This window comes from Nyctereutes procyonoides, unplaced genomic scaffold (assembly GCF_905146905.1).
Source record: "Nyctereutes procyonoides isolate TBG_1078 unplaced genomic scaffold, NYPRO_anot_genome, whole genome shotgun sequence".
Lineage (NCBI taxonomy): Eukaryota > Metazoa > Chordata > Mammalia > Carnivora > Canidae > Nyctereutes > Nyctereutes procyonoides.
Genome location: NW_026575037.1, coordinates 22,846,408 through 22,918,496, shown reverse-complemented (window position 1 = coordinate 22,918,496; position 72,089 = coordinate 22,846,408). Strand labels below are relative to the sequence as shown.

Sequence of the window (72,089 nt, the reverse complement as noted above, 5' to 3'; positions counted from 1 at the left end):
TGACCAAAAATCACCCACACAAGCCTTCTCCACAGTACACTTTTCTACACGGATGTCAGTGACTCTCCTCACTTCCTGTTTGTGTGAAGTAGTCGGGTATCCCTAAAAAATAGCATCAGCATTGTTAGACAAAACAGCCAGTTATACTGTATTTTGCATCTGACCATGTTGGCATGTTATAGACATAGCCAGAAATTCTTGATAAAATCTAGGGTTCCTAGCTATCACAGGGGTTGGTGGTGTAGACTATGAAATTCTGGATTCAATCACAAATGGGCCATTAAAAGCTAACTTTCTATAAATAAATAAATAAATAAATAAATAAATAAATAAATAAATCTACCAATCTGTTGGTTGAGTTTTGCCAGTGCCTCTAGAACGGAACCTCACCAGTCCACTCTACTCAGGACTGTAAACTGCCTGTTATTAAATTGTTTTTCCTGTGCTAAGCACACAAAGATACATTGAAGGCAGGCAGGTAACAGCATTAGCTCCCGATTCATTCTCCAGACTTTATGGAGCCAAATTTCGTGTTGCCAATCAATACGGAGCCACACGGTTGTTTTTAAATGTCTTGCCACAAGAATTGGCTTGGAGCCATGGTAGCAGGGTGGTGTAAAGGAAACTGAGATTATGGAGGAAGGGAGCGAATGCTTTTTGCCTCCCTGGAGTCTGTTTATTTGTATATTTTGCTAGACAATCAGTATTTTAAAAGAGAGCTATAAATTTAGATCCCTCAAGTCAGAACTCTCAAAATATGGTTTTAATCTAGACAGGATAATTCTGATATGCAACCCTTGCTTGAAATCTTGAATCTCCCCATATGTCCATCCTAAGCCTAAAGGGTCAGAGACCCAAGTAGCAATTTATTACATTTTAAATATTTGGTTTACTAGTTTTAATTTTTACTGTATTCTATAATTTGGGGATTCTGTATGCCCTTGCACCTTTGCAGTGTTCAATGTCTCTAGCAGAGAGGGATCCAGTTTTTAGATATCCAGAGGAACAAAAGATAATTCAAAGTAAGATAAATAGCCAAAGGAATTTAAATACGTAGTTTCTGAGTCTGCCTTTACAGCTCACTGTCTTGCCACATATATGCCTTTTATGTCCTCACCAGAATATAATATTCCTGCTGTTTTACAGTGATTCTTTGGCAAATAAGTCAAAGATTATTTAAATTTGTTTAGTGATAGAAGAACTTATTTATCAAAAAGGTCATTATGAGTAGTGATAGGAAGTGGAGCATTTATGTATAATTATTGCACTTGGAGATAAGTTTCTAAAGCAGAAAGCCAGATTTTTGAGAATTATTTCCTCCATAAATAATCTACCATAAATAATAGAAGATTTCCTGTTTTTATTTCTGCTATGTAAAATGGAATTCCCTTGGTAATTCAATCAAAATATACATTGATATTTCTCATATTGCATTTTTTTATCCTTTTATTATGACTCAGGCCTCTGAAAGGTTGAGCAGGTGTATCTCGGAGTCAAGTAACATGGAACCTTGTCTTCTCTAGTTACTTTTTCTCATTCTAGACATACAAGCACTTATTATTTTTTTCTCTCTAGGGAACATTATATCCTCCAAATATGTGCAATAAATGTCATAGCTACCCACAGGAGGTCCATTAGTTGTTCAGAGGAAGGGAGTGTGGAGTATGATTACGTATCTGGGAGGATCAGGAATAGTTTTTTCAGTGTAAGTTGTAAAATGTCTTAAAAGCATGTTCAGATGTTAGAGATCTCTGATTACCCCTGGAGCTAGGATATTGCTCAGCAAATTTACATTTAGAATGTATGTTGCTTAACTGAGTTGTTTCTCATCTCATTTACCAATAGACAAATAGCAACACTATCAGGTTCTGCTTCAGCTGACAATTGGGACAGGCTGTGTGGTACAACATTTTATTTTTCCATTTGGGTTTATACATACCTTTGCAGACACTGAGGGGATGCAAGAAGGTCTGGGAAATCACAGGATGAATATGGGCACTTACTGTAGTGGCAATTTTCCTTGAGAGAGGAAGAGAGAAAGAGTCAAATAATGTAAAGTAAATTGATAAGTTGTTTAAAAAATAATAACGAAGCAAACATGTAATAGACTACTACACTAAATTTGCACAAATTTTTTAAGATAAGCAATTTTGGATACTTAACAAAAATGTAGTGTTTCAACAAGACATGTTCAGCTGCAGCATCCCACATCCTCCAGGGTTGATTTCTTTTAGAACTTCTCTGCATTCTGCTTTAGGATCACTTTGGTAAAGAAGCATGAGAAGTATGGTAAAATGAGAGTAACACTGAGTATCTGGTTTTCCCCCTGCTGGTAATATGAACCTGGTCAAGTCCTGCTCAAAATATATATAAAATGACCAAAATACTATTACCAAACCAATATTACAAAGATTGGATTAAAATAATTCAATATGGTGGTGGGGGCGGTGCCTGGATGGCTCAGTCAGTAGAGGGTATGACTCTTAATCTCAAGATTATAAATTTGAGCCCCATGTTTGGTGTAGAGATTATTTAAAAATAAAATCTCCTAAAAGATCAAAAATGATAATGTAGTTAATGCTCTTTATGAATTAGAAAAGAAGAAAAATGTACTTTTTTCATTTTTTTATTCTTTTTCATTTAGCAAATATTTATTGAAGATTTCCCATGTGATAAAACTCCTCTAGGTATTGTTCTCTTCAAGGAGCCTACAGGCTAAGAGAAAAGAGACAACTCAATCACTTCACGGCAAGGCATGGAGGCCAACAATAGCTGTTTTCTCTGAGTTTAGTGACATGTGAGGGAAAACCTCCGTCAATGGTAAAGGAGTAAATCACAGAAGATAGCTAAGGAAATGGATTTCTGGGCAGAGAAGACGCTCAAAGATCCAGGATTAGAAGCACATTTCATCTGTTAGGACACCATGTTTCTGGAATAGCATTTTGAGGAATCAACTCAAACGTATGTTTCTCTCCAGCAGTGTTTCACGTAGAATTGAAAAGTAGGTTCAATTTTTTGAGATTTGGGGCTCAACCAGGTGATTACAAAGAAAGGAATTTGAATGTAAAAGCAAGGAAGTGATTTTACATAGGGATCAGGAAATCCAAAGGAGACATGGTAGGAATTCCTGAGATGAAAAACGTGGTATGCATAGGTGGGTCTGCAGGAGGATGGAGAATTGTCCCAGTGATAACCTAAAGCAAACTGAAAAAAGGATACGTCACATAAAAACACATAAAAGTCAGGGGGAAAAGCAGGTGACAAAGCAGCATGTAGACCATCATCCCAGTTTTATAAAACTAAATACTTGGAACAATACAAAACAAAATGTTAGTAGTGGTTATTGCGGGATGAGAGAATTATGAGCCAGTTTTGTTTTATTTTCTTTGTCTTCTATATTTCTCAAGTTTTCTTCATTGAATATATATTGCTTTTGCCATTGAGAGAAAATTCGAAACAGATGTGGTAGCCCCGAACCAAGGAAAGAAAACCACACGGGTAATTAAGGACAATCACTCCCAGGCCTGAAGAAATGGAGAGTGACATTGGGCACCATGGAAGCAAGCGGATTCTGAGATGGACAGGCGTGCTGCTTTTACTGGGCTTCCTTCCCATCTCTGCGCTGCACCCATCCTCCCTTTCCTCACCCAGAGACACACAGAGAAACACACATACACGGTGAGAAACTCTCACACTAACGCGCACACACACGTACTTCTGCACTTCCTCCTTCTCAAAGACGACAGGAAGCCCTAAGTGCCACTTACACAGGCACCACACCCAGGGCATCTCTGAACATTTCAGCACCGCTGAATGGGTAGTTTTGACTGTTTCCTTGGGCATCACACAGTAGGCTTTGGCACCAGGAAGACTAATTTAAGTCAAGAAAATTCCCTGTTGAATTATTTCATTTCCTCCTTCTGCCTCCATCTGTCTACTTTCCTTTTCACTTACAATAAAAAGCAAAACCAGAGATGAATGTATTCCAAGTCCAGTCCTGAGGCTGCAGGGTGCCACACGGACAACAGATGACCCTCAATCAAATTATAGCGATGTTTCCTTGAGTAACTTATCAATACCACTCTCCAGGCAACTGGAGACGTCTCTCCAAAAGATCATCCTCCTGAAATCCAGAGAATTTTTCCCCTTACATTCCTCTAGCCATCTCTGTTAACTATGATTCCAGTCCCGCTGCAATACAGCGCATGAGACTAGCTACTTAAAATTATTGAATTTAAATTTATTTAAAAGAACTATGAATAGGTACAAACTAGTATATATGACTCAATCTTTTTTATGAAACTATTTTTTTCATTATCCTTTCCCTCCCTTAATCCTAGCTCTTGGATTTCCACTGCTTTTTGGCTAGTATATTCCACTCATCCAAGGGCTAAGTCTTTTTCTTTAATCCCATGTTGGTCCTTGAAAAGGCAAAATTGCTTTCTTTAAGCAAGAAGTCTCAACTTCTGTTTCAGTTTGTGCAGGGTATATCTTATACTTAACTGGAAGTGATCTCCTAGATTTGCTACACCAAGTATTTTCTAGTGCAACTTTAGATTTGCTCTTCAGTTTCAATTCTGTGGTGACTAGCATTAATTATTCCGAAAAATGCAATCTATATGAGTTTAAAAAGTACTTGAGACCTTAAGGGAGACGAAGATAGTGTGCACAGGGAGTCTTATTGGCTAAGGAGGCATCAGTATAAACAGGAATGATCCCGACCCTGACTCAGACACACCTGTGTTTAAATTCCTCTGGTTTCATTTTTTTTTTTTTTTGCTAAATGTCCTTTAACAAATTACTTAATTTATTTGAAGACTATTTTCCTTAACCAAAAAGGGGGTTATAATCACCTAGGGCAGTCATTTTGAAGTTTTGGACCTAATGTGCACATAGTTTCCAGTATAGTGACTGGCAGTAACAAGTAGTAGTTGACTTCTCTCTTTCTGTGCCTTGCATTTGGGAGTATCTTCATCTGTCAGATGTCAGCTATAATATTAGCCTATCTTTAACCTAAGGTTAGCCCCCAAAACAAAAACTTTTTTTTAAGACCGAAAACTTTTGAGAAAGAAATATCATCCCACCTAAGAATTCAGATGAGAATTGTCAAAGAATAGTCCAATTACACCAAAATTTCTTGGGAATAATCTAAGGCCAACTTGAGAGAAGATTTACTTCAAACACCCAATTGGTCCTAAAATTAACCTGATTTTCTTTGGATATGAAAGAACCTTCTAAGGTCATTTGCAAACCCAGCCTAGCAGAGACTTCTAAGATCACACTCTCCTGGAGCTGAGTCTGAATCTGAATCTGAGTTTGAAGAAGAAGAGGGAGGAGGAGGGGGAAGAGGAAGGAGAAAGAAAGAAGAAAGAAAGAAAGAAAGAAAGAAAGAAAGAAAGAAAGAAAGAAAGAAAGAAAGAAAGAGAAAAAAGAAAAGAGTAGTTGAATTCTTGGAGGAAAGACAAAAAAAAATCTGTTAATGTTCACCTTCTGGCACCCTGTAATTCTGTATTACACATCCAAGGAAACTATTAAAGTGTAGAGACATACAGCTTTCTAACAAAAGTAATCTATTTAATTTAGACTTCAATAGTCTTCCAAAGTTATCAAACAAAATTTTCTAATTGAGCTAAAGAATTAGAATCTGTTTTGAACATATTTTTTTAGTGTAACCTCTCTCCCTGTTCTCCATGACCATTTTTTCCTCCAGCTTTTCTTTTTCCTAAATTAAGAAAGTAAAACCTCTGCCAGAGAAAATACTCTCAGAAATAGCCCACCAGAAAGATTCATGAATAAGAAATCAAGAGGGATATAAAAAGAAATAATGTGATGATCTTGCCTTTGGATATGCTACTATTTCTGACTTGCCAGTTGAGAGGACTCCTCAGTTTATTTCAGGACTTAGTTTTTGTATTTGAGCATCTTGAATCTCCCAGATTAAGTGATGAGGAGTATCGTGTGCTTATCCTTTGTTTCTTTGCTCCTACTGAGATCACAGTAAAGAGAAGAGAAACACAAAGAAGGTAAAAAGAAACTAAGGTCCATTCTGGCAACACCCAGAAGTTGCAAAGGACCTAGGTGTGAAAGCAAAACCATCGATGCAGAAAACACAATCACAAAATCTAGTCTCTTCCAAGTAAATATTTAGCTTTCCTTATTAAATCTGAGTTCCAAAAAAGCAACAGCAGGTTGCAGAAAGGGCTAAGGAACAGTTTTCTGAGTGTTTCCTGCAAAATATAATACTAGTGATTTTAGGCAGAATAGTCTAGAAGCTCTTTGGAATCAGCTGGGCTTTTGAACACTAGAAACTCAGGGCCAACAGGGAGAATTCTAAAGCATAGACTCAAATCCCTAAATCAGTCTGGAGACTACACTGTCCTCATGAATCCTTCAGATTGCAGATTGGTGAACAGGGTCACCTAACGTTCCCCAAATCCTACAGTAGATGAGTATTCACTGGTCTACAGCGGCAGCCCTGGGAATTGGCCTCCTGAAAATGGGAGACAGAGCATCATTGATAGTCTAGTAATTTTACTTAAATTTTACTTAAAGTCTTTATATCTTAAAATATTGATAATGATCCTGTTCATTGTTATATTTTAACTCCTAGAATAGTGCCTATCCTGTAGGCACCAGAGAGCTGGTGAATGAATGGATGGATGGATGGATGGATGGATGGATGGATGTAGTGCTTGCCTTGTGATAGACTCTTAGGTTAACTACTTTTTTTGTACATCACTGCATCTAATTTATAAGTTTACAATCATTCCACAGGGCATTAGGTATCCCTGTCCCTATTTTACAAATAAGATGATCTTCAGAAAGGCTAAGCAACTTACCCAAGCTAGAAAGAGCTGTCGGATTATAAAACTCCAATAGCAATGCACCACCATCCCATCTCATCTTCAGTCTTAAAATCAAGAATGATTGATGAACCACTTGATACGGGCCCTAATGGCAACAAAAGAATTACCTTAAATTATTCTAAAACTTCCTTTGAAGAAAGTCAAATTTTCCTTTTTTTTTTTTTTGAGAAAAAATGAGAGCAAATGTGTGGTGGGGAAAGGGCAGAGGGAGAGCCTACTGTTCTTTTTATATATCCATCACATTCATTTTAAATTATGGAGCCAAAAATTAAAATCATTCCCTTAAAAAGCACTGGAACAATGATGCATAGCACATAAAAGAGGAACTCTCCTATTATTCTACTCCTGTGTATATATCCCAGGGTTACGTGGATAGATTTCTATTTGTGCAAGCAATTCTTAAATAACATATCATATTCTTGATAGCCTATCGAGTCCTTTAAACTACACCAAATGCAATTTTTCTATTTCCTCTTTTTCTTTTTAATCACACTCCTCCAATTCCACCACAGCTTTTGGGCTTTCCCTGTCTTTAGAAGTGTCCACATGTTACGGGTTTTAGGTTCGCTTCTGAGCAAATTAGAAGTAGTTTAAGAGAAGAAACAAGCCAAAGCAAACACACATAAATATGTAGATTCTAAATAAACGAGTCACTAATTCCAGTGTCATTTCTTCTTATTTACAGTAAACAACAAAAAACATTTGTCTGTTTATACTAAAATATCCGCCCTACCTTCTGGACCCTGCATTGTGTGTTTCCTGTCATAGTAGCCACAAAACAAAGATGCTTCATGGGAGCCCACATTTTGAAAAGATTATGAAACTATTTTGAAAAAGAATTAAATTATCATTACAACTATGAGCAAAACACTTGAGATGCTTTTCATAGCTATAACAGTGAGCTGGAAACACAGAAACACATCCCCATTCAATCTTTTCCTTAAGTGAGATCCATCTTTGATTTGTAATTGCAATTCACTGAAACTCTAACAACAACAACAACAACAAAAAAGATGAAGAAAATTAAAGAAGAAAAAAAGAAGAAAGAAAAGAAGAAAGGAAAAGAGAAGAAAGGGAGGTAAGGAGGGACAGAAATAAAACTATGATATCAGCTAAATTTTCTATATCCCAGGTATTCCTCCAAATACTTTGCATATATCAAATGATTTCATCTTCATAACTCAATTACTTTACAGTTGAGGATGCACAGCAAATAAATGGCAGACCCGGGCTCAAGAGCAGCACTGTCTACTACAAATATATTATGAGCAACATACATAAATTTAAATTCTCTAGCAGTCACATTCAAAGAAGTCAAGAATTGGATTAAATTAATTCTTAAGCATTTTATTTCACACAGTACATTCAAAATATTATTTCGTCACCCAATTCATTTTAAAAATGCTTTACATTTTACATTCTTTGATGCATACCAAATTTTCAAAATCCGGTATGTAATTGCTTTTGTTGCACTCTGGAGTCGAGAGTCACCCTTGAAGATCTTAATGGGCAAGTGTGGCCAGTAGTCACCATTTTGCACAGGCTGCTCTAGGGTCTGGGCATTTTTAGTGTAGGATATTGGTCAATCTCAGTCTTTAAAATGATGAACCTTTCATACCGGGTAAGTATATTCAACTTACATAAAGATTTATCAATTCTACATAGTAATGCAAGTATTTTATTTCTATTTTGACTTGGGAGGAACATGATAGACAGAAACAGAATTAAATGTTGGCTATTTTTGAAGAGAATGGGAATTTATTTCCTGCAGATGAGCTCAGTCACTCACATTTCGTCACATGCCTCAGTTCCACTCTGCAACGTCAGGCCTCCTTCTTTCTCCTTTTCCTACCATAACCCATTTCCTTCTGCTTGAGCCTACAGCTCCTCCTGCTGCAGACTGTTCTTTCAACCAACCCCTCCTTCTCTGGGTTTCTAACCCAGATCTTTTAGAGCTTCAGTTGGTTCTTGGGGACTCCCTAATAGCTCTGAAGGCTCTCCTGTACTAATGGCCTGTGACACCCACTGCAGTCAGGTGTTTCTTTGGCCAAGGGGAGATAACATTTTTGGAACCTGAGTCTCAGAGCTGAGAGTGTCCCAGAACACAGAAAGAGTGCATGGGGACAGGACCTGTCCCGGGGGAAAAACACACCAGACAACCTTTCCTTTAGCTCTGGTTCTTGGCACTTTCTCTTTGATACCGAGATCCTTTTGTTGAGAAGGTTGACCATGGTCCAGGGCCACTGGTGAGTAGCTCAACGGGTGTTTCTTCTTTCCCTCTCCCATACACCTGTAAAGGGGGAAGGAGGTTAAAGGAGCATGTGGAGCAGTCCTCGAAGATTCAAGTACAAGGTCATAAAAGTGTAGCCTTGGGGGAGGTGAAAGGAAAGAGGAACACTGCCCCCTCCACGGCTCTCAGACAAGTTTCTAGTGAGGGAGGTTATGGGCAGATGGCGTGCAAATCAGTCTCAGTTCTCTATACGACGAGCTGGGAAACACCCTCCTTTCTCCAATCTTATGATGTCCTGAGTCTCCTGGGAGCAATTTTTACCCCAGCTGAGAACATGATGTTGCCAAGAGCAGCCTCATCCATACCTTAGCGATGGTTCAGCACAGGGTGTCCCAACCCCTTTTTACTGCAAAGCACTGCCTTGGAGGCTATGCATTTTCAGACACCATCTCAGGCTTTTACCTTGCTTTTTTTTTTGATAAGGGTGACAAGAGGTCAGGAAAAGACAGCTATAGTGGCCCCTGATGGCGGCTGCCTACAAGACGTTTGGCTACACTGCCCTCCTGCAATCCCCTCCTGCCACGTGTATAAGCAATCCAACCGATCAGCAGAATACTTGGTCTTTTCCATGCAGATCCATGATTTTTTTTTTATTCCTAAATCTCTTAAGAGGAAGACAGAATGATAAGTAGAAAGAAGAGATGCATTTAATCTGACTCTTAGAGTCAGAATAAATGTCAAACCCTGGTCCCAACTTGACCTTTTAAGAGCCAAATGAGTTGGGCAAATTACCTAAGTTCTCCGCATCTGTATCTTCATATATAAAATTGGCAAAATTATGCTGGTTGAGCCTGCCCCGTGGTTTTATTGTGAGATTTAAATGAGGTTATACATATGAAAGTGCTTAGCAAAGTGTCAAGTGCTGGAAGCACTGTGAAATTTGTGGAGTTCAAGTCAATTAATTTGCATCACAAGAAGTACTGTGCAGTATACATTGATTTTCCATAACCTATAACTTCTAGGCTGATCTAAAACATCCCAAATTTTTAAAATGCTTTTTTATACCATTTCTTTCCCTTTGATGTAGAGCTACATCTGAGAGACCAAGTGTGAAGGCTCTATAGAAGTTTACTACACTGACAAAAAAAAAAAAAATCAAACTCTGAATGATTTGCTTTCCATTATCTTGTTTAATCTTCATAAAACTAAGCAAATCTAATGGCAGACTTTGTGGTTACAGACCAATAGTAAAACAAAGTAAAGCAAATGTTCAAGACCATAGGAACTCTTCCCAATTGTCCAAGCTCCCATCTCCGTTAAGCATTTGAGAGTTGCCTGAAAGCCAAAAAACTGGAATACTCAGATGTTTTTTCCTTTTGTTCTTTTTTTCCATCTATGTCAGTGGTATTCAAACTTTAGGATACATGGGATTACTATACATAGGTTTTTGTTTTTGTTTTTATAAGCAAATCCAAGTGAACCAAATTTTACAGAGCTTCCTAGGGGTTTCATTCATATCCTGACATAGGCAAGCCATGGACTTTATCAGACACAAGTCAACTCCAGGGGTAAGACTCCTTACTGCGGGCATGGTCCTTCACATGGTGATGCCAACAAGTGGCACTAGTAACAACCACTTATAGGGATCCTTCTATATGCTGGTGATTGCAATAGGCATCTTTTATTTATTACCTCTGGTGTTTACAATGACAGAAAAAGGTGGATGCAATTACAATCATTTGCAGCAAAAAACAGACTCTCAGTCAAGGTAAGGGACACTTTGAAGCTTACATGACTTGAAAACGATAGAGTCAAAACCTAAGCCCAATATGGATCCAAAGTGTATGGCTCTTCCTACCATGAGATACCACAATAATGATTATCTGAGTAAAATCTTCAAGAAAAACATCTCTCCTGGACTAAGCAGCTCCAGATGGGTCAAATGGCCTATGTGGTGTTTCTGTTTGCTTGTCTGCCTGGTGAAAGAGGTTTCTGGACCTGTGCTTACAATTATGCTAACACTGATTAAGGAAGGGGTTAAGGCTTTTGGTGGTGCTCCTCACAAGCTGCTAACAAGAACTGAGTAGCCAGTCACATGGTCAGTATGAATAAATGGAGTGTGTACTAGGAGCAGTCTTCACTGGCTCAGTGAGATTTTTCTTCTGCTTTGCAGAACATAATGCCAGGCAAGCAATTTTAGACTATCTGCCATTGACCCAGAAGAAAGAAGACTACACACTTCAGAAGGGTACTAGACAAAGTTACCGTGATACCTGAGGCCATGTGAAAGGCAAGAAGGTTAAGTACTACTTTCTGGTGTGATCTCTGTTTTACCCAATGGCTAACGATAATAGCCAACATCTTTTGAGCAATTAATATATAACAGGTACTTTTCAAATTTGATTCAATTTAATCTTTATGAGTTCTATGACATAGGTACTGTTTCATCTACAGCATTTTATAGATGAGGCTAAATAATTTGCCCAACTTATGAGTGATGGGACTTTGATCCCCATTTCTTGGTCTTTTGGGCCCCAGTACTGAGCCACTCTATACATCTATGAAACATTTCTAAAGATGCTTTTTTCTCTGGTAGCAGAAACCAACTAGTCTTTTAAAAAATAATTACTCTTTCTCTCTCCTCTTTTCTTCAATTCCTTCTTTCCTTCCCTCCTTTCTGCCTTGTTAAGTTTCAGGTATATATTTGATTAAAATGTACAGGAAGAGAAGAAAAGAGGTAACATGGTGGTGAATGTACTATAAGAAACAAATCTCCACAGACCTCTTACACCCAAACATTCCCATTTATTACCAGACAGATTAGTTGCAGTGATCATACCCCCCCCCCCGGTAGCTTCATATTTATTTGCTCATGCAGTAGTATTTGAACCCCTACCATTTAGCAGGGACCGTTACAGATGCTGAACATAGGGAATGAATTAAGCAGGTAAAATCTATGCCTTTATGGAATATAGTATTCTAGTGGAAAGAGGTAGATAATAAACAAAAATATAGTAAAATAAATGTAAGATGGTGCTAATGACTGGAGTAAAATAAACAGAGAAGCAAGGTAGTATCTGAGTAGGAGAAGGAGGAAGGGTCTGGCAAATTTAGATCAGACGGTCGAGGAAGTCTTCTCTGAAACAGAACATGAGGGTGGAGAGGAAGCAAGCCATGCAGCTATCCAGGGAGGAGCACTGCAGACAGAGAGAAGAACAAGTATATGGGTTGAGGCAGCAGCATGCAGGAGCAGGGAGGTCAGAGGGACTGGAGTGGAATGAATGGTGGAAGCCTTTAGATCCTTGGTAAGGATCTGATCTTTACCCAACTGGGCTAAGCAATCATTATAAGAACTTGAGAAATGAGATTGTTCTCATTGATTTAATAGGATTATTCCCACTGCTATATTGAAAACAGATTCAGGCAGGGCAAGAATAGAAATAGAAGAGCAGTTCATAGACTATGAGACATCATCTTTCAAGAGATGATGTGGCTTTGACCCAAGTATTAACGGGGAGATGAAAAGAAGTCAGATTCTGAATTTATTTTGAAGGGAGAGTCAACAGATTTGTCGAAGGATTGGATATGAGGAATGAGTGAAAAGAAGACTTGCTTTGAGCCAATGTGTGAATGAAAGTTTTCTTTCTTTCTTTCTTTCTTCTTTCTTTCTTTCTTTCTTTCTTTCTTTCTTTCTTTCTTTCTTTCTTTCTTTCTTTCTTTTCTTTCTTTCTTTCTTTCTTTCTTTCTTTCTTTCTTTCTTTCTTTCTTTCTTCATTTATTTATTTATTTATAAGTAGGCTCCATGCCTAGCATGGAGCCCAGCTGAGGGCTTAAACTCACAAGCCTGAGATCAAAATCTGAGCTGAGATCGAGAGTCAGACACTTAACTGACTGAGCCACCTAGATGCCCCTGAATCTACCTTTTTTTTTTTCTAATGAGGGAAAAATCTAGGAGGAAGAGCAGACCTGTTGAGGTTCAGAACTCTATTAGGCCATGTTAAGTCCGAGATACCTTTTAAACACCCAAGTGAATATGGGCCTGGCATTCAGAGGGGGAGGTGCAAAGTAGGGATTTAATTTGTAAGTCATCAGCATAAAGATGACATTTAAACTCATGAACCAGATGAGATCACCCAGGAAGTGAATATAGATAAAAGAGAGAAGTGGTCCAAAATTGAATCCTGGGTAATTCCAACATTTGCAAAGAAAGAAAGAAGAAAGGAAGAAAGAAAAGAAGGAAGGATGAAAGGAAGGCAAAGGCAAAGGCAAAGAAAAGTAAGGAAAGAAAAAGAAAATGGGAAGAAACCAAATAAAGAAAAAGAGACTGAAAAGGACCTATGGGAAAGAACCATTTCAAGAGATCCAACCAGGAGTAGTGGAATGGAGTAAAAGAAACTGCAGAGATGCCTTTGCTCACCTTGCAGCACAACGTGGGTGCTTAGGGTGGTATCTTTCATCTGTTTGAATAAACACCCAGATACTGTAGTGAAATTTATTGTAGCAAGACACAGTAGAATACGGAGTTGGAGGGGAGGCCCGACGATTGATTACACAACAATCTCAGAGCAACTTCCTCAGACTCAGATTTCCCACAGAATCCACCTCAAGAAGCAACATGAGCTTCACTAGAAATGGGGAAGCCATGTAACACTGCAAAAGAAACACAAAACGAAGACCTAAAGGGACAGCAGTTGTTCACTGTTATAGAAATAATGGGGAAATACTGTCAGTTAAAATGGCCTCTGTCTACCACTAAGACAGTCCAATATTTCTTCTAAACTTGAAACTATTCTCATCATACTGATAGTCAACCTTCCTTTACGGTTATTTCTATTAGACTTCCAGCGGAAGGCAAGAAGGGAAGTCTGACAGGTAATTTAGCACAGCACAGGTATTTAAAACTTTTTGTTGAGTGCATAAGTGAAGGTCAGGCAACAAAACAAACTTTTGTTGAGTGCATAAGTGAAGGTCAGGCATTGAGCAGGCATTGAGCAAAAAATAGACAGAAGGAAGATGCAATGTACTCTTCGAGAAAGCCCAAAAGGAAGTTGAAAGGTCTGAATAACCCAATCTTGAGAGCACGAAATGATAGAATCTATCTAGGAATCAATTTGCATAATCTCACCATAACTAGGAATATTTTATTTCAGCTCTAAGCAACTACTATATCTAATTAAAATGTTTTCACCTTTATTACTTTTTTGCTACAATAAATGTTATCAGCTTGTTCCTTTGATATATGAAGGGCCCCACTTTGCAAAATGTTTGAAACATGGCAGGATCCCTGCTAAAATTTCTCGCAGTAAATAGAGTTCATTGTTGTACTTCATCTGAAAGTGTTAATTAACACAATATCTTAAAAAATGTTTGGTGTCCACTATGTGCAAATCGTTGCTCCTGAAACAATCACAAGTAAAATGCCAGCTTGATTCCCTAAAAGCTTATATAGTCTGTAAGTGAAAAAAAAAAAAAAAAGAGCAAATGAAGCTTGAAGCTTTGGGAATGTCCTCTGACAGTAAGACCTAAAGCCCTGTAAAGTTCCAGATGAAGAAGGGATCAGTTAGATCTGAGAGGATCAAGGAAATTTCATCCTTTAAAGTAGACATTAAAAATAAGTTTTGAATGATTTTTATTCTAGGGAAATATGAGAAAGCTATTCCAGGAAGAAGAAAGAGTCTGAATGAAAGAGTAGAGAGATGTTTCTGGTGTTGACAACAGGTAGCACGGTGAGCAAGCTGGAGGGAGAGATGGGAGCAGAGCTAGAGGATGAGAGACCGGGAAAGGAGGGTCATTTCCCTACCTAGTGGTAGAGATAAGAAAACAGAAGATGGTCAATAATTCACTTGCATTTGTTGATATATTACTGCTCAGCTCCAATGAATAAATGCAGTAGCAATACTGTGCTCTGTAGAAGCACCCAGACCAAGTCTGAGAGTTTTGCTTAATGATTGAAGTTGATAGCTTTGAAATATCTAGAAGCTCCAGGCCTTCAGGAAACCAGGGATTAATCTACTTTTCACTGTTGATCAGATTCAGGGGCTAAGCCAAACATGTGCAAAAGAAGGAAGGATCATATGATTAGTTGAAATATGCAGAGATGATGATGGAATGGATAACAAGAGGAAGTCTGAGTAGAAATGAAACTTCAAATAAAAGAAACCAAATATATATATATATATATATGGATATATATATGTATATATACTGAACACTTGCTAAATTTATAATTACAGCTATTCAAAATATTCGATGTTAAACTTTTTTCAAGTTAACTGCAAATGAAAATAAGAAGTGTTTCATTGTAATCCTTAACATTCAACAATTAAATTTTTCCAAAGGAAAGAGATTTTTAAGACTTTTCCATTTTTAACCACTTTTTTGCATTTTTCACAAATAAAAAAATATGAAAAAATAATCAAAGAGCAGAGATCTAAGTATACTCTATACTAATTTTTACACTTCCTTTTTACAAAGTTGCTGTGAGTGATATATCCATTTCTCTACTTCTTCTGAAAAGCCAAATCCTATCTATTCCTTGGGATTTTTATAAAGATCTATAGCTAAGTAGCCAATTTATCACTGAAAATAATAGTCAGTAATAACAAAATAACACTGTATAATGTAATAAATAAGATAAATAATAAGTAATAGTATCAGTAAATTTTGTGTCTTACGTGGTTATACATAGAAATCATCAATGTTAATATTCCATTAACATAGAAACCAAAAATGATTTAAACCATTCAAATTAAATTATATTATTTAGTTTAATTTATAAATTAAAAAGAAAAAATAGAATATAATAAACCAGATGACCAGGGCAAGTGGTCTCAAATAAACAGAACAGAAAGAACTCTAGTTGCTTAACATGAGCATTCCTGGGGCGCCTGGGTGACTCAGCGGTTGAGCATCCGCCTTCAGCTCAGGGCGTGATCCTGGGGTCCTGGGACACAGGGAGCCTGCTTCACCTTCTGCCTGTGTCTCTGCCTCTCTCTGTGTCTCTCACGAATAAATAAATAAAACCTTTAAAACAAAACAAACAAACAAAAATGAGCATTCCGGGGGGAGAATCTTCAATAATCAAGATCTCAGTTAAGCCAAATCTCATTGTTTTGATATTTTTATTATCAATCGTTTGAGCATCCAGCCTTTTAATTGACCCACATTTTCATAGTTTTTTATACAGAGGGAAAGGTCAATAGATATTCCTTGCTTTCCATTTATCTTTTTCATCAAGAAAAAAAAAATATATGGAAGGACCTTGTTCCTGGGAATAGAACGCATTGTGCAACAGGAAGATGATTGATCTTCAGTCCTTCCATGTGACCTTGGGTCTCTCGCTCATATTTTCTGAGCCACAGTTTCTTGACCACTAGTCTTGCTTATTTGACAGAAACCCTGTCTCTTTACTGATAAAGTCAATGTGATATGTGATAACCATACCTATGTGCAGTGCTACCATGAGAATCGAATGAGTTAACGTATTGAAATATGAAGTATAAATTGTTTACAATCAGACCCAGTTTTGAAACATAGTTGGCATTTTACTAGTGAATAGAAAAATAATTGCTTGTCCATTAACACTTTAATACTAGAAAAAATTAAAAGCACAACTCAAAATCTAGGTTATCAGCAGATAAAGTTCTTCAAAATATGATTATCCTTAAAGTGTAAATTTTATAAATAAATAGTCACATCAGGCATTAGCCTGATAAAAGGAATAACTCAGTAATAGTAAGTTAAGATATAGGAATAATATACTAATAATATAATAAATAAATATGATAAAAATAATCCATTGCTTGTGTGATCAAGTCCAAATTCCACTGCCAGGCATCTGGCTCTATCTACCACCATATGGCCCACTTCTCCTTGACTTTCCCTTCTCGTTTGTTTTGCAATTTAGATCATAAGCTTCTGTTCAGCATAGTTTTATCTCTATGGAAGACCCTGTTAATATAATTTCAAACCAACACAAGTATATACTTATTTTCACTTTTTTTTTTTTCACCCATAGCCCCGACTAAGAAGAATACCTTCTTTGCTGTTTTTCTCTTCGGGGTGATTTTTCCATCCCTTCTTTTCACTGGGAGGGTAATCCTTTGTGGGTCAGGAGAAAACAGAATCCATTTCCCAATCAGTGATTTGAGAAAACTCAATTTATTAAGTTATGCCCAAGGTCTTTATCTCCTAAGTAGAGACTTCTTCCAATTTACATCTTTTTGTCAAGAAAAATTATGCAATGTCCTGTCTATATTTTTGTGCCAAGAGATCTTTCCATTAAATAAAAGAAAAAAAAAGGCTTCTGCCATAAAATTAAAAATTACATGTTGTGATCTTAAAGAAAATATTAGTAAGATTTTCTACCATTGATGTGTTCCCTGAATGTTACAGATATTTAGAAAGGGTCTAGCAACACATGAAAAAATGCTCCACATCACTCGGCATCAGGGAAAACAAATCAAAAGCACAATGAGACACCACCTCACACCAGTTAGAATGGCTAAAATAAACAAGTCATGAAATGACAGATATTGGCGAGGATGTAGAGAAAGGGGAACCCTCTCACACTGGTGGTGGGAATGCAGGCTGGTGCAGCCACTCTAGAAAATATGGAGGTTCCTCAAAAAGTTAAAAATAGAGCTACCTTATGATCCAGCAATTGCACTACTAGGGATTTACCCAAAGGATACAAACATAGTGATCTGAAGGGGCACCTGCACCCCAATGTTTATAGCAGCAATGACCACAATAGCAAAACTACGGAAAGAGCCCGGATGTTCCTTGACACATGAATGGATAAAGATGTGGAATAGTACTCAGCCATCAAAATAAATGAAATCTTATCATTTGAAACCACATGGATGGAACTAGAGGGTATTATACTAAACGAATAAGTCAATCAGAGTAAGACAATTATCATACCATCTCACTCATATATGGAATTTAAGAAACAAAACAGAAGATCATAGGGGAAGGGAGGGAAAATAAAATAAGATGAAATCAGAGAGGGAGACAAACCATAAGAGACTCTTAATTAGAGGAAACAAACTGAGGGTTGCTGGAGGGGTGGGGGGTTAGGGGGTGGGGTAATTGGGTGAGGGACATTAAGGAAGGAATTTGATGTAATGAGCACAGGGTTTTATATGTAACTGATGAGTCACTGAACTCTACCTCTGAAACTAGTAATATACTATATGTTAATTAATTGAACTTAAATACAACTAAATAAATAAAGGGTCTAACAATATGATTGTATCAGCAGCAACTAACAATGGGTAATTCGTTAGTTTCATTGAACATCTAGGTTATTGAGAAGCTGTCATGACTACTACCCAACGTTACGTAAAGAATTCTGATAGGAGTAGGAGAACATTGTCAGACTAAACTTTAACCAAGGCATTGCTGAGTTCCAAGTGTTTGAATTTGCTAACAGTACAGTTGGCCCCAGTGTGAATCATCAATATACATTACCCGGTGGTAGTGGCAGGAAGTGATGTCAAGCATTTTACGCATTTCACATAATATATATTTTCTGTTCTAAACAGACGTCTGAAAGTATTACGTCCTCTAAAATGACTTGAGTTACATGCAGATTCATGTTATACTATTTCTGTAAACCGGTTTTAATGAAAAAAAATAATAAAGCATACAGGAGAGGATGAGAATTAGGCCACAAAGGTGTTCCTTGTGGACTAGAGCAGCCTTTGCTGGTAAGTGATTAAGTACCTTGTTCAAATTATGACAAAATCATATCTGTCTCTTCAAGCTTTTAGGAGACATTGAATTTTCCTATTATCAGTGTGAAGGATTATCTTTCTCACAAAGTCCTTCCTATTTAAGTCCACTCCAGCAATCTCATTCTACCTGAATTATCCTTTCTTGATAATTCAAGATTGGCCCTCATTCAGGGAAATGCATGCAGGAGATAGTCGATAAATACTGTTGGTACAAAATTAAAGCAAGTTTCTTCTCATAATCGTTAACTTAACCATTCAGAGAAATCATTGATGGTCTCCATCCCTCTGTGACTATAAAAATACTAACTGATGCCTAAAACAAGCTCATCCTGATGCTAATGAACTAATCTCCAGTTTGCCTTCACTTCTCTTCCTATGGGTTGAAATATCTGTTTACCAGAGCCATATCTGTTCACATATCTGTTTATTCCAACTACACTAATTATTGTAATTATGCAATAAAAATTCAATTTTATAAACTGATTAAATATGAATGCAAAAAGAAAGAAAGGTATTCCTGTGAAAAAGAGCTGTTCCTTTGAAAAATATTTACTAAAGACAATGTACACATAATGCTGTGCCACAGGCATGGGTGATGGGATAACTCTAAACTATTAGGGGAAAGTTATTAAAATCTTAAAGAGGAGCACCCGGGTGCCTCGGTCAATTAAGCATCTGACTTCAGCTCAGGTCATGATGCCAATGTCCTGGGATGGAGCCCAACTTCGGGTTCCTCTCTCAGCAGAGTCTTCTTCTCCCTCTGCACCGCCCCCCACCCTCCCCTTGTGCTCCTCCTCTCATTCGGCATGCTCTCCCTCTCTCTCTCAAATAAATAAATAGAATCTTTAAAAAAAAAAAAAGCTTTAAAAGATTTAGCTCTCAGATTATTTTATTATTTTAATAAAAATAATTATTTTAATTATTTTTATTATCTTGAAATCCAGACACCTATAGAAATTCAACCCGGTGTTTATAGCTAAGGCAATTAAAGTGTAGTGAATGGAAGCAATAATGCGGTCCTAAATCCCAATTTGCAGACCATTTTAGGAAAAAAAAAAAAACCAAACATCGATGATAAGTCAAAAGATTAACCTTTCATTGCACATAACAATTTTAGGTACATATAAATGATATTTTACGATTCTCGACTGTGATCAACATTCTCCTTTGTCCCAATCACTATTGGATTGAATCCAATCAAGTGAGATGGACTTCACTGTACTATCTTAGGACAACACCCAGTATAAGCAGTGAGTAATATAAAATGCATGCTTAGATTATTTTAATTTAACCTCAAAACCTACAGTTATAATTTCCCTTCATGTTGATTTTGTCACTGTACTAAGATCTCCCCGGAACTCCAGCATCCAGTGTTACTAAAAAAGCAAAACAATGCCCTGAAGAAATCTTTTCATTCCTATCACCTGAGGCCTACAGAAAGAAAAAAATAGATTCCTAGCCTACCTTCTGTGTACAAAGCCAGAAAATCTCCTTCCTAGCAAAAGGTTAATAAAATTTGCCCTCAGCAGATAAATGAATCTCTAGAAACAAATAAAGAAAAAACACTAAAATCGGAACTGCACGGACAAGGAACAGAGAAATGTCTTGCAACTTGAAAGAAAAATTTGGTAAACAGGTCAATATTTGCTGGAAGAAGAAGGAACCTAATTTTCCAGAAGGTATCTTACTCATTTTTTATTTATCTCTCTTATTTCATAGCAAAGACTGAAATTGGCTGAAAGGACAAGTTTGTAGCTTCCTCATTTTGACTTAACTTGTTTTTCTGGATTCCGCCCTTGGGCTCTCCTTGGGGCCCAGCTCTCCGGCCCAGTCAGGCCATTTTGAAACAAACACCCATGTTTAGAACTCACCGTTGACACAACAACTGGAGTTATGTGGTGATTTCTAAAAGGATAAATAGTTCCACCACTTTCCAGATTTCACAGAAGCCACCTAACTCGAAGCAAGCTGCCATGACCAGCCAGTCCCAGGGGATCCACCAGCTTCTTCAGGCAGAAAAAAGGGCCAAGGACAAGCTAGAGGAAGCCAAGAAGAGTAAGTCTCCATGCTGTCTGACCCATGAGGGATTTGTCACAAAAGGGATCAGGTGGGTGCTGTGAAATGAGCATGGACCTTCGAGGCAGGCCGACTCTGGTTCAAACCCTGGCATTTCCACACTCCCTCAGAAACTTTGGCAATTCATTGAAACTATGCAGTTGGGACTCCTGGCGGGGCTCGGTGGTTGAGCCTCTGCCTTCGGCTCAGGTCATGATCTCAGGGTCCTGGGATCGAGTCCCACATTGGGCTCCCCATGGGCAGCCTGCTTCTCCCTCTGCCTGTGTCTCTGACACTCTCTGTGTCTCTCATGAGTAAATAAATAAAATCTTTAAAAAAGAAAGAAAGAAAGAAGCTATGCAGTCATATGTCCCTACGGCCAGAGTAGGCACAAAATTCTCTAACTCGGAGCATTTGGCGAGGTCATGAGCTAAATGAAATCATAATGGAGATTGAAGTTATAGGGAGATATGACCTTAAGCCTTGTCTCTGCAACTTCCTTAATGTTGCCACGCCTCAGTTTCTCAATATTGTGAAATGGTTAAGAGATAGACATCTTTCAGACTGACTCTACTTACTAGTGAGAGAACTTGAGTGTTTCTTACCCTCTGTAAACTTCAGTTTCTGTTTCTGTAAAATTGTGATAATTAACAGTTATCAGGCTCATTCCCATCCCTCTCTTCATGGCTTTTAATATCCAATATTTTAATAATGTTTCCACGTTATTCTCATTTTCTAACTTTCTTTGTATTTATTCATGTATCTATATATTAGTACAGAATGTTCTCAATAAATGTCAACCCCTTTCCTACTCCCTTTGATATTCACCACAACCATATGAATGAGATGTTACTATTATTTCCATTTTATGTATGCAGAAACTGAAGTTCATTATTTGTCAAAGGTCATATTTAAAAATAGAAAACACCATGCAGGCACCACATTTAATGCTTATCTTATTTATTCCTCATACCAATTCTTTCCGCAGAGATGAAAAGTGTTGCTTAGATAAATTATGCAATTTGCCCAAGGTCACCCAGAGAGTAAGTGGTATAGACAAGATTTGGACAGAGTCTGACCCTCAAGCAGAGATCTTAACTGTACTGTACAAAATTTACATAATTTTTATTATGAATAAACTAACATGTTGTAGATCAAATGACTCAAATTCAAGTTCCCTGGGACAAGACCTATGTTTTTTACACTCTCTCATATCACATCATAACTTAATCTATAATAACTTGTGCCATTTATCTTCCTCCTAATTGTATGTCTTGCATCTGCAATTTATTTATTTTTATTTTTTTAATAATAAGTTTATTTTTTATTGGTGTTCAATTTGCCAACATACAGAATAACACCCAGTGCTCATCCCGTCAAGTGCCCCCCTCAGTGCCCGCCACCCAGTCACCCCCACCCCCCACCCTCCTCCCCTTCCACCACCCCTAGTTCGTTTCCCAGAGTTAGGAGTCTTCCATGTTCTGTCTCCCTTTATGATATTTCCTACCCATTTCTTCTCCCTTCACCTCTATTCCCTTTCACTATTATTTATATTCCCCAAATGAATGAGAACATATCTGCAATTTAATTCAAAGTTCAGCAAGATAGCGGCCATGTCTTAAAAACATCGTTTATGTGACTCTTTGGGTGCATATAGTGACAGGAATAGAGTAGGTGGGGACAAAAGCTTGTTCAAATGGATCGGATGAGGTGTGGGAACAGTACATCAGAATGCACCAGAAGAAGCCAGGAGTGAGGCAGTGCTCAGTCCATGGGGGTTTTTTGACCAGGAGTAAAATCATTTTTCTTTCTTAAGTTGATTTCCCAAGTGGTCAGCAATGTAGGCACCAACAGCAAAAGCAAAAGACAGCAAAAGACTCCATGTAGAAGGTGCTAGAAGAGAAAAAGGAAGGAGAAAAAAGTTAAGCCAAACTTTACCTACTTCTCCATTTCTTTTTCTATAACAAACCATGCAAATGACTGAAACGGTATGAATGCAGAGTAATTTTATAGAAAAGAAAGCAGTCCGGGACCTGCTGGTTGAAGTAGTGTAGAAAACTTCCTTATCTTTTATTCAAATTTCTTTAACCACATTTAAACCTTCCAGAACAGAAGAGCAACTTATTTGAAGGTGCTTTAATCATATTACCTCCGCTTCCTTGTTATGGAAGAAACACAATGACAATATCGGGCACATTGATCAATACTGTCCTATGATCCATGTAATGTTGACCAACTGTGGGTCTTTTCTCAAAGCCACTGGAGAAGAGAGGCTCTGTGGATCATGCAAGTTGTTTGGAGGAGAAGACCACTCAAAACCATCTAGACACAGATTTCACAGTAAAGAGAAAAGCCAAACTTGTTTTCCTTCTCACAAGCGAATACACCATCCTTGGACAACCTCTCCTCAGAAGTCAGTATTGGAAAATTTGTATTGTCTTATTTTTATACAAAGTGTTCATATTATTGGCCAATGACTTAAAGTCATTGTGGACTTTTCCCCTGGTCTTCAGTCATAAATAATCAAGCAAACATTCAATCTGCAAGCGTAAATACTTAGGCCTTAAAAACATTCCAGAAAATATTTTTCCAAACGTTATTCCCACAACCAACCTCTACTCTCAGTGTTACAGAGCACGTCAGTCTACCTTCTTGGCCTCCCGCAGCACGGGCTTTGAGGACAGGTTTCACCAGATAGAAGCTGTTTTCTTACATAACTATCAGCAGGTAGCAGTTTGGGGTTACAACTTCAACTATTGCACCAATCATACTTACTTCTTAAGCATTCTATAGCGAAACAAAATGCTACCTTTGTGCCTGGTATTTTGTGACTTCTTTCATTTCGCTAGTTTTGTCCTTTATTAATTTATTTAATTTAGTAAGTATTTATTGAGTGCCTGCTTTTTCCAAGCCACCTCGGTATAGACACCAAAGAGTAGACCTAGACTCTTCCTTAAACAATCTCAGTGCGAGAAATACATAAAGGAGCAGAAAGGGGAGAACGGAATCATGATGTGAGAGGTACATATAGCCATCATTTTTATAGACCCATATATTTCACCTTTTTTTTTTCACTAGGTGATTCATTTGAAACTCTGACATACGAAGGCAGAATAATTTCAGATGAGAGCCAATAAATCACAGTACTGAACACCATCGTGGGAAGTCTGTGTTCACTTTCTCTTTCTTAGATCCATTTACTTGAAAGCACATCAGAAATCTGCACATAAGGGTCCCTGCTAGAGAGGTCTCCTGAATATATATCTAAAAGAAAGGAAGAAAGAGGGAGACGGAGAGAAGGAATGACACGGGGTGGGGTGGAGGACAGCAATTCACATGGTAATCATTTTAGAAAAATGCAAAATTCATAAGGTGGCATATTTATATATTATGCTGCAAAAATATTAATATATTCCATTAAAGAAGACGGCCTCAGATCTCAGCCAGGTTGTTACATAATACAATATAGGGTATAAATGCTTTGCCTTAAGGGATACAGATAAGGGTTTATAGACCCGACGTATCAGGAATTCTCCTGAAGGCTGCTACGTCTGCAGAAAAGAATCATACAAGTCCCTACCCTCACGACACTCAGTCACTCACCTGCTACGAGGGAACATTGTGGCCGGGGTGGGGCGTGGGGAGGTTGTGAACAGACTCAAAAAGTTGGGATGTGAGGCAACAGATTGGCAGAGCATTGGCTTTTTCTTCTGTTTCTGTGTGTAAGTCATTTAGCTTCTCTGAGTTTCATACTCTCTTTTTTAAATAAAAATGTAAGATATATATGATATACATAAATATCAGATATATATATGACCATGATGTTTTAAAGATCAAAAAACTATACCTAAGATAGAATGCAATCAAAATAATAATAAATATTATTATTTAAAAATTGTATTTATACATGAGAGACACAGAGAGAGAGAGACAGAGACAGAGAGAGACAGAGACACAGGCAGAGGGAGAAGCAGGCTCCTTGCAGGGAGCCCAATGTGGGACTCGATCCCAGGACTTCAGGATCAGGCCCTGGGCTGAAGGCGACGCTAAACCACTGAGCCACCTGGGCTGCCCTATTTTTATTTTAAAGATTATTTATTTGTTTATTCATGATAGACACAGAGAGAGAGGCAGAGACACAGGCAGAGGGAGAAGCAGGCTCCCTGCAGAGAGCCGGATGCGGGACTCGATCCCAGGACCTGGGATCACGCCTTGAGCTAAAGGCAGATGCTCAACCACTGAGCCACCCAGGCATCCCAAAATAATTATTTTTATTTTTAACTCCTTAATATGTATACTTCTATATTACTATAAGCAATACAAATAAAGGAATGGAATAAAAGAACAAGACAAACAAGTTTCATTTCTTTTTAAAACAGACTCAAGTTCTGGGTCAGCTTTTCCTGCAAGGAGGAAGACGTGGGCTTCTTCTAGTAGACACCTAGAAAAGCTGGGGTGTCTGCCTCTGTTCACAGATTACAGATTAAATTATGTTTATTAATTAAGGCAAAAATATTTTATGGGCAAAATAGCCTTACTCTCTGGTTAGATTTAGGTGGAATCACAGCAGCTTGACCCTATTTTAAATTATTTTAGTTGAAGTTAACACTTTTTGCCTTAAAAATTGTTCATTATTCAAAACATAAAAGTGAGTGTGTTGGTCCAAGACAAGTCACATTTTTACCGCAAATCATCAGAGCTGCCCTGGAGCTCCAGGTGTGGGGAACTAAACAACTCCCGTCCGAATTAGAATAGAAATTCAAGATACCATCCTCAAGAGGAGGAACGGAGACTTGTGTTTCTCTCAAATATATGGTATTTTTACTTGTAGTCATGACCTTTTACGAGATCAGTATTTATTCCACTTGACCCATTGCAAACTTGGAACACTCAACAGTTCTTTCGAATCAGGGCTCAAATGCGCCTGACTCCACAACACATGAAGAACCCATTTCTCCAGCTATTTGCAAAGGTGAACCTTAGCCTTTCCCATAAACAGACGCTCCATCCGTCTCCTTTGGCAGCTGCCGAAAATAGTGTTTGTGTTTAACTCAAAATTACAACTTGCATTACAGGATATAGATCAAATGATGGAGTAAACAGTGTAAACGTTCAAATCCGAAAATGAGAAAAACTGAACAAGCTGGGATATTTAAATTTTTCTAAAAACAACAATCTTCATAAAAGTGAAGAACACACCCAGAATTTCCTGCTGAGCTAGAAAATGGTCAGTGCTATCTTCCTGGAGCTGCTACGCGCGGTCGCGAATCCAGCTTTTGCCTCCTACGTGGTGGGTGAATTGGCCAGATTACCTTCCAACCTCACTGTGACTCAGTTTCCTCAGCCTCAAAATGGAGATAATAGTATCTGCCCGAAGGAGTTGTCATGATTCCTTGAGTTAAGACCTCTAAAGGACTTAAAACGCCACTTGGCACATAGCAGGTGCTCGATACATGTGAGCTATGAATACTCTTCCATTACTTACTAAAAAGAATTCTGTTGAAAAGTACAGCAAAATAAGAGTCCCACTGATCTCTTAAGCACAGCCTTCTAGGACCTCATTGAATTATACACAAATGCAAAATAAATGCTTAAGACGCTATTTCGACCACTTCGATAGTAGGTCAGCTAATACAGTGGGGCAGATTCGTTTGTGTGGGTCTATAAGATGCCAGCCACCAATATTTTTTAAATCAGCGAGTTGCCTATTTGTTTCCAAATATGCAGATATTCCAAATTGCTTAAACAAGCACCTTGATTTGATTTAATAAATTCTTCTCTATGCAAGGGAATGCTTTGGTTCATGAAGACATGACTTTTAATAAACTAATAAAATAAAAGTTGCCGTATTAGAATTTCATGGCCCTGTCTTATGTGTTTTGTAGGCTTGTAAATTTTTTCTCTTTCTTTGCAGTCCGCAGACTAATGGGGTATTTGTAAGTATACTGGACTTTCAATTCTTCAAGTGGGTCGTATTAAAATAATAGCCACAGAACATTTTCATCTCATAATAGCATTTGATTATATCCAATCCAGGACCTACACAAAACCACCTATGATTTTTTTTTTGAAAAGGAAAATACAAATACAAAGAATAGCACAGGAAACACCTAGAGAGCAAAGATAGGAAACGAGAGATTAGGGTCAGCAGAGAAGCTCTGTAACAATCACCAAAAGAGAGGTCGCCTTTCTGGTGACATTACTTTTTCCAAGGTTTGTAGTGGAACAAATCAATCATTGAACCACATTGGTTTTATCATAATATTAACAGTTCCCCAAAGCCAAGAAATCTATTGTTACTCTTCTGCGTGGTATAACAGAACAAAAATGAGGGTTAGTCCCAAATAGAAATCTCCAGACACTCCCACAAACTCTTTTTTTTTTCCCCCCACAAAGTCTTTTCTTTGTTTTCAAAACCAAGTCAAGGTCTCTTCTGTCCTGGTTATGCCTATTTTTGTCAGGTGGCTCCTTCACTTGGGTCCCCACTCTGCCTCGCACCCTCGGGTATCTGGCTTTGCTTCCAGTGCTCAGGTGACACTGTTGTCGGCCTCACTCAGCCTCCGTATTAGGTTCAGAGGGCTTCTGTGACAATTATCACAGACAAGATGGCTTAAAACAATGGAAGGGTATTATCTCACAGTTGTGGAGGCCCGAAGTCCCAGCCAAGGGGCCTACAGGATTGGTCCCTGGCTGGAGGCACTCAGGGGGAACCCGTCTCATGCCCCTCTCCTGGCTTCCCATGATGGCCAGCAAGCCTTGGCATTCCTTGGTTTGCAGCTGCATCATTGGGATCTTTGTCTCTGTCACTACAGACCTTCTTCCTTACGTGTCTTCTCTATGCCTCTATGTCTCTATGTCCAAATCTCCCTCTCGATAAGGACACGAGGCAGCAGATGTAGGCCCCACCTTAATTCAGGGTGACCTCCTCTTAACTGGATTACTCCTCCAAACACCTGGTTTCCAAGTAAGGCCACATTCACAGGGACCAGGGGTCAGGACTTAAACAGATCCTTTTGAAGGACGCAGTTCGACTCACAACATTTTCTAATCGTCAGATCCACGTCACAGTCTCGAAGCTTTACCTTCTCTGTCCCCCTGTGTAAGTGAAAACTTCTCACCGAAGTTGCCTGTACTCCCTGTGTTTATGTTTTTTTTATTCCATTTTTCATTGAATTTCTTTTATTTGAGTGTCATTACCACCCAATGTTACATTAGTTTCAGGTGAGAATATAGTGATTCAACTTCTCTATACGTTATGCTGTGCTCACACGTAGAGTTACCGTCTGTCCCCGCACAGTGCTATCACAGTATTATTGACTAGATTCTTTACACTGTGCCTTTATTCTCGGGACATATTCAGTCTGTAACTGGGACCCTGTATGTCTCCTTCCCCTTCACCCATTTTGTCCATCCACCTACCCCCCCACCCCTCTGGCCACCACCATTTTGTTCCTTGTAGGTCTAATTCTGCTTTTTGTTTATCTATTCATTTATGTGTTTTTTTTTAGATTCCATATCTGAGTGAAATCATATGGTTTTTGTCTTTCTCTGTTCGACTGATTTCACTTAGCGTAATACCCTCTTTAATCAGACTTTTGCCCCTATGACTCCACCGAAGCTGCCTTTGCCGAGACCACAAACATTGCTAGTGTTTTTATTGATTGAATATCTCAGTCACAACCGGACTCCTCTTTTATCTTTGAAACTCTTCCTTCATTTGACTTTGGGACACCACTTTCATGGTCGGCTTCCTGTCATCTTTCCAATCTCTACAGTTGAGATCCCAACTCGGACCTGTTTTCTTCTATATCTGGAGATATCTGTGATCACATCTCATCCCACGGCTCAAAACACCAGCTGCATGAATGATGATTCCTAAACGTGCTATTTCCAGCCCTCATTGCTTCCTTAATCTCCAGATTCGTGTAAACCTCAGCCCCCTCACCGTTGCCACAAGAAGTTCAATAGGCATCTCAGTTAAACTGCATTCTTGACTCTACTCCCCAAAATAAAATGTTGGAGTCACCATTATCTCTGCCTCTCATGTTTATCCATTGATTCTGCCTTCGAAATATATATAAGTTCTCACAAATTCCTCCGCTATTTACTATTTCCAGCAATCATTAACATTTATCTGAACTATTGCAATGGATTTCTAACTGGTGTTCCCTCTCTTTCTCCTTTGCCCTTAACAATCTACTCTCACCATGCCGGTCAAAGAATTCCTTTTCAATCACATAAAGTATCATGCCACAGCTTTGCTAAGACCCTTTCATGAATTTAGCATTTCAAGCAACAAAAGCTTTATCGTGCCCCCGTGAGCTCTGTTGACCTTGTCCCACTGCTACCCCTCTGATATCATCTCCTAACATTCAATCATCTTGTTCGCTTTGTTCCAGCCACTATAGAGTGTTTCCTGTTTCTTGAGCGTGTCAAAGGTTTTTGCATCTGCTGTTGGCCCTGCTTGGAATGTTCTTCCCCTTTAGATACTCACATGGTTAATTGTCTTATTCCTTCAGGTCTCTGCTCCTATATCATTTCATCCAAAAGACATGACTTACCTAGATTAGCACCCACGGTCTATCTCTCATACTCCTTCTTTCTTCTTAGTACTTGTTATCTATATCATATCATCTACTGCTTGTTTCTTATCTCCCTTTAATATGTTCAGAATACAAGCTCCATGAGAAAAGAAAGTTTGCCTGTTTATGGTTTTCACTGATGTATTTATAGATCTAGAAACAGTGTGTGGCACATAGAGGATATTCATAATATTGGTTGTTTAAATGTCTCTTTTTTCCATTCTCTGTAGCATTTGACACTGTTGGCCACATCCTTCTTGAATGTTCTTTTGGTTTCCCCTACTTCTCTGACCACTAACTCTCAGGCTCTTCCTGAGGGTCCTCCTCCTTTTTTTCATCTCTCAAATGTTGGCATCTCCCCAGATTGAGACCCTAGCTCTTTTTTCCTCTTCCTTCGGTACACTCTCTTTTGGTTTCAGGTCAAATCCCACTGATATGACGAGCACATTCACAAACCCAGAGGACTGACATGCAGATCTTTGTCTTGATTTCAGAACTTGCTTCTGGACCCAAACTTGTCTGTCCAGATGCTCTCAATACCTCTATTTAGACACCCTCAGGGAAGCCTAAAGAGGCTTTTCTAGTGACAGTCTGAGTTCCGTTCCTCCAACTCACGGTGTATTCATTGTCTTTGTCCCTAACAAAGGTCCCTGGAAACTGGGCTTATTTTCCTAATAATGATTAAAAATAATCAAATAGATGTTCCTTGTCAAGCGTTTTATTTACATTTTTTTCCTAATATGTGTAATGATTCATTGCAACAGATTATTAAATCTGTTTTATAAACGAGAAAACTCAGGCTCAGAGTTATAAGGCTTCTAATGTCTCACTGCAGTTGTGCCTCGTGTATAATTTTGATTCTCTTTTAAAATGAGAGATGAGGGATCCCTGGGTGGCGCAGCGGTTTGGCGCCTGCCTTTGGCCCAGGGCGCGATCCTGGAGACCCGGGATTGAATCCCACATCAGGCTCCCGGTGCATGGAGCCTGCTTCTCCCTCTGCCTGTGTCTCTGCCTCTCTCTCTCTCTCTCTCTCTCTATCATAAATAAATTAAAAAAAATTAAAAAAATAAATAAAATGAGAGATGAAACTCATCTTTCTCGTCACAAAAAGATTCCAGAACCAACTGAATAATCCAGTCAACAGAAAAGGGTTCTCTGTGTCTCCAGGGCTCTTTTGCATCTGGGACATTCAATTCACTTGGCCTCTCCTAACCAAAAAGCCAAGAAGAGTCCATACTTGAGCATCAACACCTTCTTCCTATTTTCACAGAAAGTTTGGTTTTAACCCAAAATTTTTTCATTTTTTCCCACAAATCACCTGGAAATCAAACAACTTTCCTTCTCTTTCCTTCCCACAAAGTTTCCTGTAAAATATCTCAATAAGGGCATGTTGAGCATAAGACATACTTGTATGACAAGACACATGTGTAAAAATGAATGGTGTTATTAAGGTGCAGGTGTTTGCAAAGAGTGTCCAAAATTGTCTTAGAAAGGGTCTCCCTTCCTTGCTTTAATCTCCAAAGTGGACTATTTGTCCTCATTGCTGTCCTGCCTATAAAGTCCATTCATCTCTATCCTTCCTTCCTTCTTGAGAAGTCTTCCCTGACCTCCCTTGACAGCCTCTTCTAACCCTCACTCTACATATCTGGTTCCAGTTTATATTTTTGATTTACCATAAAAACATAAGCCATAACATGACTATTGAGATGAACGGCAAGCACAGGTTGTCTAGAATTTAGGTAATGCAAATTTCCATAAATTTGTGATTTTTAACTGCCATGGAAAAAGTAGAACCAAAATATGTGTTCCATTGTTTTCATACTTGATTAAATCTATTCTTCACAATTTTATGTATTTTATATTTTCCTTTTGGAAAGCCAGAGTATCTTGTACACATTTCCAAGTTACACTGTATTTATGCCAACTGGAGGAAAGGACCATATCATATGCATTTCTCTATCCTCTGTTGGTAACCCCATGCTGAATACAGTAGATGTTCAATAAACATTGAATGAATGATGGATGGACAAATCAAAACCGTCCTTTCCTGCACTGCTCTGGAGCACCTGCTTTAGTAGTATTTAAAATCACTATGCATAAGATAACCGCATTTTCTAAACCAAGCATTAGAACATTTGGTCTGGGGATCCCTGGGTGGCGCAGCGATTTGGTGCCTGCCTTTGGCCCAGGGCGCGATCCTGGGGACCCGGGATCGAATCCCATGTCGGGCTCCCAGTGCATGGAGCCTGCTTCTCCCTCTGCCTATGTCTCTGCCTCTCTCTCTCACTGTGTGCCTATCAAAAATAAAAAAAATTAAAATTAGAAAAAAAAGAACATTTGGTCTGGTGAGCATCTAGGACCTTGTAGGAACTTTGGGACCAAATATTTGATTGTCATATTTAATATCTGGACTGTTCCATATGGTCCCCCCATGTTTGATACAGAAAGCATTGAGAAATAAGAATATAAGCCTAAATGCTTTTTGGGTCACAGCAGCCATATTTTTAATGCTTAAGAGGAAAGAGGTATAATATTAAAATTTAGAAATCTTCATACAGAGACAGCGAAGCAAGCTAGAGGTTAATATGAGCTGATTTGATGCATGCATTTTGCTTCACCTCCAGTGAAACAGCAGGCTTTAGGCTCCAGTTTCTTCCACTGGATTAAATCAGGTGTAGCATATGCAGGCTCTCACACAGTGGCAGCTGCTGAGTCTGTCCAGAAAATGGCTGTGCCAGCAGCGATTTCCCTGTGGCTCTCCTATTTAATTGAATGAGAACCAGCAGGTGACTGGTGCCATGACGGGGGAATCACAGACATACTCTGAGCCTGTCACTGTGGGATGGAGCTGATATACAGCCTTTTGAGTGGAGCATGGATTGTGCTCAGGGATGGGGCACACAGAGGTTTTCCTGTTCTTATTGTTATTATTTTTAACGTAGTAGAGTTGTGATTTTGAAACCATTATTTTTACATATTATGTAATTAACATGGAGAGTTTTTAAACTAAACTAATTTATAAAGTGATTATGTATCTTACAACCCATTATTACTAGGAAAATGTCAATACATCTTAAGTATATTTTTGTCCGAATGTTAATGACAAGCAGTGGTAAGAGAGCGAGCTGGGGATCAAGGAATAGTTTCCCCTCCTATCATATGATGTATTTGTGTGAATAGAATGTGTTTGGTTGACACAAAATAGAAATGTAGAGCATGAAGGAATCTGTATATATAAAATGCTAATGAGCATTAATTAAGTAGGAAAAAAGTAAGCATTGCTGTTAATGTTCCATTAAGCCTCAAGCACCACAAGAGCACTAATTTCCAGCAGATCTTGGATTTTATGGGGAGTAAATACAAAGCTAAATATCTGTTCTGAATGAGATTTTCTCAGTTCTGTTCAAGGGCAATAGGTATTAAAAAAGACACATGCCAATTTATAACTCAGTGAATCTATCTTTACTAGATGATGGATGATAGATAGATGATAGATAGATAGATGATAGATACAGCGACTAGCAAAGCAACTCATGCCTAGCAGGAAAAGAAATTTAGAAACCATTTACATTCAAATACTACGAAGATCTATAAAAATAAAGGCATATTAAAACATGTATGTGGAGAACAGAAGTTTACGTTAAGGTTTCCTTTTATGCTACTCAATGAGAACACATTTATTTAGTTCAAAGTCTATGCAACATAACAGTTGACCAAAGTTATAAACAAAAGCTTGAGACATTATCAGAGAATGTTAAACAAGCAAAAGAATAAAAGCATTTAACTGAAACTGAAGGACAATAGATTCAGATAAATTTTTTTTAATACAGTTTAGAGTTTCTTTAAAGTTTTAATGATCACAAAGCATTAGTAGTACCTAACCCCCTGAAGGTGGTGGGTGGTGGGGGCATAGCAGCAATTAATATCAGTCTATAAGCCCCCAAATTTACTCTGGTTGTCAGAAAAAAACGTCATGTGCTTAGTTAATGATCCCCGCAGCATTGTATTTGTCTGAAACTTTCATCTGCATTGCTGTCTGCTGGCTTAAGGCTTACACCTTTGCTATTAATAAAAGAAAAGAGAGCTATTTAACTAAATCTCCCAACCATTAAAAACAATTGGTTTTACGGCCACTTTCAAGTCCCCCTCAGAGAAAGCTACTACAAAAAAAATGCCTACTTTGATGTGTTGTGGGGCTTAATCAGACATTCTAGAATCAACAAAATGCTAAGAAAAAAAATCCCAATAAAACGCTTTAAAAAACTGTAAGTCAGTTTGATAGAGTCTGACTTGCATGTTTGCAGTGCTTTTGGAGATCTGCCAGTGTTAAATAGGATCCAGTTGGTGTGGACTGAAGGATTCCTGGCAGCAAATCAGGACAGAAAATCTGACCAAATAATGTCTTTTCGAATAAGTGACAGCTAAAATCTGTTATCTGGCTGTGACTGCTGTGAGTAAATGGGCAGATATTTTACTTAAACATGCAAGCGCGAAAGAAAGTTGTCAGTTCCACGTTCTAGAAAACCCAATTGACAAACTAAGCTATTTTTCAATATTGTTTTTTAATGAAGTTGGCCATTTTAGAAAAATTTATCAATAATGTACCTCACCTTTTTTTTTTTTTTTTTTTTTTTTTTTTTTTTTTTTACAAATCAAGTTTGAAATTCGATGTCTATTTTTTTAAAAAAATACATTCCTTCTATGCCACTGTCAATGTTCAGGAAAAGAGAAGCGACTGAAGCAAGCTAAAGAAGAAGCCATGGCAGAAATCGACCAGTACAGAATGCAGAGAGATAAGGAGTTTAGACTGAAACAATCCAAGGTAAGTAAGAAAGTAAGCACAGCTTTTTTTATGCAGCATAGATTATAATATCAAGGGGGGGAAATATACTGGATTGAGCAGGTGCAATTCAACGAAGCCTCAACATCAAACTAAATCTAACACATTACAGAATTACTGATTTTACATTTCCATTTTCAAGGCCTTGGGATTTGCGTAGAAAGTGTCCATCAACAGTTAATATCTAATATACAACACACATTAAAAATCATATTTTCAAATATCCAAATGGAAGGGCCTACTTAAAGTATTATTCCCACCACAGATGATTGGCTAACACATTTTATTAAGGAAAACACTTCAGAAAACATTTTTGTTGTTGTTTATTAGTGTTTATACTACTACAATCAATAAAAAGTGCTGCGCACCGCTCTAGAATGAGTTTTTCAGGACAGATCTTCTCTGGTGAATTCAAGATTTACACATGACCAAAGTAGTACTGTTGCATAGTGCTGAAAAGTCTTCTGGTATTTTTTTTTTCTTTTCAATTGTCTGGCTTCTTTCAACAAATCATTCATGAAAATATTTTTAGGGACACCTAAATGGCTCAGTGGTTGAGTGTCTGCCTTCAGCTCAGGGCGTGATCCCGGGGTCCTGGGATGAAGTCCCACATGGGGCTCCCTGCATGGAGCCTGCTTCTCCCTCTGCCTGTGTCTCTGCCTCTCTCTGTGTGTCTCTCATGAATAAATACATAAAAATCTTTTTTATTAAAAAAAAGAACATATTTTAAAAGGATTTCCCCCCAGTAGCATTTTTAAAATATCTACAGTTTACAGTTAAAAATAATAATAAATGCATGAAATTTTCAGAACCAACATCCTCCCTTCTGTGTTGCAACATGGACTAAAAAAAATTATTAAATTCCATGTGTTACAAACTAAAGGTCATTTGATATGGTTTCTTTTTTCCTCTCAGTAGAAACATAAATAAAGCCTGACACTGTAAGGTGAACCACGAGCACTTTGGAAATCCCCTTATTTACAACTTTTATTTCAGTGGGAGTGGATCCAGGGCTGGTGGAGGTAAATTGAACCCCACAGCAGGAAAAACTTTTCCTGTGGGCTCTTTCTTAACATGAAAAGTCCTTCCTAGAACAAAGTGGACCACTCAGCTAAAATAAATTCTTCTTATCAGTGTTTTTACAAAGGAATCATAAACTCCTAAGTCTATACATGTGCATTCAGCCCTCCATGATCGGCCCTTGTCACTTCTGGAAATGTCATGCACTTACTTTTTACTATGAACCACAGATATTTTTTAAATGCTAATGTAGGGAAAAGGCATTTCTTTATATTCATATGAAAGATTTATTGAAAGAAGTCAGCCAAGTGAAAAGGAAATCATAAGGAAATACAAGAACACTTTTCAGCAATGTGCAACAAGATCTACTTTGGTCATTTGTAACATTTTCTATTACTTTTGTCTCTACTTGCTCTATTCCAGCCATCTCTATCTTCCTTCTTCCTCAAACAGACTGAGCACACCACTGCCAACTGCACCTTTGCACATGTTATATTTGCTCCCTGGAATCACCTTCTTTTAGACATAGGCATCTTTTCATCTCTGTTCCTTTGTTACCTCTCCTTTCTGAACACCTTACTTAAAGCTGTGTCTTTCATTAAGAAAGGAATTCCCCATTATAATCCTATCATGTATCACTACTAGATATACTATATATTTACATTTTTTACTTATTGCCTATCTTTCCTTCTGAACTATAAGCACCAAAATGGCGGGTTCTATGTTTTGTTCTGTTACTTTCCCCAGCTGTGTCTGCTCCATAGTAAGTACACAATAAATATTCATTGAGAGTATAGGGTAACTAACATTTCTTCTGTGCCTTTATCTTTCGTATTGAGTCCTGCCATGACCCATGACATATTGGGACCTGAGGAAACAGTCATCCTTAATACCAACCAGCATTTATTTTTCTATGCCGAATATTTCTGATGTACCCACTTCTATTTTTAAGTAATAACAAAACCGATCGTAATTTTAGAAAGTAGCTGGGTCAAATCTCTTGAAATACCATTTCTCCAGAAGGATCTCATAAGATGTAAATCTGGTTCAGGATATTTGTTCTCTGCTTTGGAAAATAATTAAAACTCTTCATTGCTCCCATAATTGGAGCTCTAAGCCAATTTTCCAGCTAGTTGATCAAAAGCTCACATAGAAAGGTCAACATGTTTAGGCCTCTGCTACTTCAAGCATATTGTAAAACCATTAGTACAAGATACTCTTTCCTTGGCATGACCTCCATATGTCAGACATATTGCCGTTCCTGTTAAATCCCATCATCATTAACCCAGGGCAAGTAGGAGGTCTGGGAGAAGACCCAAGAAGCCAGTTTTCTGCCTGCTGTGGGTGAGACACCTCGATGTTACTTTTTTTAGTTGTGTCTTAGCACTTGTTAATGTATGTGTTCTTTCAATTCCCCTGACATATCAACAGAAGCAGGTATCCCAAAGTGGGTTGTATAACAACAAATATTGTTTTAAGGATTTACTTATCACTTGCTTATCATTGTTACCACATACAATTTCTTCTACTAAAGAAGATATTACACTGCTACAAGGAAATCTGGACAACAGTGGAAACACAAAATCTATTGTTAATGTAAGTAGAAGTTAGATGGACCATGAGTCTAAATAGAAGACATGAAAATGGTTGCCTGGGACATACTGAAGAAGCAACCATAGACTGAGAATGCAAAACTGTGTTCTGCTTATGATAATTAGACCTGAACCCGAATCTCTGTTTTCTCTTTCTTTAAAAAAAGGGGGGGGGATATTTATTTTATTTTAGAGAGAGAAAGAGAGTGTATGAGAGGAGGGGAAGGGGCAGAGGGAGAGGATCTCTAACCAAACTCCCCACTGAGTGGGAAGCCCAATGTAGGACCCATGAGATCATGACCTGAGCCAAACCAAGGGTCAGAAGCTTAACCGATTGAGCCACCCAAGTGCCTCTCTCTGTTTTCTCTTGAACAGGAACATCTGAACAATTTGTAAAGTAACATATTGAATGTTGAAAGATTTTGCCAACCCCATAAGTCACTTAGCTTTAAATCTATATGCATCAATCTCAACATTGCAGTTTTGGCAATTAACAGGGAGAAGTCCTTAAAGGGTACCCTTTGACAAAATGTACCACCCCGTGTCACACAATTCTCAATTGCTAATTTATTTCATGTCCCAAACATTCAGATAGCAGGCTTCTGCCAACAAAAGCAACAGAACATAGGTAATAAGTTCTCTATGATGCCTAGAGTTTTGATCAGTCTATTCAGTTCAACAAACAAGCATTGAGCATCTATGATGCTTCAGGCAGCATTTGCAACACTTACAACAGTGGACAAGGCGATTGACCCTTTGTGCAGGTTATGTTCATTCCTTTACTTTCCTGTATGGCTTAAATCAACGCCATCTACATATATCAAGGTATGGAATTCTTCCTGAGGAACGCCATTTAAAATAGTATATGGAAAAAAAATAAAATAATAAAATAAAATAGTATACGGTACCAGAGGACGGGTGGGTGGATGGATGAGTGAAATAGTGAAGGATGTTAAGAGTACAATTATCTTAATGAGCACTGAGTAATATACAGAATTGGAGAATCACTGTAGAGTACACCTGAAATTAATATAACACTCTATGTGAACTATACTGGAGCTAAAATTTAAAAATAAAGTAAAAAAAAAAAAACCAGTATATGGTTGGTCCCTGGTATTGTAATGTTTAGGAAACACTGTAGAAAATCAAATTACTGTGCATCAAATGAACTCAAAAATAATATATTTAATCAGGATGAGACATGAACTTTGGGCTACTTTTTAAGGGTATTCCAGTATTTCTGAAAGTGTAAAATGGATTGAAAATTAAAAAGCAGAAGCAACACAAGCAGTGAAATCACTGACATTTAGTGATTAGTTGCTCAGTGCTAAGTTCCTCGAAATGTACCATCTTGACTATAATCCTTTCAGAAAATCATCATGTTTTCTCAGAAAAGTACATGAAGAATACCACTAATAGCAGTAGCTACCATCTTTGCATTAGAGCTACCCTGTCAAAAATGGTGGCCATTTCACATATCGCTGAAGAACTTTCAAAATGTAGCTAGTCCATGGGGGTGGGATGACTGGGTGATGGGCATCAAGGAGGGCACATGATGTGATGAGAACTGGGTGTCATATACAACTGCTGAATCACTGACCTCTACCCTCTGAAACTAATAATATATGTGAGTTAATTGAATTTAAATTAAGTTTAATTTAAAAAAAAAGAAATGTAGCTACTCCCCATGAAGATGTTCTGTAAGTGTAAAATCATACCAGATTACAAAAATTTGGAATGAAAAACAATAATGCAATAATTTTTGTTTATTGTACATCAAAATAATAATAGAATATATCAGGTTAAATAAAATATATTATTAAAGTTAATTTACCAACTTCCCTTTACCTTTCTAAAGTGGCCGTGTAAAAATTTAAAATTAGTTATATGACCTGTTGGGGCACCTGGGTGGCTCAGGTGACTGAGTCTTTGATTTCAACTCAGGTCATGTTCTCAGGATCATGAGGCAGGCTCCTCGATCAGTAGGGCATGCTCTCTTTCTCTCTCTCCCTCTCTCTCTCCCTCTCTTTCTCTCAAATAAATAAATAAAATCTTTTAAAAAATTACTTCTAGGGCTTGCTTTGTAGGTCATATCACATTTCTAGTGGACAATGCTGAGATAAAGAACCTAAGGTTGAAATGAACTTTTCCAAGGTCCTACAGGATAGTTGCAGCAATCTAGCCTAATAATGGCTATTTTTAACACTGCTATAATAACTTTATAATAGTTTGTCTTCTAAATTTTTCAACACTAAAGACATTGGGTTTAAGACTTCTTTTTTTTTTGAGTTTGGTAGAATCTCATTTAAGATAGTGAATTCAGAAGAAAAAAATAGATTTTGGTAAGATTATTTTGGTAGGTAGTTCTCTTCCATTTTTAAACTTCTTCCTAGCGAGGGAAATTCAGTCCATATGTCTCTGCTCCTTGTATTCTCACTTATCAAAATGTTATTTTATAAAAGCTATTTGATGTCTTAGAAGCTCTATTTCCTTAAGTGATTTTCTTTGAACTGGGAAGCCCTTATTGCATGGAGCATAAACAGAAGAGAACTTGAACCTGATGGCCTCAATCGCATTTGATTTCAAGTTTAGGACCCAGAAAGATAATGTGAATTCTAGAATTTAGAATAGTCTAACAACCCTGAAATAGAAGTCAATGTTAGTGGAGTCTCAGGGATTGAACTAAATGCATACCTTCCTTGTGTGTAAACACTCACAGAAGAGAAAAACAAACAAAAACCAGCTGTGTCGCCTTAACAATACCATGTTTAAGAAAGGCTGAGTTTTCAGAGGAGATAAATTAGGAGCTGATTATTTGCTTTAGCAAAGGATAGCTTTACAAAAGGCTTCACTGCAGAGTCCCTTTAAATTGGTAATTCCCTTTCGAAATTGTATTTTGGGCAAATCTCTTGGAGATAATGGGAAATACTGGGAATCCCTGCCGATGAAAGAGCAACCAGAAAGATATATTAAACTGCATCTAAAAATATAATGTCACCAAATGGACAAGTATATCTTAAGTTGAAAGAAAATCAACTTATATTAAAAATTTCTAAATTATACCTATTACCCCAAAAGAGATACCTATGCATGTCGAAGTGTCTTCCTGGACATGCGATGACTGTATTTTCCTGAAAGACAATACTCAGTTTAGATGATAGATTTTGAAAATTGGCAAACCAGTTATTTGCTCTTTAAAAACCAGCAAAATGGGTTTAATGGTGTCTTTCAACTTTATTTTCCACACTTTTAATTCAGAAAAATAAGCAATGGGGAACAAACAGGAACCAAATTGCAACTATTTCAAATAATGAAAAATCTAATACATGAAAACACTTCCAAGTAGGGTATAATGAATGTGAATGTGCCTTCCATTTGTACTGTGTGGAGACCAGCCTCAAAGCACAAGTAACTGACCATGGTCACCTTTCATTTTTGGGAACGTTTATCCATCCCACTTAGGATATTTGTCATTATATCCATTCTCTAAGAAAGTTCTGGAAAAATAATACACAGTGTGTACCCCAAAGAACAAGCATTAATAAATAAGCCGAAACAAGTTTAGTAAAGCAATTATACTTTAGTACGATGTGTAGTGTGGTGAATTCTGTGTGTTTTATTTTGTTAGATAATGGGCTCTCAAAGTAATGTCTCAGAAGAAATAGAAGAGCAAACACTAGGGAAGATAAAAGAACTGAATGGAAGCTACAACAAATACATGGAAAGTGTGTTGAAACAGCTTTTGAACATTGTTTGTGATGTGAACCCGGAGATCCATGTAAACTACAGAGCCACCAACTAAACATGCGCCCTACTCTTCAATAAAGGGTATATGCATGCCACCTGGTTGCTTGTGGTTCCATGTTTATATTAAGAAATTTGAAATGTAAATCTTAAATTTCCATTTACATCTACAGATTTCAGTGTGACATAATTCACACATGAGCACTGAATTTAAAAGCAAACAAACAAAAAGTTGTTATATCTTTCTTGGTAACAGGCATGACTTGTCATTTAACTTGGAGTAAATCAAGCATGCAGAGTAACATATTTTTCTGACACTTGGCAGAAAAACATGAACCTAGCCACTTTTTAGTGAGATGAGGTTTAAAAAAAATGCTTATTTTTAGCAATTTACAAAATGTTTTCTTTGTGTAGTTGTTAAAAGATCATTTTTAAAAGAAGATTTATATCTCATACAGGTATAAGATGAACAGAGGTCAAAGATTTTATTTAAATCACTAATCAATAGGAAACCAGCACGATGCTACCACCAGTTCAAAGAAGAATAGTAAAAATGTAACAGATAAATGATAAATATTAGATAGATGATAGATAGATAGATATAGATGATAGAGAAAGATTAATAGGTTGGTTATGTAACCATCCTTTCTGCCTACCTTCAATTAATCATATATTCTTCTCTTTCAACTATTATTTTTTAAAAGAAAAAAGTAAATGATAATTAAATGAGCTGCTGGCATAAATGTTTAGGCTTGAAAACAAACAAACAGAAAAAAATTTAAAAACTCCCAGATGGTATGTGTTATGAATAGAACATTTGTGTCTCCCCAAAATTTATATGTTGAAACCTAATCCCCAGGGTCACGGTATTTGGAAGTGGGCATTTTGGTAGGTGGTTAAGTCATGAGAGCAGAGCCCTCATGTTTGAAATTAGTGCCTCTATAAGAAGAGGACAGAGAGCTAGTTCACTCACTCTCTATCATGTGAGGATAGGAGAAGTTGGCAGTCTGCAACCTGGAAGAGGGTTCTCACCAGAACCTGACCATTCTCACACCCTGATCTCAGACTTCCAGGCTCTAGAACAAAGAAAAATGTTTTTTTCTGTTATTTATAAACTATCCAGTCTGTGTGGTACTTGATTATATCAGCTCCCCAAACTGATGCAGCTGGTACGCTGTTAGCCTAGCCATCTAAACAGTAATAGCTAAATTCTCATTAAATACAAGGCATTTTAGGTACGATGTCTAATTATCTCGATCCCATTGTGGTGGGTAGTGTTAGCACCCCAGTTTTACAAAATGGGAAATAGAAATTAAGGAACTTGCTTGGATTGCTTGAGTAACAGTGACAGGGGACTTCCTATCAGTCCAATGACTCCAATGTCCCCACCCTTCATTACTTACCATGTTACCTCCCTGAAAAGTTTTACATATTTACATATTTACATCATTAAGAATCCTGAATACTCTGATCTTCCAATAACATATGCAGATAAACTTTATCTCCAGTCTAAATAAAACTTAATTGGTAAATTTTAATTGTTACTAAACTATTCATATATTCAATTCCAAATATAAACTGAAATTATTCTAACTGATCATTGTTTTAGATTACTCTAAATTGGAGTTAGGTTTTCCTCTCTAGACAAAATTAAAACTTTACTATATAGTTTTGAATCTGAGAAATATTCAATTCCATATTGACATTAGATAAATAGAAGAAAAATTTTATTTCATTGGTTTTTCCCAGCCTTTTGAGCAAGGAAAACCGAACAGGTTAGGTTTTTATTAATTATTAATTATTATTATTATTATTATTATTATTATTATTATTTCATGTGATGGATTTCCCTATTTGCCAGAAAGAGAACTGATTCTCCAATAAATGACTAAAAGGTATCAACCTTTTTTAAGAACAATGTCCTTTATTATTTTGGGGGGGGAAATGGAGGTAAGTCATCAAGTAAATTTTCCTCCTTAAAATGAGGATAAAAACACTGATTTGAAGAGGTATATGCACCCTGATGTTTATAGCAGCATTATCAACAATAGCCAAATTATGGAACAAACCCAAATGTTTACCAACTGATGAATGGATAAGTGGAGGTGGTGTGTGTGTGTGTGTGTGTGTGTGTGTGTACATATATACATATATACATATATAGAGAGAGAATATTACTCAGCCATCAAAAGGAATGAAATCTTGCCATTTGCAATGACATGGATGGAGCTAGAGTGTATTATGCTAAGTGAAATAAGTCAGTCAGAGTTAGACAATGATTTCACTTACATGTAGAATTTAAGAAACAAAACAGATGAACATTGGGTAAGGGAAACAAAAGAGACAGGGATGCAAACCTTAAGAGACTCTTTACTATAGAGAACAAAGCGAGGGTTGAAGAAGGGAGGCAGGTGGGGCATTGCTAAGTGGGTGATGGGTATTAAGGAGAGCACTTGTGCTGAACACTGGGTATTATATGGAAATGATGAATCACTCTTAAAAAAAAGCTACTCTTAAAACCAGTATCACACTATATGTTAACTAAATAGAATTTAAATAAAAAATTGAAAAAGAAGACTAAGGAGGAAATCAAGAGAGCCTCAGATAAAGGAAAGCTAGAAGAATTTGCTGCCAACCGATCTACACTAAAAGTCATTTGGTCATTTGGATTTAACTAAGAAATAACTCATTAAACTAAGTTTGTGACAATATTAGGGGAAAATAAATGTTTTCTGGTACACAGGGTGAAAAAAAATAAATAATGAAATAAATAAAATAATAAAATATAAAATAAATAAAATAAAATAAAATAAAATAAAGGGCAACCATGAAGGATATCCATTTCAACACAGATTTGGAGAATTTGACTACCCCTACAGAGGTAAGATACATAAAACAATGAGCAAAACTGCACATTTTAGAAATTATCACGTGAAAAGATAATTCTAAAAAACACAGCCTTGTGATTTGCCTTAAATATCTCATGAAAAATGTCTTAAATATTTTGTCTCATGAAAATCATCAAGATGTCAATTTTCTGGATAGGAAAAGCTTGAATATACATTTGGAACACCTAAGGTAATAATACATTCCTGAGCCTACACAGGAGACAGGATGATAGTTTAGGTATAAATGCAATATAAAAACACTAAAATCGGTATAGGATTTCTCTCACCAGTAAAGAGGCTACCACGGCCAGAAGACAGCGATGAAACTGGGGGGGGGGGGGGGTCGCTATCCTGTATGTCTGGTCCCAGCTGTGTCCCATACTCTCTATTTCCCGTTGGCAACTTGCTTCAATCTCTCTTGAGTCTCAGGTTCTTTTTTAATGTTTTAATACACAAAATGGCATTCAACTAAATGATCTGTATTGGGCCTTCAATATTCAATTCTACATACTAAATCAGACTATTTGTAAGAAACAGTATTCATGACTTGTATTTTTCTCATGGACTTCTGTAGTATTTGTTAATTTTTTTCATGACCCCACATCTATTCTGAACACTTGGAGCATTTCAGAACATCTGCCCAAAGTGTGCCACTCTGGCCTGTGGACTATTTTAAGCTGAGGGCAATCAAGACCCAGCACACTCGAGAAAAACTTTTACCATTCCCTCAAGTCACCTGAAAGAATCTCGATAGGGGACCAAGCCCAGAAAGAGAGCTATTACCAAGAGATAACTTCTGTATCTGAATGACCTGTGTGGCAGGACAAACATCAAATTACTAAACATCTGCTCTTTTTTATTATCCCGTGAGTCACTGTCCTTCCTTTTGAAGACCCAGGTCCTTATCTCATTCCTTAGTTCACGATGGCACCTGGGTGCCTCAGTTGGTTACACGTCCGACCGACTCTTGATCTCAGCTCAGGTCTTGAGCTCAAGGTCATGAACAGTTCAAGCCTGGCAATGGGCTCCAAACTGGGTATGGAGCCTACTTAAAAAAAAAAAAAAAAGATGGCATTTAAGCTTCAAATGTCCCACTGCCCCTGGGTCTTCTATTCTTAAGGGTCTCCTCTATGTGTGTAATTAAATTTGTTTTCCTTCCATTAATCTGTCCTATGTTAATTTGATTACTAGACCAGCCCAAGAATCAAAAACAATGGAAAAACTCAACACATTATGTTGGTGAAAAGATGTGCTGATCTTCAGCATTCTAGATTCTCTGTAACTCACATAGTTTTGCATTCAGATACGGTTTCATATCTTTGCCTAACTGAATGAGTCATTTTTCAAGAGCTCTCACACTCACAGATGGCTGAGCTGCCAGGTTTTACTTTACATATGTAGAAGTTTTTACATATTTCAGAGGCAACTCGCTTATCTATGACAGCTCTCTCAGTCACAAAAAAATGTTGATTTTTTTGCATGTGTACTTATCCTAAAATAATTTTCCTGTTCATACAGGTCTTCACACAGAAATGGAATAATGTGGATGTGTTTAATCCTCTGCTGTCCTTGTTTTGATCCTTGGCACAATCAGAAAGTACAAAGTGAAAAATGACTCCATTAACTTCCCACTCATTTCTATTGTATCCGAAAACAAAGCCATGCAGTTTACAGAAATGTAGAAGAGAAAAAAGGTTTCTTATTTTTTTTCTCTATATTAGCACACAAACAGACACAAGTTCAAGAACTGCCACCAATAATTCAGCCCTATTACTTTCTAGATGAGCAGAACTAGTAGGATAGAGTTGGCCAGAGGATGAAAACCTGCCAATTTTGAAATGTCCGGATGAGGCCACCCTAGAATCAGGCAATCCTCATCATCCAGCCTAAATCAACAGAGCCCCATTGCCTGCAGCAGCCCATAAACACATGAGAAGAGTGAAGACCATATAAACCACCCAGAAGACCCATAGACTCAAGAGCCATAATAAATTATTTTAAGCCACAGAGTTTTAGCGTGATGTGTTATGAAGCAATAGTTAACTGATACACCCATTAGCTCTTGCTATAAAAAGGGGAGGGTAACAACTGTCTTGAAGGCTGCTGAGAGTTCAAGTGAAATCACGGATATGAGAATGTCTGACTGAGATCTGTGAAGGAGGACTTCGGGGAGGAAACACGTGGTGAGCAAAGGAGAGATACCAGCTGCAGGTTAACTATAAAACTATGAAAGTGGTCAGAAAAATGGGGCTTCCACTCAAGGGAGGTATGCATCAAACATTTTTTTTTCTTTCTTGGAATAGGAAGTGTTAGAGCATATTCATAGGCCAACTGAAGTTCTATCAGAGAAGAAAATATTTCTATGAAGAATAGAAGAAAATGATTGCAGAAGCAAAGTCCTCAAGAGGGCAATAAGCAGAGGATTCTCATCCCAAGTAAAAGAGGGACTTGGATAAGAGTAGGGACACTTACATCAATAGGACAATGACAGTGGGGTTGACCTACAAGTAGGTAGGTAGATTTAGCAGGAGGAAGATGAGACAGTTCCTGTCTGATTTCCTGGGGTTCTCAAAATAAATATGAGGGAATTGATTGGCTGAGAATGAAGAGAAATTTTAGGATTGGCTGAGAGTGAACAGATATTTTAAGAGACTTAACAAGACAAGAGAAGGAGTGCAGGACTGTTGTAGAAAGTGAGAAGATGGCTGTGTCGGGGAACTGTAACAAGACTGTCAAGCAGTGTTGCGTGTCCAGCTATGTTGTCGCCCTTCTAAAATGAAATAAAATCAGTTGTGTGTTTTTCTGTGGTGTTGGTGAGCTGCTCAGGTGCAGGCTTGGGGAAGGCAGATAATCTGCTTCCACCTCTAACCATAGCAGAGACCTGACATCAGCTGCCTTGTCCTGCTTCTTTCAGCTCTAAAATTGAACTGGGATAAATCTCCTCCAAATGGACACAGCATTCAAAAACTTAAAGAGAGCAAGATTAATGGAAGGAAAGCATGAAAAGAAGAAAGATGGGAGCCTAAGCACAGAGGTCACTCAAAATGTAACGATTCTCTTTTATCAAGGGGAAGAAATGTAACTGCTGCTGTTTCTACATGGTTCTCTCGCTTCCCATTTCTCCTCCATCCATCTCTTGGGACCGCTGGATGTTGGCACCACAGGGAGTTGCTAGTGTTGTGAGTTTCTTTTCTCACTTCAAGGAGTAGCCTGAAGGAGCTACTTACCAATGACATAACTGGGAGATCTTATATCCTGCGCGATGGCAGTCGTTCATTCACTCTTTCATTTATTCAACTAAAATTGTTGAATCCTACTATATATCACACTTTGAGACTGGTACTGGAAATCCAGCCATGGATGTTAGTTAGCAGGCTTGACAAGTCCCATATTCTTACTCCTACTTGCTCCTCTTGTGACTCAAGTCCTCACTTCCAGTTTAAGACTAGGTAAACTTTGAGTGCACGAGTTTCCCTGTGTCTAATTGTTTCAACCAATCAACGCCCTCCATGGCACTGTGAATAAAAGCATATTTATTATGACTACCATAAAAAGAGGTAGCGTCCTTTAAGCGCACCATCCCTGGGACGAGGCCGTCTGGATTCATATCCCGGCCCCATCAGTTACTAACTCTGTGACCCTGAGCATATTACTAACCTCTCCTGGTTAATTTTCTCATCTGTAAAATGGATTCGTAATAGGGTCACCACAGAGTTACCCTAAGTATGAAGAATTAGATACCCACAAAATGCTCCAAATGTTACCTGGCGCATAATGAGTGATACACGTGTTCATAATAATAATGTCAGTTATTGTTGCAGTTGAAAGAGAACTGCAAAAAAAAAAAAGAAAGAAAAAGAACTGCACCAATAAGCTTATTTAAGGATCAAATGCACGAGGAAAGAGGTAGTGAGGTGAGGAATGGCAGAAAATTGCCTTAACTTACTTTTACAGCCACTTTACACAGACCATTGCCTCATTTTTAAAGTAGAGCAAGTTTAAACCATTTCTATTTGGGTAAGTAGAGTTCAATGGAACAGAAGTTTAACAAAGCCTGTTTTATCATGCTAGCATTTCCATTGAAAAATCATCTACAACTGTTAATTTGCTATCATTTTTATTAATGTGTAATCAATTAATAAGAACATATGTGCCACAGACAAACCCCGAGGATATTCAAATAGAGCTTACAGTGAACATGAGAACCTTGCCAATATTATAAAGATCTGTTGCCTAGTGGTATTCACAGTTTCTAGTCACAGTTCAGAAAGATGCTTTCCTAAGCAAAAATGTAAATATGTCTAAACACCCCAAATAAACCACCAGCACCGAATGTAATATACATTTCAGTCTACACAGGAGGCAAAAAGTTTCCCACGGTGACAATACAGGAGTCAGCAAGCTTTGAAAGAGCTGTGATTTTGCTGATTAAAACTTGCATAGGCCACCATCTATGAAACGACTTCCAAAAGTGTCTGTGACCACAGAGAAAGGAACAGGGAACTCTCAGGCAGTGAATATCCACCAACACAAGACCACTCCCTACCCTAGCTGCGAAGTAGGTAAATGTGTCGAGGAAAAATTAAACGGTGCGACTCTCTGTAACTCAAGTGAAGGCCTTGCAAATGGTGAGAAAGCCAAGGCAGCGGCGGCCGCAGCAGTGTTAGCAAGTGAAATAAAAATGTTAAGGCCAGTTACTATAATAATATGATATTCCCTTTACCTAGTTTCTCCTCTTTCCTTCTCTTCCTGGCCAATCCTGCTACTTTTGTCTTCTTTTGTTTTTTGAGTCGGGCTTAAGATTTGCGTGATTTGTGAAGTCTCACCCAGCTTCCCTAGGAAAGGGGGCTGTGACTTTCTCGGTGATGTTATAGTTCTATTAGAACACTTTCCGTATTGTGATATAGTCACGTTTGTCCTCCCTGAACTGTGCAGGGGCTAGGTCTTACTCATCTTATCTCCTAAGGCCTAACTCAGTGCTTGGCACATTGTCTGTTAACAAGTTAAATTCTCGTAGTAATCGTATTGTTAAGACATGAGAGCCCCTCGTGAACATTGCAACAGGGATCTCACAGAATTAGAAGAGTTTTCAGAATCTCTTATTGGTCTGCCAAAAACATGAGGTTGCTTATGAGCTACCCTGGTGAAAGTGGGGAGGTGCGGGGGGAAGGGATGCTGCAACGGGGGAGCAGAACATGAGCCAAAGCCCAGAGGTGGAGAGAATGTGATGCAGGTGTAGAAAGCTAGCGTTTAGGGAGAAGGAGACTTAAATTGTGCTTGAAGAGGTTACAGGAGTGACTTTTGAAGGGTCTTTAAGGCCACCCGAAGTTTGTTCTTTATCTGAAATGGATGGGGAGACTTCAGGCAGCTGTAAACAGCAGAGTAACATGATGAGAATTGGCTGTGCATTGAGCAGAGTGCATCCGGTGGATTGGAAACAGGGACAAGCCTGGAGACCAAGGCTATTGTAGGGATCCAAGTGGGTGATAAGTAGTTGGTCCTTATCTACAGCAGGAATGGACATAAGAGGATAAAGAGATAATAAAGAGGTAGGTTCAAACTGACTGAGAACTGGCTGGATATGGAAAAAAAAAAGAGAGAGAGAGAGAAAGAGAGAGAACATGACAGAAAGCTAAAGACTATAAAATATTTATTAATTCAATTAATTAACATATAGTCTATTATTAGTTTCAGAGGTAGAGGTTGGTGACTCATCAGTTACATATAATACCCAGTGCTCATCACATCACGTGTCCTCCTTAATGCCCATCACCCAGTTACCCCATCCCCCCAGCCCCTTCCCTTCCCTTCCAGCAATCCTCAGTTTGTTTCCTATGATAAAGAGTCTCTTATGGTTTGTCTCCTTCTCTAATTTCATCTTATTTTATTTTTTCCCTCCCTTTCTCTATGCTTCTGTTTCCTTAATTCCACATGAGTGAGATCATGTGATAATTGTCTTTCTCTAATTGACTTATTTCATTTAGCCTAATACCTTCTAGTTCCATCCACACCATTGCAAATGACAAGATTTCAATTTTTTGATGGCTGAGTAGTATTCCATTGTGTATATAGACCACATCTTCTTTATCCATTCATCTGTCATTGGACATCTGGGCTCTTTTCATAGTTTGGTTATTGTGGACATTGCTGCTATAAGCATTGGGGTACAGGTGTCCCTTTGGATCACCACTTTTGTATCTTTGGGGTAAATACCTGGTAATGCAATTTCTGGGAGATAGGGTAGCTCTATTTTTAACTTTTGAGGAACCTCCACACGGTTTTCCAGAGTGGCTGCACCAGCTTGCATTCCCACCAACAGTATAAGAGGGCTCCCCTTTCTCCACATCCTCACCAACATCTGTCATTTCCTGACTTGTTCATTTTAGCCATTCTGACTGGTGTGAGGTGGGATCTCATTGTGGTTTTGATTTGTATTTCCCTCATGCCGAGTGATGTGGAGCATTTCTTCACGAGTCTGTTGGACATGTGTATGTCTTCTTTGGAGAAATGTCTGTTCATGTCTTCTGCCCATTTCTTGATTGAATTATTTATTCTTCAGATGTTGGTCTTGGTTTCTGCACAGGATGAAAAAAAAGTTCTTTATAGATTTTGGATACTAGCCCTAAAATATCTATGCCACATAGAGTGATCTATATATTCAATACAATCCCTAACAAGATACCATCAACATTTTTCACAAAGCTGGAGCACATAATCCTAAAATTTGTATGAAATCAGAAAAAAACCCGAATAGCCAAAGGAATGTTGAAAAACAAAACCACAATTCCAGACTTCAAGCTATATTGCAAAGCTGTGATCATCAAGACAGTATGGGACTGGCACCGAAACAGACACATAGATCAATGGTACAGAATAGAGAACCCAGAAATGGACTGTCAATTCTATGGTCAACTAATCTTCGACAAAGCAGGAAAGAATATCCGATGGAAAAAAGACAGTTTCTTCAACAAATGGTGTTTGGAAATTGGACAGCTACACGCAGAGGAATGGAACTGGACCATTTTCTTACACTATCTGCAAAATAGACTCAAAATGGATGAAAGACCTAAATGTGAGATTTTGATTCAGTAGGTCTGAGATTCTGATGCAGGACTCTCTGCGTTGAGAAATGCTTGTGAGACTCAATAATTTAGCAATCATGTAAGTGAAAAGTTTGATTTCCAACTCCAGGTGCTAGGAACAATCTGAGGAAATTCAAACCCCAGGTGTGTCAATGGCTATTTCCCTTTTCTTTCCTTATGATGACGGCAGGACTTCTGAGCATTGGAGGGAGGAAGGAGAGAAAGGAAAAAGCTAGAAACATTTCTAATCTCACTGGGGTGGACATAGAGTTAAAAGTGTGGGCGGTAGAAAGAAACAACGGAAAGGGAATAAACAGCTTCAGTCAAAAAGCATAGAGGAGGAAATTTCCACACATAGGGTTTACATACACCGAGCATTCTCAATTCAGAGAATATGTATGTTGGAATTAATTTTTTACTTCACCACACTAGAAGTTGTCATTTTAAGAAGATGGATAGAATTCAAGTCAAAATAGAGAGCACATGAGGATGGCAGAGTAAAAATCAGATGCAAAATCTTATGAAAATGCACTGGAAAAGACATCAAGTTTGTTGAGTTTGTCTTAGCTGGGGAAGAAAAATTCTCCATAATATCTAAATACACGATATCTAAATAAAGGCAGTATGAGACAGTGCTGGGCATGTAGACTCGAGCTGGACAGTCTGAGTCAACTCCCAGATTCAATACTTGTATCTGTGAGAATGTAATGCTTTGGATTTCTTTTTTTTTAATTTCTTTCTTTATAAAATAAGGCTGGTGATAATGTATCTTATAAGACTGTTGCAATGAGTTGATTCGTGTAAAATGTTTAGATAGTGCCTGAAACACAAAAATGCACTTTAATACAATAAGTGAAAGATATTGCTATTAAACAGTTTCATATTTGGCAGGATTTTATTTCCTTTGAATTTCTCCAAGCATGAGCTTGTGATGCCAGGGAAAAGAGTAGACAGAAAGAAGGAAGGAAGAAAGAGAAAAAAGGTTAAAGATAAGTTTGAGATTATGAAAATGAGGGTAAAAACATGAATAATCTGAATCTGGTGTTAACTATGGTGAGAAGTGGCTAAAGATGTTTTATATAGTGTCCCTGTGTAGCATGAAATCTTCATTCACCAGGGACTTCCAGAGGCAGAAGTCTGATAGTTCATCTGATTATCAGAAGCTTGGAAAATAAAAATTTTTTAAGATTTTGAAGTGGGTTGTACCCTGTAGCTGAGTAAGGGGCCCTTTCAACAGGATGGGAGGAGAATGCTTTAGAATTTGGAAAAACTAAGAAGAGTTGCTTTTCCTCCAACTTTTTTTTTTAAACCAAATATCATCATCTTGGAATTGTCAAGAAAATAATAAGAGAAAAAGGATAGAAAAGAAGAAGAAGAAATGAGGGGTCCCTAGTGGCTCAGTCAGTCAAGCATCCAGTTTTGGCTCAGGTCATGGTCTCAGGGTCATAAGATCAAGTCCTGTGTCGAGCCCTATGTCCAGTGTGCTGGGCATGGAGCCTGCTTGAGATTCTCTCTCTCCCTCTCCCTCTGCCCCTCCCCACCCTGCTCTTGCTCTGTCTTAGAAGAAGAAGAAGAAGAAGAAGAACAAGAACAAGAACAAGAACAAGAACAAGAACAAGAACAAGAAGGACAAGAACAAGAAGAAGAACAAGAAGAAGAAGAAGAAGAGGAGGAGGAGGAGGAGATAAAATAAAACTTAGATAGTAGCATAATCTGTGTTTCTCTATTTTTGCTCACCTCCTAGTGGGCTACTTCACTGGACAACTATTTGGACTTATATTTTAGATGTGCTATCATATCTTGCTCTTTCCCCAGTCCTAGTCTTCAGTATAATTCCTTTTCTCTTATTTACTTGTCTGTTTTTCTTCAACATACTACAAGTTCTGTGAGGACAAGAACCATGTTGAGTTTGGTGATAATTATGATAATTATGCAGTAGAATACGGTCCTGATTATAGTGACAGAGTTGAAGACTATTGGTTATCATGCTTTTGCTTTGGGCTGCAGTAAATTCCATTCAAACTGGTTCAAATGAAAAGGGAGATTTTTTTTTTTTTTTTTGGCTTAAGACAACTAAAACTTCCAATGACAGAACTTAATTCAGATAAGTCTTGATCGAATGAGGACATAGGGACCTGGTTTCCAGTCATGGCATGATGATTTTCATTTTCCTCTGCTTGAACTGTTGTAGGGAGGGTTTCATCCTAGGGGTGAGTGCTGTTTACAGACGATGTGATCTTATATGTAAAAAACCCAAGGATTACCCGAAAAATAACTTAGATCTAATAAATGAATTCAGTAAAGTTGCAGGACACATCAACTGTATTTCTCCATTAATAATGAGCAATCCAAAAAGGAAATTAAGAAAACAATCCCAGTTATAATAGCATCAAAAATAATAAAATACTTAGGGGTTAACTAATGAGGTGAAAGACGTGTACAATGGAAACAAGAAACATTTATGAAAGCAATTTAAAAAGACAGAAATGAATGAAAAGACATTCTGTGTTTATAAAGTAGAAGACCATATTGTTAAAATGTTAAAGTAACCAAGGTGATCTGCAGATTTCATGAAATTCCTATCCAAATTCAAATGAAATTTTTTGCAAAAATAGAAAAATCCATCCTAAAATTTGTAGGAAATCTCATGGGACCTTGAATAGCCAAATCAAAACTGAAAAAGAAGAACAACGTTGGAGGACTTACAATTCCTAATTTTAAAACTACTGATTTCAAAACAACACAGTAATCAAAACAATGAAGAACTGGCAAAAGAAACAAACATATACACCAGTGAAATATACAGACACTCTCTAATATATGGACTCTCTCTATTTAAAAAAAAGAAGAAAATAGACAAATTGATCTTCATAAAAATTTTAGAAACTTGAGCATCAAAAGACACTAGCCATGAAGTGAAAAGGCAACCTGCAGAATGGGAGAAAATATTTGCAAATCATATATGTAATAAAAAAAAGTAATACCCAGAATATGTAGAAAACTTCTAAACCTCAAAAGCAAAAAAAAACCTAACAACTCAGTCTAAAAATGGGCAAAGGACTTGAATAGACATTCCTCCTAAGAAAACCTACAAATGGTCAACGGGAATATGCAAAGACATTCTACATCACCCATCAGGAAAATGCAAAATAAAACCACAGTGCATTTTCACCTCACACCTGTTAGGATGGCCATTATCAAAAATCAAACAAAAAACAACAGAAAAGGCAGTAACAAGTGTTGACAAGGTCTGTGGAGAAATTAGAATCTTTAGGCACTGTTAGTAGAAATGCAAAGTGGTGCCAGTAACATGAAAAACAGCATGGAGTTCCCTCAAAGCATTAAAAATAGAACTACTATATAATCAGCAACCCCATTTTCTGAGTATTTATCCCAAAGAGTTGGAAATGGGATTTCAAAAAGATATTTGCACTCCCATGTTCATTGCAGCATTATTCAAATAGCCAAGAGGTAGAAACCACCTCCGTGTCCCCTGAGAGACAAATGGGTGGAGAAAGTGGGGTGCCCACCACAGTGAAATACTGCTCAGCCTTTAAAAAAGAAGGGAATTCTGTCGTGGGCTACAACATAGATAAATCTTGAGGAAATTATGTTAAGTGAAATAAGCCAGTCGTGGAAAAACAAATAACCGCCTGATTTCCCTTATATAAGATATCTAAAGTGTCAAACCCCTAGAAGCAGAGAGTAGAAAGCATTTGCCATGGGCCACCGATTGGGGAATGGAGAGCTGCTTGCTCTCCAATGGCTGTGGGGTTTTAGTCTCTAAAATTAAATGAAAAAGTTCTAGAAATCTTGCATACAACAATATATGTATAGGTAATAATACCGTACTGTACGCTTAAAATTCATTGAGGGTAGATTTTACCTTACATGTATGTTCACCAGAGTAAAAAAAAAAAAAAAAGACAAAAAACAAAACAAACAAGCCAAAAAAACCTAAGACACTTTGTGAAGAATAATCTTTTTGTAAATTTAGAGACAGAAAAAAAAAAAAAAAACATGCGTGAGATGCAAGCCCCGTGTGAATGTGTTCAATGTGGGACACTGAGAAGAGAAAGTTAAATAAGAAAGAAATTGAGAAAATTTATATTCTGCTGAATTATTCCTTATAAAATAGATAGCACATGTTTTACATTTTAGAGCTTGAACTTTTGTTTAAAAAAAAAAATCCTACCAGGATTTATACTTATTTGTATGAACAAAAGCAATTGGTACAAATGAAACCATCAAACAAAACCCATAAAGTGGTCATGGGACTTGCCTACTATTTAATTCTTCTTCTTCCACAATAAGTTTTTATCTTTTGGCCTGTTATCCGTGTGTGTGTGCATGTGTGTGAGCACACGTGTGCGAGTGTGACTATTTCTTTATTCTTATTCTTCTTATTATTATTATTTATTCTTACTCTTAATATTCTATCTTGGTCACTTTTCTCCCCCTTCACATCCTTTTCTTGTGCTATGGTGGCCAACTCCTCTTCTTTCCAGCCTCAGTGGTTCCCAAAGCCTCTGCCAGAGACCCTTATGGGGTCATGGTGGGGACGGGGGAGGCAAAGCTATGGTCAAGGTGGACACCTCGTAGTTGAAACCCTGGCTCTTCAACCCGCACAGGTTCACCCCCAGCAACCCAAAGCACCTCTCCAAGGCTTGGTCTGTCCATTTTGAAAAACAAACCACATAACACCCAACTTACAGATCTGTTGGGACCATCAGACAAGGTACAAAATAAGTATCCTTTCCTTGATTTCACCTTCTTCTGAGAAGACAGCACCTCTCCAGCCGCAGAGCTTAGACTGGGTGTCTGGTCCACAAGACACCTCTGACTTCCATTTCCTTTCAAATACCTTCTAAGTGCCCTTATTGAGTCCTACATACATTAATTTTTAAAGTACCGAGTTCCTCGGCCACCCTTTGTAGCCTTCCAGAGTTTCCTTCTCCAGTTGGTAACTTACCCTGCACCCTGCCTCCCTCTTCGCCGTGTCCTGGGTCAGCAGATGCCCCGTTCTTTTCAAAATTTCCTTTTCAACAAAGTTCTCCATTTCTCCTGGTCTTGTTACCTGGGACGGGGAATGCAAAATTTGACCGTGGGTTGTTGGAAGCCTCTCCTTTTTGCAAAGGTGAATCACATCATATTATGAAGCCATTGTTAGTTAGGCTTAGTACTCCCACCAGGTGTGTCCTCCGACCAAGACGTGCTTACACCTGGGCAGGACAACCGAATTGTCTCCCGTACCCCCTCCCTCACACAGAATCATCGCAGAAGCCAGCCTCCGAGGAACGTACAGGAAAATTGGCCTGATTTTTTTTTTTAAGAGCAATCTTTTTATTTTCTCTAATGACAAATGAAATTCTTTTCTTTTTTCTTCTTTTTTTTTTTACTGTAGTCATTTTAACTTTGTTTTTCAATCTCTGTTTGCAGAAGTAATGTTCTTCCTTTATACTAATTTACTAACTTCCTTTTGCATGGCATTGCTCCTTAATTCAAAGAGTAAAATGTCTCATTAAAAAAGCTTCCACTTGACATCCTTAATAGCATCACATTTTCATTTCTTCCCATCTCTGTGGCTTTAAGAGCATAATCTTTAACTTTACTAGCCAAGTATTGTTGAATAATGTTTTCATTTTTCATCATTCACTTTAGCTTTATGCTTTTACTAGATTGTCTTTATTCCCCAGAATGGTTTTACATGTTTGCTCCTCATTTCCTATTCTAATGAAGAAATGCTATTCTTTATTTGGGAGATTATTATTCTATTTCACAGGTGAAAAAAAAAAGGCTCCAAAAAGTTAAATATTTTGCAGAAGATGACCTAGCTATTTAATTTGCCGAGCTAAGGTTTAAACTCATGCCTACTGAAATGTAGGCCAAACTGGAGGCATAATGCTACAGCAGAGGACAGGTGGTGACACCCCCCGCAAGGAAGGAAAGACACTTCAGGGAAGGCAGCATTTGAGCAGCCCTCAAAGATTAAGAAGGAATTTGCTGCTGTAAGTGGAAAAGGTATGTCCAACAGGGAACGTAGGCCCTGTCATCACAGTAGCTCTACTTCGTACAGATTTTACAAGCAGGATCCAACAGAAAATCAAAAAATGAATACTTTGTCATCTCATCGACATTCAATCTTTCTATTCTCTATATTTCCTTTTAATTAAGAGCATCGTTGTCCATCAATTGTGTCAATCGTGTTTCACCTTTTCCTCACTTACCTGCCACTGGAAAATGGAACTGAGAAAGATTTCCCCACTGGTGCTCCACAGTGCAGGGAACCCACTGTGATAACTTTGGACCAGAGAACCTCTCATCTCCACCAGTCCCATCGCAGCGCTGGCGTCCCGACCTGTGCCTTCTGTCCGCTCATCTGCTCCTCCCTGCTTTGATGTGACATTAATCCACATTCCCTCCCCTCTCTGAGTGCTGGTTTCTTGCTTTTGAGCAAGGCTCTAAAGAACTTCTCCATTATTCCCAGTTTCTCTTTCTCAGCCTATCCATTTTAATTCCCTTGACCGACCGCTCCAAATACTCCCAGGATGCCTACAGTCTGGGCCTCTGTCCTTGCTGGAACTCTATCTCCGTATGTCACGTTAACCTTGTCTTCCAAGTAGTCATCTCATTTTGCTGTTTCTGACACAATCCATGCATCGAGTATGCATCAACCTGTGCATTCTATTAATCAGCTCTTCAAGTTTATTTTGCTGGTCGTAGTCATGAGCTTGCCTCCTTTCTAGAATGTCCCCTGTCTTCATCGCTTATAGCCTAGTGTTCTCCACCACTATTCTCTGGTATGAAAGCATGAGCAAGACTTCTCATCTCTGGATTATTTATTTATGTATCTATCTATTTATTTATTTTTAATAATAAATTTATTTTTTATTGGTGTTCAATTTTCTGGATTATTTACTTTTTGCTGTCTTCACCTTTTAGCAGTAATTTGCTCACCTTTCATAACTAACTGCTATGTTTCCAAGTTTTTGAAACATTACTTTAGGGAAGGAAGACTATTCCACTATTTTTATCCTCTCTCTACCTCTGGCCTCCTACTGCTATTAATTACCTGGCCTCCTTTTCCTTTGGTAAGAATAGGTTTCAGCCTTGCATCGTAAAATTCATTGTTAGTATCACTCTCTTTGGGGCTCCTGTCGTATTAAGTTTGTCTTTACTCAGTGCCTTTTACCTTAATGCAATGTTTTGTTCAAAATGTTCTGAAATATTGAGCTTCATTTTTGTGCAACAGCTCAACCTAAACATTCCCTTACTGTCTCTAGCAAATTATCGTGAAACTAGTAGCATGGACAGCACTGTGCATATCTAATGAATCATAGATTTGGCTCCTGGTGTTCAACTCTGATTTATATGGTCTGGGATACCTGGGAGGTCAGTGCTTATCTTATCTTTTACATATCTTTCTACAGACACAACTAAAAGAGATGAATTAGGGATGATTGGATTCAGGATTAAAAAGCACATTTTGAAAATGTGAAGCTTGTCAAGAAAAACGTTGAGACGAATTTGGTGGAGGCTCCAAGTGCTAAAATTAAATGAACGTGATTAACTCTCTGATAAGTTGAGGTACTTAGCTATTAAAAATTTGCATTTATCCTGTAATAACTGCTCACGTTTTATTTTAAAAATTTTTTTTAAGATTTTAATTTTTTAAAAAGATTTCTGTATTTATTTGAGAGAGAAAGTGTGAGTGGGGGTAGGGGCAGAGGAAGAGAGAGAATCTCAAACAGATTCCTTGCTGAGCACAGTGTGACACAGGGCTGGATCTCACCACCCAGAGATCATGACCTGAGCCGAAATCAAGAGTCAGACATCCAACCAACTGAACCATCCAGGCACCTCTTAAAGATTTTAAGTAGTCTCTCCACCCAGGGTAGGATTCAAACTCACCATTCTGAGATCAAGAGTCACATTCTCTACTGACTGAGCCAGCCAGGTGAACTGTAGCTTCTCACATTTTAAATAGTAATTGTTTGTTTTCTGCTTTGTCTTTAAAAATTTGGCAGTTTGGGACACCTGGGTGGCTCAGTGATTGAGTCTCTGCCTTTGGCTAGGGGTGTAGTCCTAGAGTCCCAGGATTGGGTCCCACTTTGGGTTTCCTACATGGAGCTCGCTTCTCCCTCTGCCTGTCTCTCTCTGTGTCTTTCAGGAATAAATAAATAAAATCCTTTAAAAAAATTTGGCAATTTGTGCAAAATTATGTTGCGTATTTATAACAAGTATGTTGTATTCTGCAATGTACCCACTAGCACATGAACACACACACACACACGCACACACACACACACTACTTCCCAAACCTTTGTCTTATTTTAACAAAAACCAAATATTAAATAAGTTGAGCAATCTGGAGTAATTATAGCACCCAACTTTTAACATAGGCATGTAAATAAGTAGCGATCAACCCTGAAAACAGTTAAATCCACAGATAATATTGTGAACACTTTCATCACTATTATTATTTCTATCACTTTTTCTTGGGCCCGGTGAAATATGTTCCCATATCTTCCAAAAAAACTGCTTCTCACATTCCAAAGTCTAACACTCTCTCATTTTTAAGTCATATATATATATTTTTTTTTTCAATCCAGGTCTCATACTTTACGGTTTGATAGAAAGAACCCTGGAGTCGAAGTCTGTTCGAGTCCTGGTCTGACTCACATTTTCAACAATACTCATTAACAATTGCATCATCCTCGGGTCTACAACTTACCATCTGCCAGTCACAGAATCAAGTTCTTCCTAGAACTTCCAAGTTCTTCCTGCACTATTTTTTTTCAATCTTCATATCAACCTAGGGGGTTGATGTCAAATTTTGCTGTTTCCAGACAGACGTCATAGTCATAGATGTTGATCCTTCGCTGTGCAGCCAGCTGCCACTCTTTCTCAAGTGCTCTGTGAGTGGCTGGAGAGTAGTCCCCAGCTTGCCTCTGCTCTGGAGTTTGGTAGGAATGCTCTCCGTTGTCAACTGCTGGACGATCAGAAGAAGGTTGCCAACTGGCCTACAACCTTCACATTACAGACCAGATCTGTTGAGATTGCCTTTCTCCTCGTTTTGCAGATGACAAAGCTAAAGCCCAGAGAGGTTAAATAATGTGTGCAAGGTCACAGAGCTAGTAAACTAGTAAAATAGGGACTTAAACCCAAGTGTGTGTAATTCCAAAGAACATCACTTGAATGGCTTCATTAGCTAATATGACTTTGCCGTTTCAATTCTCTCACTCGGAAAAGGGGTGCCCCTGACAAAGCTTCGCTCCTCCAACCTACAGTTGAGAAGATCAGTGCTTGAATATGCTGGGATCTAGGATATCCATCCTACTATTCCTTAAATGCCTTATGTACGCACCGTATTCTGGTGGTAACTTCCCAAGAAGGGGCTTTTTATTTGGGATCATTTAGAAATCTTAAATCCAGAGCCTAGGTCTAAAAGAAATTTTATCCCTTGTATCAATCTTTTGAGTCATGTTATATGAAGACCATGCTTTTCAGCTTTCCCAGTTTCAGAGACCGTATTGTGAGTTGTCATATTCTTAAGTATTAGGATAGATTTCTACTTTAAGCTGCATTAGCTCCATCTTTGTAAAATTTTAGGTTCAATTGTCTGAAGTTTCATTTTCTTTCCACTCCTCAGGCATGAAGCTTCACCCTCCACTTGGGCCTGGTGGCCGCCCCCGCCCCCCTCCTGTCCCGGGCCTGGGTCCCATCTACAGAAGACCTATTATTCTCATTTCCTTTGCTTTTCCCAGCATTCAATTCTGTGGTGCTTTCCCTCCTCTGCTTTTCATCCTAGGACTCAGACAAAGCCCCCTCTCATGAAGTGCTCTCTATCTTCATGAGCCATCTTCTTCCTGCTGCTCTCCTGGAACAATCTCTTATTTACCCTCAGCTATTGTGTCCATTTTCCTTTGTTTTCCCACCATAGCCAGAATCCTATATTCTTTCTTTTTTTTTTTTTTTCTCTAACTTCAAGAAGCCTCTTTCCCATGGGCCCTTCCCCCAGACAACCCCAAAGGCTCCCCCACCCCCATTCAGGTGAGTTAATGTGACTTGCTCCAGTGTTTTCTATCAGACCCTTTCATCCCAGAGCCTGAAGAGGGCACAGCTGCTTCTGAATCTCTTTTATTATAACAAGCTATGGGGATATTTGTCCCTCTTCACCGTGAAGGTTACAAACAGTATTACTGTGACAAGCGACTCTACAATGTCCTTGCTTCTCACACCCAAATCACTTAACAGCCTAGTGACCCAATGATGATAACTCTTTCACCCTATGAAAGGCAGAGCCCTTCCCTTGACTTACCTGAGAAGTTACTCGCAATTAGCTGCTTGGTGCTTGTACCAATTCCTGCCTCTTGGCTCTTGATATTTATTTACTCCCCTCTTTCTGAAGATCTCCTGCTATTTTGATGCTTTCTCTCCCAGGTCCTCAACAAACCAAGTGTCCCAGGTTGTAGAAATTTTTCTATATCCTTAGACTTGCACTCCTACTGTAATTTTCCCCCACATTCCTAGGATATAGCTGTTATGAGCTGCATATTAATGGATTTAATCAATCTTACGGCTTAGAAATCTAAAAGAGGAACTGGTTAGCTAAATCATCCAGAACAAGAACTGTTGAGTATTGCTTTGCCATCTTCGAGAGACCCTACTTTCTATTTCTTTCATATTCTGCTGGGCAGTGATGCTGCCCCAGCCATAGGCTCCCCTCTTCTGTTTGTCTGCTCTCTCATATTCCTCAGGACATGGTTGGCAAAATAATTAAGGACTATCTGAACCAATAATTATGACTCTTTGCTTATGGAGTCTCTAGTACCATGCTAATGGAAGGAGGGGGGAAAAGAGGGAAGATAAGAGCAAAGAAATTGAAAGATAGAAATTGAATTTTTTTTCCAGTTAAGAAGGATCTTTATTGTTTCCAAGAGAGGATTTCTTTTCTAATAAGCTGGATTTGATATGTCATCCCAAATGTTTCCTGATTTTGCAGTGAATTGCAAAGATGTAAATGTGACCCCAAAGTACAGTATTATACTGTGACAATTGTAAGTGCTAATACAATAATTTTTAACAAACTAGCTTATTAGGGAGACTACAAAGAAAGCAAAAACTGAACATAAATTGTTTTCTAATGCTTGCTGTGATTCTAGGTGCTATGTCTGCTGCAACATGCACTGTTGAACCATCCCCAGATTGACTCTGATGGGGGAGGATTGGGTCACGTGACCATCTGGGCCCCAATATCTCTGACCAAGGACTAATAGCACCAGTTGGCTGACTTGTGTCAATTTTGTCATATTTTGAGTTGTGTCTGGAAGGTCTTTCATCAACCACATAGATCTACAGAAATCTGGGGATGATGGGGAGGCAAAGAGTGTTAGATAAGTTCCACTCTGGCAAGTATCCTATAAACACTGGCTGTTCAAACTATATAGTGCGCCTGAAAACTTGGTTAATGCTATCAATTAATCTCTGCATGTTGCCACAAAATTCAATCAAAATGTGTCATTAGCTCAAGGAAAGCTTTAAAGGACGGAAATGTTTCACATATCAAAGTGCATAATCGAATATGTTTTCAGGACATTTGCTTCAACAGGAGTTTCAGAATGAGATTGACTGAACAATTATTTGCTAAACCAACTGACTACTTTCAGAGAATCAGCCCACTGATGTGTTGCACATGAGATTATCATGACTTGTGAATTTTTGTTCACTACAACTTGACATACTGAGAAACAATCCCATGCTCAGGACTGTTGCAAGCCAACGATTTTCCAGAATCTCATCTTAAAAATTTAATAAAGACTTTGTATTTTAGGGATCCCTGGGTGGCGCAGCGGTTTAGCGCCTGCCTTTGGCCCAGGGCACGATCCTGGAGACCCGGGATCGAGTCCCACGTCAGGCTCCCGGTGCATGGAGCCTGCCTATGTCTCTGCCTCTCTCTCTCATTCTGTGTGACTATCATAAATAAATAAAAATTAAAAAAAAAAAGACTTTGTATTTTAAAAAAAATCTGCAAAAGCAACATGTAAAATAATTGTCAAAGTCCTGGTTCAAGTTAGGTATAGTTTAAATTTTATGCAGTTCCACTATACTCAATTCTGGTTCTCGTGTTTTAGATAAGCTTCATCATTGCTGCCAAATTCAAAGGAACTTTGAAATGATAGATATTAGAAAACTTTTTATGTCCAATTTTATTACGTAGTATGAATAGCCATTAACTATGTGCCTTAAATTTATAATAGTCCTACTTCTAATTATAAAACTTTACACACCCACTGTAGAGAAGTCAGAGGGAAAATAACAAGGAAATCAAATTAATTGATATTAGTGAAAGATAACTGTTATTTTCATTTGAACATATTTCATTGGCCTTTTCCTAGATGAGTGCCAGGACTTAACAAAATTGAGATCATATTCCCAACACAGTTTTGTACCTTCTGTTTTTACCTCATATATATATTGTTAATATATAATTGTTAATTATTGTTAATAACTACAAATGGTCCACTCTATAACTGTTAGATCCATTATTTTGTCATGTACTGTTAGATAAGTGGAATTATTATTTTTAGTAGAAAAATATCATGAATGAAAATACTATTTAATAAAGAATTCTCTTCAGGAGTCTGAAGAGCGGGAAGTAAAGCATGGGAAAAATCTTTCATTCAGCTAAGTATTTATCTTAATCTCACTACGAAAGATTGGAAATCAGAACTAGACTGAGTATTGAGAGAAAAAAAGGGAAAGATGTTGAAGAATTTTGAGTAATATTGTGTGGCCTTAATACGTTATTAGTCATGACAGATAGAAATAAGTTAAAGATGGCTAAAAGAGAACTTGAAGAAGAAAAAAATTAATGTAATTATCAGGAAAGGAGAATCTAAAAATAGAGCTTTTGAGGAAGATAGCTGTATTTCACACGTACTGAGAGTGAAACCATCTCAAAACAGCCAAGTGGAAATATCTAATAAGCAATTTAAAAACTAGACTCAAAATTAGTTGGAGAGCAAGACCAGAAATAATATTAATAGCCTTATTTTACTTAGCTCTGACCATGTGGCGCTCGCTGCTTACATACTTTCCAGTAACTACCTATATATACCGCACACAAGTTTAACTTGAGAAAAAAAGTCTATGTCTGGGGCAACTCAGCAAATGGAGTAAAAGTCAAGAAATGGGATATCTTGAGGTGTGATGGCAAGAGAAAATGAAGTCACTCTAGGACACGTAGGTGAACTGGCATCAATCATTTTGTGTCCATGTTATCATTCATTCAAGATGAAAAATCAGTAGTTCCCCCAAAAGAAAGTCAAGGTGACGTTAAGAAGTTAGAAGAATGAGTGCCAGGCACGAAAAACAACAGACCTCACTACAGAAAGTGATTGTTCCAATAACAATGACAGTCAAATTGAACTCAGTGAGTTCAGGCATTGTACCATGGTTTATATCCTCACAACAAATTTCTTCTTTTTTTTAAGATTTTATTTATTTATTCATGAGAGACACACAGAGAGAGAGAGAGAGAGGCAGAGACACAAGCAGAGGAAGAAGCAGGCTCCATGCAGAGAGCCCAATGTGGGACTCGATCCCAGGTATCCAGGATCACGCCTCAGGTACCAACCACTGAGCCACCCAGGGATCCCCACAATAAATTTCTGATGCAGGTACTCATAGAAGTTTCCTCAGTCTGGGTAACAAATGGTCACAAGCCACATGGCTTAAACACCCGGAAATTTATTTTCTTACAATTCTGGAGCCCAGGAATATGCAGTCAAGATTTCCATAGGCTGTACTCCCAGCAGGACGGGAGACTCCAGGGAGATCCTCCCTGCCTCTTTCAGCTCCTGCTGGCTGCCACTTTCCATGGCTTCCATGGGTTGTGGCCACCTTACTGCTACCTCTGCCTTTTTCTTCGCATCACTTTCTCCTCTACTGTTTGGATCTTTCTTCCATGTTTTATAAGCACACTTGCCATTGGATTGAGGGTCCAACCCAAGATGATCCATCTCAAGATCCTTAGTTTAATTACATCCGCAAGGATCCTTTTTTCCAAATAAAGTAATATTCATAGGTTCCAGAGATTAGGATGTGGAAGTATTTTCTTTTCTTGGAGACTACCATTCATCCCATTACAGTATAATAAGCAACTTTATTATAATGTTAACTTCATGGAATGTATGTAAACGAAAGCTTATAGGTTTAGCAACAGTCCCACAACTACACAGTGAGGACAGCCGTATTCAAACCCAGCTGGTCTAACTCCCATGTCTATGGTCTTACCCGCCACGCTGTGTGTGATACACCGAGCACAGGAGATGAAATAATGTAGAAAAATAGTCAGAATCAAAGATCTAAAAGAAAATGCTTCTCCCAATATCAGAACAGAGAAAATGGCCTTTGACCACCATGAGCTATGGACGTCATCAAGTTGGGGTGAGGATGTATTGTTTGTTACCATCAAGACCACACTGCCTATATGTATCTGTTGCCTAAGTGAGTTGTTTGGTAAACTGTATAAATTTGATTTCACAATATGAGAGTCATAATTAATCTTTTTGAATCAATTTGTTTATTCATTTATTTATTAATCTTTATGTTAACTCCTCCAGTTATAGATCCATCCCTGAAATAGATGGGCCTCAGTTGCTACAATTTTAGACAAAAGTTTAGTCCATAGAATAGGAAAACCAGAAAAGTAATTCTCCATGAGAATGGTGCTTGGACAATATAAATCTGTATAAATTACTTGTTCTATCTATACATTTTCTAGAGACATTGCTGGTGCGTTATTAATTACACACAATTGCGTTGCAAGGTATGTGTGTGTGCATGTGCAAGTGCGCATTCGCTGCTCCAAGTAGACTGCAAGACGGTTGAAGGCGGGCTTCTACTCTCAGTACGTAGGATAGCACCTTGCCTGTAAAATAAAACCAGTAAACATTTTTTGAGAAACTAATTTCTTGACCTATGCAAGTATCTGACCTAGCAACATCAGACACACATACATTATTTAGTTAGTATGGAGCTGCCTTGCTTTCTTCTTTTATTGTCCATCATTTTACTAATAGAAGACGACAAATCAAACCCTAGGAAATTTCCCCCAAGGGGGATGGTAACGCTGGTTATGATACACGATCCAAACACCATTACTGCAAAATTCTGGTAAATACAACTTTGGAATATTGTTAATAATCAGTGTAGCACTTATAAGAATTGATCACATGAGGAATTCCGGGGCAATTGTTAGCTTACTATATTTGGGGCAGTGCCATTCTTCCTTGAATAGATGTGCTAAGACTGTTAGGGAAATCTATGCTGACCTTTTCTTACGTAAACATACCACTACCGTAGGTAGCTCATTCTTACACACATATTGATTTTTCTCCTATTTCCCTAACTTTTCAACTACATAGACTATTCCTTTCTTAAATCCTCATGTCAAAGAGATGTTCTTGACCATCCCATCTGAAGTAGCTCCCATCTCCTACCACCTTGTTTTATTTTCCAATATTGTTTTATTATTTAAAATTGTCTTTATCAAAAAAATTAAAAAATAAAAAATAAAATAAAATTGTCTTTATCACTTCTATGCTCACTGGCATTGTCTGCCTTCCTTCCACTGTTTCTGTTATTCCTAGAGTGTAGAATAGTGTCAGGCACAAAGTAGGTCTTCAGTAAATATTTGTTAAATGAATTCACGAATAATAAAACACTTAGGTATAATTAAAGCCCTGTGTTAGACTAATAGGGTGGTCTGCTTCTTGGCAAATACAGGAAAGACGTATAAGAGAAGAGAAGGGCTCTAGGTAGCTCTCAAATGACACTGCAGTTTTGCCTTTTCTTTCTGGTAGTGTTTTTTCTATGGGCCACATCTTTCCCTGGAGTTATTTAGAACCTTCTGCTATTTCAGAAAACAGCAGCAGAATTTTTACACTTCGAGAAAATAATTTTCTGATAACATTAGTCATATTGCTTCGTTTGACACTACACAGTTAGCTGTAAGAGGTGTCACACTATAACTTAAAATTCCTACTTGATATCTAGGGTTAACCAAAATCTGTTAGAAATGATGGTCTCGTCCAGGATAATGTTGGTCTCTGCAATCAGACAGAGGCCCTTCTTCTCACTCTCCTCCAGCTCCTTTGCCAGAACTACTTATTGCTAATCTAACAGTCGGAGATGAACTGTGACTTTGTCCATGTTATCACTATCCCTGTTAAACAAGTTTAGCCTGTGTTCAGGACGCACTCTCGTCACCCCGTGGGTATAGGAACCACGGCCTCTCTTCTTTGCAGGGTTATTCTCTGCAATTGCCACAGTCCCTCACGCACAGGCGGTCCCTTTTCTGTTGCACAAAGGAATTGTCAGGGAACAACTGCCAGTTCTCTGCTTCGCTCAGGCCTCGTGTTTGACTCTAGGAAGGCAAATGTGTATAAGAGACAGGGCTGGGTGTCTAGGACGGATGCAGGAGAGAACAGGACTCCCGGGTTATGCACTACAGACAGAGTAACCGTGAAAATATTCCCATCCATTGTGTTAGGACAGATGAGGAGCATTAACCCAACCCACCCGGGTTGGGAAGTGGGGGAAGGGTAGGTATCAGATAGGTTTGAGGTGCCACCTCTGGCTTCTTCGCTTCTCCTGAAGAACAAAGTTTTGTCTATTTAAAAATACATACCAAAAATAAATAAGTTAATTAATTAATTAATTAATTAATTAAAATAAAAATAAAATAAAATAAATAAAATAAAATTACATACCAAAAAAAAAATTTAAAAATAAATAAAAATACCTACCAAACAAATCACATCAGTGGATGTTTGGTGTCGCTTCCTCTCGCCCAGTATGCAGCCAGGATCTTTTTCCTGCCGGTTCCTGTAGGTATGGATAGTGTTTTTACTCATCTCCTTGTCGGAGAATTAAATGTCCTCTTATTCTCCAAAATTCCCTGGAGAAAGACAGGTTATATTTTCATTTATCTCTGATATCAGTAATGATTTTGTTGAAGGATGATGGACACTGAATGTGTATCATTTCTCACCCCCTCTGCCGTTCAGCCAGGATGAAGACTTGAGGCAGGCACTGCTTAGGTCAGGGAGATAGCCACGTCCTTGATCTCCAGAGACTAACATCCTGGGGATGCACAGGGGGTAGGAGGAGGCTGAACAAATACACAGGGTAATTTCAGCTAGTAATAAGAACTACACGGACTATAAGACAGGAAACAGTGTAAGTGGGAGGTTGAGAAGAGCTACTTAGCTAGAGTGGTAAGGAAAGGCAAAGACTTGGGAACAACAAGCAAGTGCAAATTCTTGACCCTGACCCCTGGGGTCAGGGGTAAGAATACCTTGATTGAGTGATTGAAATAAGACTAGTGTGGCTGGACTGTGAGGGAGACAGAGAGACAAGACAGAGACAAAGAGGGATATATGGCGGGATAGTGCGAAGGTGGACTGACACCAGTTCTACTTTTTATCCCAAATCCCATAATGCATTACAATCACCTTTTTTCACGTGTGCATCCTGAAATTCTAGCTGCCGAGAACATATTGACACTTTTTAAAAATTTTCTATTAATGCACATAAAAAGTATTGAAAATATTGAACTGTGCATGAAAAAGAAGCTGTGAATATTAATTGACGATAAGTCAAAATGTTGGAAAAGCATCGGAGATGGGAGAAAACACTATAAATATTTGATGTAACTGTACATATATGACTCTCGTTCATGTTAGGTACTATGGGCCGTGCAAATCACCAACGTTATTAAATGCACCCATAGATCCTAAGTCAACTTCATGAGGTTTTAACTTTAAACCCTAAATATCTTTCTTCATAGGCACCTCTTCTCAAAATCACATTCTTAAAATCATATTTAAGGTATTTATTTTGGCTAACTTTTAGTGAGCTCTTAAAATATCCTAGTCACTATGCACACGCTTTGTATGATAGCTAATTTAATCTTCCCCACAATCTTATGAACTAGGAATCATTGATATTCCCATTTTGTAGATTATTAGGGAACCAATAATAAGGTTAGGAAACTTGCCCAAGGTTACACAGAACAACACTACGCCTGCTTACACCTTTTAAATCTGTGGTGAGGTCACTCCAATTCAACCTGGAATGTCCAGAAATAAAGTCAGCCATCAAATGAACCTAATGCTTATATTTATAAAAGGAATATTTTCCAGATAATTCTTTTATAGAGGTTATACAGAATTTCAGGTAACTATTTCAGCTCTCAAAGTGTGCAAAGAAAAAAAACTTCTATTTTTCTCCAATCCAATGTAAATCTAATGTAAGCCACCTGTCTTCCTCTATCTATCTAACTATCTATCTATCTATCTATCTATCTATCTATCTATCTATCATCTATCTATCTATCTAACAGAGAGAGAGCACAAGCAGGGGGAGTGGCAGGCAGAGGGAGGGAAGAACAGGCCCCCTGCTGAGCAGGGAGCCACATGCGGGGCTCCATCCCAGGGCCCTGGGATCATGACCTGAGCTGAAGGCAGACACTTAACTGACTGAGCCCCCCAGGTGCCCCTAGTTACCTGTCTTCCTAACAGCATCTGAATCTCAGTCAACCTGGGGTGCTCCCTTTTCCCTGAAGTTAAAGCTAAGTTTTCTCCAGTGTCCAGGCAGTGGGGGGAAGAACATCCCTCAGATTGATTGCATTTGCATCTGTTCCTCGGGAACCCACAAGAGTTCCTACTGAGTCATTTCTTGTTTATGCTCCCCTTGGTGGCTCTAGAGCCTACTCTGCCTGCTGCTCAAATCTTCTGCATGAAAGCATGAAAATCGTCTGCTCCCGCATGCCCTAAGAGCCATGGTAAGCTTGGGTATGGTGCTACCCAAGGCCATTGTTGATACACATTTTATTTCACTGATCTTTAACACTCAGGCCACTGGGAACTCCATGAGGTGATCAAGACCCTGGACACATCCTGGAGCCACTTCCTGCCCAGGGTCTTCCTGTACACTGAGCCACTCCTGTCCTGGGTCTTCCTGTACACTGAGCCATTTCCTGTCCAGAGTCTTCTTGTGCACAGAGCTCCACCTGGGAAGGGAGCAACCAAAGTCTCTATGGTTAGACTCCTCCAGACCCTTTCTGGGATATTTTTGCCCTGATCTGGGAAATCAGCCAACACTTGCACGAGGTACAGGCACCCCTCCTTTCTCAAAGACCCACAGTATCAATGTCCGCCTCTTAGTTTCTCTTTGTCCCTCCCTGTCCACCCTGTCCATACCTGGTGATACGCGCTGCACTTACATCATGTACTCTCCAGAGTCTATTGTATATTTGGTTTCACGAGTCCCATCAGTTTCTGTCTACGGTCTCTGCTTTGTAAACTCAACAGCCAGCCAAAAAATTCAATGTTAAGATCTTTCTGTTGCTTTACTTTTTCCTTGAGGCAATGCATATCTAGCTATTGAGTCCATGAAAGGCCAAAAAGTGAAAGAAAATATTGGAGAAATTTATCTTTATATTTCAAATATTTTATTATGGCATAGACGCAGTTGGTTAGCTCTCCAAGAAAAACCATTAGTGAGGGGATCCCTGGGTGGCGCAGCGGTTTGGCGCCTGCCTTTGGCCCAGGGCGCGATCCTGGAGACCCGGGATCGAATCCCACGTCGGGCTCCTGATGCATGGAGCCTGCTTCTCCCTCTGCCTGTGTCTCTGCCTCTCTCTCTCTGTGACTATCATAAATAAATAAATAAAAATTTAAAAAAAAGAAATTAAAAAAAAAAAAAGAAAAACCATTAGTGAATATAATGTGAGAGGATATATTAGTGTTTACCAATATCTCATCTTTGGAGAAATAGCAATATTTTTGTTTTATTTTGTTCTAGACAGAAATACTAAATGCCTCGCTTCAATTCCAAAGTGTGTGTGTGTGTGTGTGTGTGTGTGTGTGTGTGTGTAGGTGGGATGGTTTCCTATATCCCATACCACCAAACAATTGTTGAACACCAGTAAAGTGTCTTACAATTCAACTCAATTACAACACTATCTTGGCAAATTGAACACCAATAAAAAATAAATTTATTAAAAAAGTTCAAAATAAAAATAAAAAAATTACAACACTATCTACCTGTAGATAGCATCGGGGCCCACAGGTTCGGGGTTCAGTCCTACAAGTCTGCTCCCCGCATCCTTCACCTTCTCACACACACTTCAGACCACCAGTCACAATTCCAGGTCATCACCTGTGCTTCTGAGCAACCATCTATAGGCTGGAGGTTCCTACAACCCCCTTCTTGGGTTCAATTCCTCTGCTAGAGCAGCTCACAGAACTCAGTAAAACATTTTACTTACCAGATTCCAGGTTTATTATAAAAGGATATAACTCAAGAACATCCGGACAGAAAAGATGCAAAGGGCACCATATAGGAAACTTCCATGCCCTCTCTGACTATGCCGTTCTCCCAGCATACCCCTCACCAACCCCAGAAGCTCCAAACATCGTCTTTTAGGTTTTTTTTTTATCACAACATTGTTTATTATGTGAATTTTTTACAATACAAACAAAAAAATACAGAAATTCAAAATATGAATACAGCTAAATGCAGAATGGTGACTTTTTTTTCTTTTCAAGAGGCCATGATTCCCATTTCTAGTAAAATAAAGAGACGGCACATAGGTAGAAATAGGTTGGTCGTTAGCTTCACACTTTTGCCTAGAAATGATCTATAAATGCATTTTTCCCCCTGCTGCTTACCATAAAGTGTAAAAAGGGAATTAAAGGAAAGTTTCCTTTTTGGTTCCTACCATATGAAAGATGCTCTATTCTATTTTAATGATGGATTTAACAGCATGACAAAAATTATTATTATTTTTTGTTCTTGATGGAGATTAAGATGCCTTGAATTGTCTAGGGTGTTGTGTACTTAGAAACTAACAGCTCTAAGTACCTTTCCTACATTTTCTTTCTTTCTTTCTTTCTTTCTTTCTTTCTTTCTTTCTTTCTTTCTTCTTTCTTTTATTAAACTGATGTCTTCATTTTTTTTTTAGATGTCTTCAATTTAATGCAAGAGAACATTTTACTGTTGTCTTTTAGGTTTTTATGGAAGCTTCATTACAAAGAAAGGCATGATTGATTAAATCACTGGCTACTGGAGATTGATTCAACTTCCAGTGTCTCTCACCTCCCCAAAGCAGGGCGGGACCTGAAAGTTCCAATCCTCTAATTATATGGTTGGCTTTTCTGGCCACCATCCCCCTATCTTTAGGTGACCCAGGCACATTCCAAAAGTTACCACATTAACATAACCAAGGGCACATTTGTCACTCTCATCACTTAGGAAATTTCAAGGGTTTCAGGGGCCCTGTGCCAGAAAGGAAAATGAAGACCAAACATATATTTCTAGTTTATAAATCACAATATCACAGATATAAAAGAGGACAGGTGACAGTAATGCCAATCT

The 72,089-nt window shown here is 38.2% G+C and overlaps 1 protein-coding gene and 1 long non-coding RNA gene across 3 annotated transcripts; one reads left to right on the top strand and one right to left on the bottom strand.

Moving 5' to 3' along the window:
• The first annotated feature begins 20,795 nt into the window (after positions 1-20,795).
• On the top strand, positions 20,796-40,747 carry ATP6V1G3 (ATPase H+ transporting V1 subunit G3). Of its 2 annotated transcripts, none has more exons than XM_055319415.1 (3): positions 20,796-20,943; positions 34,195-34,295; positions 40,554-40,747. In XM_055319415.1, the coding sequence occupies exons 1-3, from the start codon at positions 20,916-20,918 to the stop codon at positions 40,725-40,727; spliced, it is 303 nt and encodes a 100-aa protein (XP_055175390.1). In that variant the 5' UTR covers positions 20,796-20,915; the 3' UTR covers positions 40,728-40,747. The 2 variants fall into 2 exon arrangements, with proteins under 2 accessions (XP_055175390.1, XP_055175389.1); XM_055319414.1 differs by having other exon boundaries at positions 20,800-20,891.
• A 24,462-nt stretch (positions 40,748-65,209) lies between these two features.
• On the bottom strand, positions 65,210-70,413 carry LOC129506056 (uncharacterized). The gene is made up of 3 exons (XR_008663684.1): positions 67,699-70,413; positions 67,454-67,605; positions 65,210-65,574 (listed from the first exon to the last, which is right to left on the bottom strand). It is a non-coding gene; the product is annotated as an uncharacterized LOC129506056 (long non-coding RNA).
• Positions 70,414-72,089: the final 1,676 nt, after the last annotated feature.

Excerpts from the sequence above, each read along its gene's own strand:
- ATP6V1G3 (XM_055319414.1), top strand. The coding sequence starts at position 20,810 with ATGACCAGCCAGTCCCAGGGGATCCACCAGCTTCTTCAGGCAGAAAAA. Across the intron at positions 20,892-34,194 it reads GCTAGAGGAAGCCAAGAAGA|GAAAAGAGAAGCGACTGAAG; the intron begins GTAAGTCTCCAT and ends GTCAATGTTCAG. Across the intron at positions 34,296-40,553 it reads TTAGACTGAAACAATCCAAG|ATAATGGGCTCTCAAAGTAA; the intron begins GTAAGTAAGAAA and ends TTATTTTGTTAG.